The sequence below is a fragment of the Oncorhynchus kisutch genome, linkage group LG20, assembly GCF_002021735.2.
Source record: "Oncorhynchus kisutch isolate 150728-3 linkage group LG20, Okis_V2, whole genome shotgun sequence".
NCBI lineage: Eukaryota > Metazoa > Chordata > Actinopteri > Salmoniformes > Salmonidae > Oncorhynchus > Oncorhynchus kisutch.
Window position 1 is genome coordinate 30,027,374 of NC_034193.2, and position 72,089 is coordinate 30,099,462.

General features: G+C 41.8%; 1 protein-coding gene and 2 long non-coding RNA genes across 4 annotated transcripts; 2 read left to right on the plus strand and 1 right to left on the minus strand.

Annotated features, from left to right (window-relative positions):
• Positions 1-6,159: 6,159 nt before the first annotated feature.
• On the plus strand, positions 6,160-48,113 carry erbb2 (erb-b2 receptor tyrosine kinase 2). Of its 2 annotated transcripts, XM_020453883.2 has the most exons (28): positions 6,160-6,724; positions 20,485-20,636; positions 20,719-20,905; positions 21,231-21,371; positions 23,158-23,226; positions 23,348-23,463; positions 23,708-23,849; positions 24,151-24,285; positions 24,411-24,537; positions 25,051-25,124; positions 25,444-25,534; positions 26,322-26,524; positions 26,774-26,903; positions 29,178-29,274; positions 32,789-32,943; positions 33,256-33,303; positions 33,679-33,817; positions 34,303-34,425; positions 34,604-34,702; positions 34,817-35,002; positions 35,113-35,268; positions 40,919-40,994; positions 42,114-42,260; positions 42,488-42,585; positions 42,869-43,057; positions 43,391-43,790; positions 44,515-44,905; positions 45,347-48,113. In XM_020453883.2, the coding sequence occupies exons 1-27, from the start codon at positions 6,652-6,654 to the stop codon at positions 44,883-44,885; spliced, it is 3,924 nt and encodes a 1,307-aa protein (XP_020309472.1). In that variant the 5' UTR covers positions 6,160-6,651; the 3' UTR covers positions 44,886-44,905; positions 45,347-48,113. The 2 variants fall into 2 exon arrangements, with proteins under 2 accessions (XP_020309472.1, XP_020309471.1); XM_020453882.2 differs by having other exon boundaries at positions 44,515-48,113.
• A 15,811-nt stretch (positions 48,114-63,924) lies between these two features.
• Positions 63,925-64,975, minus strand: LOC116355384 (uncharacterized). The gene is made up of 3 exons (XR_004204402.1): positions 64,840-64,975; positions 64,552-64,632; positions 63,925-64,192 (listed from the first exon to the last, which is right to left on the minus strand). It is a non-coding gene; the product is annotated as an uncharacterized LOC116355384 (long non-coding RNA).
• A 127-nt stretch (positions 64,976-65,102) lies between these two features.
• On the plus strand, positions 65,103-66,563 carry LOC116355385 (uncharacterized). Its single transcript, XR_004204403.1, has 3 exons — positions 65,103-65,318; positions 65,457-65,734; positions 65,914-66,563. It is a non-coding gene; the product is annotated as an uncharacterized LOC116355385 (long non-coding RNA).
• The last annotated feature ends 5,526 nt before the right edge of the window (positions 66,564-72,089 follow it).

The window sequence follows — 72,089 nt, forward strand, 5'->3', positions numbered from 1 at the left end:
GAATGATTTATTTCAGCTTTAATTTCTTTCATCACATTCCCAGTGGGTCAGAAGTTTACATACACTCAATTAGTATTTGGTAGCATTTTGGCCCATTCCTCCTGACAGAGCTGGTGTAACTGAGTCAGGTTTGTAGGCCTCCTTGCTCGCACATGCTTTTTCAGTTCTGTCCACACATTTTCTGTAGGATTGAGGTCAAGGCTTGTGATGGCCACTCCAATACCTTCACTTTGTTGTCCTTAAGCCATTTTGCCACAACTTTGGAAGTATGCTTGGGGTCATTGTCCATTTGGAAGACACATTTCCGACCAAGCTTTAACTTTAACTAAGACTGATGTCGTGAGATGTTTCTTCAATCTATACACATAATTTTCCTAGCGCATGATTCCATCTATTTTGTGAAGTGCACCAGTCCCTCCTGCAGCAATGCACCCTCACAACATGATGGTGCCACCCCCGTGCTTCACAGTTGGGATGGTGTTCTTCGGCTTGCAAGCCTCTCCCCTTTTCCTCCAAACATAATGATGGTCATTATGACCAAACGGTTCTATTTTTGTTTCATCAGACCAGAGGACATTTCTCCAAATAGTCCGATCTTTGTTCCCATGTGCGGTTGCAAACCATAGTCTGGATTTTTTATGGAGGTGTTGGAGCAGTGTCTTCTTCCTTGCTGAGCGGCCTTTCAGGTTATGTCGATATAAGACTCGTTTTACTGTGGATATAGATACTTTTGTACCTGTTTCCTCCAGCATCTTCACAAGGCCCATTGCTGTTGTTTTGGGATTGATTTGCACTTTGGGCACCAAAGTACATCTCTAAGAGACAGAACGCGTCTCCTTCCTGAGCGGTATGACGGCTGCGTTGTTTATGGTGTTTATACATGCATACTATTGTTTATACAGATGAACGTGGTACCTTCAGGCTTTTGGAAATTGCTCCCAAGGATGAACCAGACTTGTGGAGGTCTACAATTTTTTTATGAGGTTTTAGCTGATTTCTTTTGATTTTCCCATGATGTCAAGCAAAGATGCACTGAGTTTGAAGGTAGGTCTTAAAATACATCCACAGGTACATCTCCAATTGACTCAAATTATGTCAATTAGCCTATCAGAAACTTCTAAAGCCATGTTTAAAGACACAGCCAACTTAGTGTATGTAAACTTCTGACCCACTAGAATTGTGAGACAGTGAATGATAAGTGAAATAATCTGTCTGTAAACAATTGTTGGAAAAATTACTTGTGTCATGCACAAAGTAGATGTCCTAACCGACTTGCCAAAACTATAGTTAACAAGAAATGTGTGGAGTGGTTGAAAAACTAGTTTTAATGACTCCAACCTAAGTCTATGTAAATGTCCGACTTTAACTGTAGATACAGTAGTAATAGTAAAATAATAATAAATAAAAAATCTGTACTGTGGGCGAAAAATAAAGTTTAAATATATAATTCAATATGTGCATATCCATAACCACAGTAACTGTTATAATAATAGAAAAAAAATAAGAAAATGTATAAGTTTATAATAATATAATAAACAAAACTATGCCTGAATATGCCTCCATGAAGAATCCCCTCCCCAATAGGTCCCTTCGCCCTCAATAGGACACCCCCAGCACCTCCACTGTCCCCATCAACTTCCCCCCACCTCTCAACCACAAAACACAATAATGATGACAGAAATTAAATTTAAAAAAATGATATACCCAGATATATATACACATACACAGACATGTACAGTACATATGCATAAACATATTCACAGGACACTCGACTATCTCTTATCTCTTTTCCTACATCAGATATGCAGGTGACATTTCCACCTGGATGACAGCACATAATCAGCAAGACGGAGATGCTCTTCATCCGAGGGAATGCCTGCCCATTCTCAGATGTTAGATAATCCGAGATGATCACATGTCGTTTACATTCCTGCCCTAACCTGAACGTTCTGCTTCTTCCTCCACACCATCCAGCGATGCCCCCTAGATTCGAAGTCAGAGCCTTGTCAGCTTCAGATTTGACCACTTCATCTCACACCCTGCTGGAATCCCTGCATTCTCATATTCCCCTCTGTTATTAATCTCTATATTGTAATCAATAAAGTGTTTCAAAATGCTGTACTTTTATTAACATATATGCTCAGATCATTCCTGAGAGAGAAGGGATGTAATATCTCCAGATGGGCGTGTGGTACCCTTCCTCACCCATGCCAACAAGATGTTACTTCTTGTGGGGTCTTTGCCTTGAAAGTAAGTATGAGAGTATAAGCAATGTACAATTAACCTACTGGAAGTATACTGACTAAAAGGCAAAACAGAACTGTCAAATTATATTATAGCTGTGTCGTTGTATACTTGCGAATTACAATCTTAAGTGTAGTTAACTGAAATTCTCATCAAATTATTTTCCCAGTTTGCTAAATATGTTCTGAAGGAGGAATCTATTGTCTTTTCAAATACGGACAAAGATGTTAACATCATGAGAGAAGAAATAGTAGTCACTCTCCTCCAAAACACAGGTATGTTCAATTTCTAATTTAATATAATTGTAGATTAAAAAAACAACAACATTTATATGGATCTTTTAAGGCTATCTTTGATCCAACTTCTGACTTGAAGGCCACTAAAACATGTATTTAAATAATTATGTTACAAGAAACCTAACCTTGTTCCCTGTTTGCTCAGAAAAATATATGTAAAGATGTATAGACTACTTGATATTATGTTTTGCTCGATGACCTGAGCCAACTGTGCCACTTCTGTGGGGAGGTGGACAATAATGAGGAAGACACTGACTGGGTAATTGCTTGTTCCCTTCTAGGCACATTTTTAGGAGCACGAATTTGTATAAGTAGTAATATTTATAGACGTAGTATCATCCGCTTTGTCTGATAATGAAATAATTGTCATTCAAGAAAATGTATTTAATTTTTTAAATATGTTAACATTTTCATCATAAATTTCAGATTGGTTGTGACCGCTGCCCACAATGGTTCCACCAGTCCTGTATGAAAACCATACCATCATTGGAAGATTATGTCTGCGCTGCCTGTGAGGACTAGGTTAGCCTTTAGTTCCAGGCAATGGTATCGCCTGGAAAACTTTCCATAAAAAGTGAACTGAATGTTCAGTCAAGCTGTTGAAGCTTTCCACTATTTGTTTATGTTATTTATTGTCATTTTATATTTGATTTATTGTAATTGTATATGTTATTATGCAAAGATTGAAATTTGTATTTCTTATTTGTTTTTTTAACAAACTCAACTTCCTGTGATGTTTTTGTGTTATTGTGTGAAAATATTTGTGTATTATCTTCATTTTCTTAAACATTACAAAATGGTTTTAAAATAAATGTTTATGTTTCTTTATACTCTAATTTTGCTGTCTGTGGCACACACTACTGATCAACATAAACTACCAAAATGATTCTGAAGTGATTCTGGCAGGGGAGAGCTTTTAGGCACAACACCGGAGCTAACAAACGGGACTATTTAGTTCCAACCACACACTAAAAGGCTGTTTGAATATACAACAGTTGTCAAAACAGTTAATTAGCCCCTTTACTTCAAAATACTCCGCCAGACGTTTGTTCTTCTTCCTGGGAAAATACTTAACGGTATTTGAATCGCTTGAATCGAGCAGCTATTTCTGTCAATACATTTTGAGACGCACCACAGTGCAGAACGTTGTTGATGCACATGACGTCAGACATCGTCGGGCTGGACAATTAAAATATATTGAGTACAGTTACAGTATTCAGATAAAATAGTTGAGTTCAGGAAAAGTAAATGCTACATGCACGTTAGGGTAACCCAATACTTTAGAGTCAGGACAACGACTTTCCACGTAATGAGTTGACATCACTCAGTTTTTGTTACTGCATGACACTGTTAGGGTTTACAGTGTACCCCCTCAGCCCCTACCCAGATGGTCATGCGTCGTCCCAATCTTCGCTCTCTCTCTCTCCCACTACTCTCTCCTCTTCTATCCTATCATCTCTCCCTTCTGCTAAATCCTTCTCCCTCCTGTCTCCTGATTCTACCTCTTCAACCCTACTCTCCCCCCTTCTGGAACCTATGACTCGCAATGTCCACTTTACTCCTGGCTGGCTAGGCCCTCCCCTCCTGCTCCATGGCTGCTCTGTATTTGCTGCTAAAGCCACTTTCTATCACTCCAAATGTCAAGCTTCTGCCTCTAACCCTAGGAAACTCTTTTCCACCTTCTCCTCCTCCTTAATTCTCCACCCTCTCCTGCGATTAATAAGGTTCGGAGATCTTCTCCCGTTCCTCACATCCCTGACCACTGGCTGCATCCCCTTTGATTTCAAAACTGCCAGAGTCGCTCCCCTCCTCAATAAATCAACACTCGACTTCTCTGATGTCAAACTCCGGACTGGTATCCCATCCTTTCTCATCTTTCCAAGACACTTGAGCTTGCTGTCTCTGACCAACTCTCTTGCTATCTCTCTTGGAACTATCTTCTTGACCTAACCAGTCAGACGGATCACTCAGTCGAGACTGCTCTCCTCTGTGTCTCGGAGGCTCTCCGCACTGCCAAAGCTGACTCTCTCTCCTCTGTTCGCATCCTCTTAGATCTATCTGCTGCCTTCGACACCGTGAACTATCTGATCCTCCTCTCCAGCCTCTCAGGCCTGGGCGTCTCAGGCTCTACACACTCTTGGATTGCACCCTACCTGGCAGGCCGCTCCTACCAGGATCTGTGTCTGCACCACATACTCGGTTCTAGGCCCTCTCCTCTTCTCTCTATATACCAAGTCACTCGGCTCTGTCATATCCTCACATGATCATTCCTATCATTGCTATGTGGATGACAATCAACTACTTTTCTCCTTCCCCCCTTCTGATACCCAGGTTGTGACACGCATCTCTGCATGCCTCGCAGATAGCTCAGCTTGGATGTCGGGCCACCACCTCAAGCTCAACCACGACAAGATGGAGCTGCTCTTCCTCCCAAGGAAGGCCTGCCCGCTCCAAGACCTCTCCATCACGGTTGACAACTTAGAACAGCATAGAAATAATGTACGTAGAATATATCTACTGCTTCTTAGACTTGCTTTTAAGGAAAATGACAGACCTATAACTCACATTTCAATGTGAATTTGGTCAGGTCACCCAGAAAGTTACATATTGCAGCTTTAAAAAAAGATGCTGCTTTGCAGTGACTAGGGAAGCTGTCCGTACAGAGCCTCTCACCCCTCAACAGTATCTCTCACCACATTGCTAACTTCCCAGGTCTTGCCTTGTAAGGCTCCTTTGAATAGGGCTCCTGTTATTGAAGATCGTGACATTTTTGACTTTTCAACTGAAAATGAAACGGGAAAGGGATCTATTTCTCAACCTTCTTACACTGTTTATGGACCTAACTTGCCCATAATGGGACTACTTTAAGGGAGGTTACTCTACTTTAAGGGTTTACAAATAGGCTAATTAGACAGTTAACTAATAGGAAGTTTGTGAATTATCAGTAAACAGTTATTATTCATTGATTCAAATTGTATGAAATTGTATGTTGTTTGCCAAGTAGTGATCTTATAGGGTATTGGCTGTACGGTAACAATAGGCTTATACAGGTGATAATCCATTACAGTGCAGCCTTAAAACCCATCATTTAGCAAACACAAAACTGACTCACACATTTATACATAATGAGTTGGAAAAAACCCACAAACTAAGAATTCAATCACTGTTAATAAATTACTTTTAAACCATTTAAAACCTAACTTAGACTACTCTATAACATATAGGTAGGCCATGACTGTGCACTTCTACCCCTAATAGTCTAGGCCTACTACTAACCCCCCCCCCCCCCCCCCCCCCCATGATCCCTTTCTGGGGAATGCAATGTTTCCACAATATAACCTGCCCTAACCTCTTTTGGTTCATGAAGGAAAGGAGATAAGGAAAGGGAATGCTTAAAGATTTTTGGAACCTGGACAATGTCATGCAGTGAAGCAAGGCACCCCTCCACACTGTTGCTATCAATAGCTAACCATATCAATCTTTCACTTTCTGAGAACCTAGCATTCAGGCTTGACCGAGAACAAACCTTGTGCAAGACATGGAGCATGTGCACAGATGGACTTATGAATAGTTTTGCGCAGTTTCCTGATTAGTTATATGCAGTCTGTTGGACTCTGACCCTGATATTGGTGGAGAGTGGATAGTTGGTATGAATAGAGCTTATTCTTCTTCCTCCTAATTTCGCGCTCTCGGAGAAGGGACTGAGAACAGTGGAGAATTTGAATAAGACTAAATCTACGGCATAGACTTGTATAAGCAATGAATAATGATTTGAAGAACTCGAATATGTAGAATCCCAGATAATTCTTCGTCAGACCATTTTGAGTGACTTTCTGACTGAGGCGGGCCGCGGGCGACTCTATTGGGGCTGTCGGAGTCAATCGGTCCTATCTGCCACTCCCCATTCAGCCCTTCACGGGAGCGCGCCGACTGGCTGTGTCACGCAAGCCTACTACGGAGAGGCGAGCCACAAGCACGGAATTCCGAGGAGGAAGTTACTGGGATTGTAAAAACAACCTCAAAACTAACTGCACGAATAAAGGTGTAGGGGCGCTCCTCTGTAGGAATAAAAAAAGTGTGGGTTACTATGGACTAGTGGTGGTCGCAATCGATGGAGGCGGCGAGAAGTTTCCTGTTTCTCCGGTTACTGCTGGTCGGACTTTCGGGCGCATTGGGCAGAGAAGGTGGGTCTCACGTTGGATCCTCTTCTCTTTAACACAGTGTCGGAATAATTCAATTAATCAAATGTGATAGGCCTATGTAAAAACTTTGGAATACTTGAAAACCATGTGAATTCTCGAAATTGTGGGGAGTTCAACTCGACCCAGAGAGCATGACTTTGTGCTCCGACAATAGACCGCATTCCTATGCGAGTCCAACCGCCCCCCCCCTCCCCTCCCCTCGCACTGATTTCAATGTTGTGGCTCGAGATTTATTAGCCACTATTGATAACGACACAAACGGTTAAAATGGAAGCGCAGTAAAGAGCTGGAGTTCGCGCTTAATTTGGCAATGCTGTTACAATTTAACAGTTGTTGTGTTAAAGTGTATAGTGACACAGAGTAGCATTGGAGTGAAACAAGTAGGCCTTAAGTAGCCTACGCCGCCAAGAAATATGAGAACCTGCTTAGCAAGTTTGTGAAAATGGCACTTGTACGAATAGTTGAGAAGAGTTCACTTTTGTGGTAAACAAAATCAAAACAACAGTGATTGCATTGTATGCTCCAAGGGCTCATGACGAGGTCAATTATTCACTGCGTGCGCTAAAGAGGACATTGTCTCATAGAACAGACCACTTGTCACTCTAGAAACTGCAGCACTTCAAATATTAACCAGTGAAAACTGAAAATGGAAGCGCAAAACATTCTGAAAACACATAGGTCTACATGTAGGCGACCTCTTTCCAAAGGGCACCGTGCATTCATTCACAACAACCAAGCTATTACTGTACAATTGTATTGATGCAATTGTTGTATCTCCAACTGTCTAATATCAAATTCAGTCTTTGTAAGAAGACTAAAAAGATTCACAGATACAAACTTTCTCAATGTAGGCCTATAGCTAGCCTACATTATCTGTTGTAGCCTTTTCTTTGACATGGAGGCATAACTGACTTATTGCATTTTGCGATCTAAAGTTAAGTTGATTTAACAGCTCCCACAATTTACACGTAGTCACCAGCTGCAGACAGTGCATAATGAGATTCAAAACTGCCAGGGGACATGATACACAATAACATTGGTACACGACTGAATGCAATCACAAGTCTGGTCAGAATTGGTTGACTATTTGCACAAACCAATTACAAAAAAATGGTTTGTGGAGAAGTCAAAGTAGTGCCAAGCTCTATACAAAACTGAGATTGGAATTGAATCAGAAATCAATTCTCTTTGAAAAAGTGGTGTGTGTTTCATTAGTTGTTTTGGTTCAAAAACATACATACACACACACACACACACACACGTAGCTTCTAGTCACAGGTGACGTGTTTAACAAATACAATTACATTGTTGTCTGTAACAGGTCTGTACAGTTTTTGTACCAATCAGTCTCTACCTTCTTTGGAAGCAAATCATTACCACATTGGTGTTCATAGTAATGTTTTCATTGCACTCAAAGCACCACATTCGAGTCATGTAAATATATTCATATTTTCACTAAAACACCAATAGAAACCGAATCTTACTGAGCTAAAGCGGGAAGAATTATGGATACAGAAAGGACACACACACACACCCTTGTTTTTGAAAGGTCGATATTCCAAAGGTCAGCTGTTGGGGTTTGATATGCAACTGTGCTCGGGTTCCTATTATACAGGTGGGATCACACTGAAACCTTTGGCTCTATGTCAATGTGCACACTCAGATTAGAGCATGTAGCTTTCTGTGTTGTGTGTTGGACAGTCTTCACAACCCTTTAACTCTCACACTCCAGTGCACCCATTGATTGAAACTCACTTGGAGGTGATTCAGCCTCTCAACTTAGTGTCACTCACTCTAGTTAAAACTCAATGACGCATGATGACTCGCTAGTCTGGACACCATGCAACTTAACTGACTAATGACTAGTGTATCCTCATATCTGTAGCGTCATCCCCAAATATTCCAGCCTCAGAATACATTTTTAAAATACATTGGTAACACTGCAGCCTGCAGGTATATTGCTAGGAGTAGTGAGCTCCAGAAGTATTAGGACAATGACACATTTTGTTGTTGTACTATGTACTCCTGCACTTTGGATTTGAAATGATACAATGACAATGAGGCAGACTGTCAGCTTTAATTTGAGGGTATTTTCATCCATATCAGGTGAACAGTTTAGAAATTACAATACTTTTTGGTACATAGAATTTGGAGTATCTACACAGACATACAGAGTCTCATTTATCAGCAACCATCACGCCTGTTTCCATTGGCATATTGTTAGCTAATCTAAGTTTATAATTTTAAAAGGCTAATTGATCATTAGAAAACCCTGTTGCAATTATGTTAGCACAGCTGAAAACTGTTGTCCTGATTAAAGAAGCAATGAAACTGGCCTTCTTTAGACTGGTTGAGTATCTGGAGAATCAGCATTTGTGGGTTCGATTGCCGGCTCAAAATGTCCAGAAACAAATCTCTTTCTTCTGAAATTTGTCAGTCTATTCTTGTTCTGAGAAATTAAGGCTATTCCATGCGAGAAATTGCCAAGAAACTGAAGATCTCGTACAACGCTGTGTACTACTCCCTTCACAGAACAGCGCAAACTGGCTCTAACCATAATAGAAAGAGGTGTGGGAGGCCCGGTGCACAACTGAGCAAGAGGACAAGTACATTAGTGTGTCTGGTTTGAGAAACAGACACCTCACAAGTCCTCAACTGGCAGCATAATTAAATAGTTCCCGCAAACACCAGTTTCAACAGTGAAGTGTGTTCTTTTGCCCATCTTAATCTTTTCTTTTTATTGGCCAGTCTGAAATATGGATTTTTCTTTGCAACTCTGCCTAGAAGGACATTTCTAAGTGACCCAAAACTTTTGAATGGTAGTGTATATACAAAGTATGTGGACATCCCTTCAAATGAGTGGATTTGGCTTTTTCAGCCATACCCATTGCTGACAGGTGTCTAAAATTGAACATTGGCAGTAGAATTGCGTTACTGAAGAGCTCCGTGACTTTCAACATGGCATCGTCATAGGATGCCCCCTTTCCAACAAGTCAGTTCGTCAAATTTCTCCCCTGCTAGACCTGCCCCGGTCAACTGTAAGTGTAGTTATTGTGAAGTAGAAACATCTAGGAGCAACAACTACTCAGCCGAGAAGTGGTAGGCCACAAAAGTTCACAGAACGAGACCGCCGAGTGCTGAAGCTCGTAAAAATCATCTGTCCTCGGTTGTAAAACTCAATGCCTAGTTACAAACTGCCTCTGGAGGCAACGTCAGCACAAGAACTGTTCGTCGGGAGCTTCATTAAATGAAGGGTGGTGTAAAGCTCGCCGCCATTGGACTCTGCAGCAGTGGAAATGCGTTCTCTGGAGTGATGAATAACGCTTCACCGTCTGGCAGTCCGACAGACAAATCTGTGTTTGGCGGATGCCAGGAGAACACTACCTGCCCGAATGCATAGTGCCAACTGTAAAGTTTGGTGGAGGAGGAATAATGGCCTGGGGCTGTTTTTCATGGTTCAAGCTAGGCCCCTTAGTTTCAGTGAAAGGCAATCTTAACGCTACAGCATACAATGACATTCTAGTCAATTCTGTGCATTCAACTTTGTGGCAACAGTTTGGAGAAGGCCCTTTCCTGTTTCAGCATGACAATCGCCCGTGCACAAAGCAAGGTCCATATAGAAATGGTTTGTTGAAATTGGTGTGGAAGAACTTGACTGGCCTGCACAGAGCCCTAACCTCAACCCCATCAAACACCTTCGGTATGAATTGGAACGCCGACTGCGAGCCAGACCTAATCGCCCAACATCAGTTCCCGACCTCCACTAAATGCTCTTATGGCTGAATGGAAGCAAGTCCCCGCAGCAATGTTCCAACATCTCTGGGAAAGCCTTCCCAGAAGAATTGAGGCTGTTATAGCAGCAAAGGGAGGACCAACTCCATATTAATGCCCATGATCTTGGAATGAGATGTTTGACGAGTGTCCATATACTTTTGGTCATGTAGTGTATGTCTCCATTGACTGTCTGGTTTGTGCGTGTGCGCTTGGTGGGGGGATGGCCTGAGCCAGGGGAAGTGTAGCTCTGCAAATCCTAATCACACACAACCTATTATTTGGGAGGGAATACTATTTCTAGATCAGTTATTCTACACCTCACTTTCCTGAAGCTGATCCTCTCCAACGGACTCGGAAGTTGTAGCTAAAAATAGATGAATTAGGGGCAGTTAAAGGGGTGAGTCAAACCAACACCTTAACTGTTACTCTAAGAGGTCCGAACCTCTTGACTTGACACTCACTGGATCAGGATTCAAGTCCCATTCCCAGTCAAAAAAAAAATCCCTTCTATACATTGGTGTCAGAAGTGCAAGGAGGCCATCTGAGAGGTGTGTACATGTGATGGACTTGGTATGGAGGAGCGAAGGATGGGGGTAGTGTAGCGACCTTAGCCCAACACCTAGCAAGCTCATCAAGAGGTTTGAGCCTCTTGGCGTGATGGTTAAGGTGTTGGCTTGACAGTCGCTGGAGCCAGGTTCGAGTCCCGGTCGGGGCTACCTCAGATTCACTACAATACACTTCTATGGTTGGTTTCAATAACTCTACCCTAACTGCCCCTAGTTGACCCATTTTCAGCTACAACTTCCGAGTTCGTTGGAGAGGAAAGTCAGTTTGAGCCAAAGTGAGATGTAGAATCACATACCTATAAATAGTATTCCCTACCAAATAATAGGTTTTATGTGCAGAGCTACGCCTACCCTTGCTCAGGCCATCACTCCCGCCAAACACGCATGCACAACCAGACAATGATTGATTGGAGACAGTTTGTGCCATTTTAAATAACATTTCCTAGGGTTTTATACCTACAGCAACTCTAGTGGATAATGCTGGAAATACCGGTAAAAACAAAGTGCCCCAAAAAGGGCCCAAAAAGGGCCCAAAAAGGGCCCAAAAAGCATGGCCTTTATTATAAGCTTAATATATATTATTTCATAACACAGCAAAAAAAAGGACACTTTTGTTATTTCTGTACTTGAGTATTTATTTCTATGCGTATGAGCATTGAAATGACTGAACATATTAGTAACACATTACTTAAAGCCTGCAGGTATAGTGCTTTACAAGTTGTTATAAGCATATATGAGCCTTTTTTATAATTAAAAAAAAATGTATCCTTTATTTAACTAGGCAAGTCAATTAAGAACTGATTCTTATTTACAATGACGGCCTCCGCCGGCCAAACCCGGACTATGCTGGGCCAATTGTGCGCCGCCCTATGGGACTCCCAATCACGGCCGGTTGTGATACAGCCTGGAATCGACCCAGGGTCTGTAGTGACGCCTCTAGCACTGAGATGCAGTGCCTTAGACCACTGTGCCACTCGGGAGCCCCAATGTCTTTATAATGTCTTATTTTTTAAGTTTCACAAGACATTATAAGACAGTCAGTCAAACATGCTTGTATGACAAGTTTTACAATGCATTATAACTGCCGGCTTAATGTTTGATTGGCCTACAGTAAAATACATCCACGTTTTACCTGTGGACAAAGCTTGATCCCTGTTGATTGAGACGGAGTGAAAAAAGACAAGGATACGACTGGACTGTTGGATGGATTCTACTACAGCATTCAATTTCAGTTTTGTTTTTGAAGCAGATGCGTTTGCTGCAACGTTTCTGTCCTAGGACCTTCCACAGGCTGCGGGCCAAAATAAAATGAACAATCAAATGCAATAGAGCTACATTTTGTGCATTGAGGTTCTCAACGCAAAGGATGTCTACAGTGAAACGTTGTACCTGCAAGAAACTATTTTTCTGATACCGGTCCTCAGATTGGTTTGGAGGAGCAATCATGCGTGTATTGTGTGTGTTGCACTCTGCCTGCCATTGTATTGACTTGTGTGTGTGTGAGACAAAGAGTGAATGTTCATGCGCATAGAGTACGCTCTGCACTGCAGCAACAGGTACATATCCTGTTCTTCCTGTCAGTTGAGCAATACCTGTTTGTACTTTGCAAGGGAAAGAAGGAGGAATGCTTTTGGGGGGAGTTAGAATAGAAATGTATGTTTATCCAAGGCAAGTTGCTAGGATTAGGGTTGTTGGGGAGGCAAAGCCCACCTGAAGGTGCAATCTGTAATTTAGTTTCTGTTATTGAGTGGACTATGTACAGGACTGAGTGGGAGGGTCTTTGCGGGCGGGTGTACTGATTGGCTGAAATAGAACTATGTTTGTTTTTGTGCTTTTCTTTTACTAGCTTTGATTGTTCATTTGCCCTGTGGCCATCAGAGTACAAAGGAATTCCAGATTTCACCTTTAAATGATGTCTGTTTATCTGTCGGACAATACTAGGTTTTGAAAGGAAGATGTTGAGTATCTTGGGGTAGGAGGTGATTAGGTTTCCAGTGAAGGAAGAAGTTGAAGGGGCGGTACAGCAAAGGGAATTGTTTTGATGTGTCTCGGTGGTGGCAGCTTTTCCGGGTTGAATTAACCTACACCTGCAGTAACATTGCTGGCAGCCGTGAACGTTGTTCTTGTTAGTCAGTGCACACAACGTACACCACACACACACACCCTTTGCTGACTGGCAGGCTACCCGTGCAGGTTTGGTTGTGTTAGCTTTCGAAGGCTCCTGCAGTACAGGTATAGGTCACATTCAATTTACATTTAGTAGGTACTCTCCTCAAGCTGACCCAATTAGCCTGTCAGTCATGGTTAATGCTTGAAAGACATTTGGTACACTCCAACAATGACAAACCAGAAAGCAGTTGACTTGAGAGCTTATAGCGAGCAAAGGATTTCCAAGTTTTATGTGGGAAGAAAAATATTTTGATTTGAAAATGTAATCTTGGATGACTAGCAATCACATTTCATTAGAAGTTGACGGTTCCCAAAGGTATAGCTGCCAATGTTTTGAAAAGACCCTGAGACTTGAATCTTGAAGTATGCTTTACAAGAAGTAGAAGGACACATTTAACTTGAAACATTTTATTTTTCAATTCAAAACCACAATGGCGTTCCATCCTCACTTTCATAGGCAAATGTAATCCATGAATGTATACCCAAACACTAATAATTATTCTCTCAAAACTAACGTGCAGTTTCATTTTCAAGCAAATGTGTTTGACAATTGCATTCAACTGTCATGATAGACATGGAATAGTCCGAGGTACGTGGGCTCTGTAGTTTTCATGAGGTTCTCAATGCTGACCGAACTGTTTGGTGTGTTATTTTTTCATCTTTTTCCCAGAAAACTCCACCACCTGGGTGGTTACTGCAGAAAGCATTTGGCAAATGGCCGTTTCCAAGTGAAGTTGCTAGGATACGGTGTAGAGAAGCGCTATGTAGCCAGCATTAGCGATCAGGGAGCACCTCGGTGAATGTGTGTTTGTTTAGGTGTCAGTGGCATTCCTTTGTTGGGCACTGACACATGCATAACGCCAGCACTTGTGCCCGTCTGAGAAAGAAGGGAAGAGAGGGAGGGATGGATGAAGGGAAGGAGATGGCGAGGGAGATCTGAAATGAGGAGAGAGGGAGTAGATAAGGAGAGAGAGCTGGAGAGAGAGAGTGAGAGTATTTACAGTAATTGGTTGGATAGGGAAAGGAAGGGGTGGGTTTCTACTCAAGGCCAAAGTCGGACAATGAACAAAACACGTACACACACACACACACACACGTGTGAGTGCGTGTGTCCATGCAAGTGGGAGTGAGTTTCGGTTTGATTTAGTGGGTCAGTAAAGAAATGAAAGCAGTTTCGGAAAAAAATCTAACAAACTCCTCTTTAGCTCCCTACAAAATATTTTACATGACCAAGTCAGTATAACATAGGAAGTTTAAGTATAAGTTTAAGTCATTTGATCTACACTGTAGAAAATAATTTCTTTCAATGTATTATTTACAGTCGTAAAGTTGCATGGCCCTTTCAAGCTCTATCAACTTTACATGTCAAGCTATCCTTACTTACACAAAATATTCTTTGACTAATAAAAGATAGTTAAGTCAACTTCAACAGTTGTCAGTTTAAACTACTATTCCTAGTTGAATCTACTTCAACTTCAGTTATATCAACTTTATCCTAACTAACACCTAATTTAATAAAACAAAGTCAAGTCAACTTTACAGTTTGTCAGTATAATGTACTATTTATAGTTGAATCAATTGAGGTTTTAGTAGAGATAACTAGCCTCCATTTTGAAAAATTACGTAATGTTTTCAAATCATCTAACTTACAGTCCAGTTAAGTAGCCACCAGCCAACAGACCACTTTAACTACAATAACACGATCAGTTTCCGTTTGACTCGTAACTTTTTTTTTACATGTGATTGTGTATCTACCTGCATTGAATGCACTAACTGACGTCGCTCTGGATTAAAGCATCTGCTAAATGAGCCAGGGTCAAAAGTAGTGCACTATATATCGCTGAATGATGCGTCTTGTCGTAGAGATCCGGCATTTACAGTAAGGGCGCGATAGTAATCAACTGAAGTTGCAAACTTTGAACAAGAAGATGTCCTGTTTGAGATACAGTCATGGCATTTTGTACATGAATGCATATCCTCATGTGAATCAAGTTTACCGTAAGGATCTATAAGCTCCGCCCATTCACAAGTCACAACAGGGAATCGATTTGAGCATTTCACAGTCAGTTCATTGACATCGACTATTCTTTTACTATACAGTGCCTTGCGAAAGTATTCGGCCCCCTTGAACTTTGCGACCTTTTGCCACATTTCAGGCTTCAAACATAAAGATATAAAACTGTATTTTTTTGTGAAGAATCAACAACAAGTGGGACACAATCATGAAGTGGAACGACATTTATTGGATATTTCAAACTTTTTTAACAAATCAAAAACTGACAAATTGGGCATGCAAAATTATTCAGCCCCCTTAAGTTAATACTTTGTAGCGCCACCTTTTGCTGCGATTACAGCTGTAAGTCGCTTGGGGTATGTCTCTATCAGTTTTGCACATCGAGAGACAGAATTTTTTTTCCCATTCCTCCTTGCAAAACAGCTCGAGCTCAGTGAGGTTGGATGGAGAGCATTTGTGAACAGCAGTTTTCAGTTCTTTCCACAGATTCTCGATTGGATTCAGGTCTGGACTTTGACTTGGCCATTCTAACACCTGGATATGTTTATTTTTGAACCAAAAGGTCGCAAAGTTCAAGGGGGCCGAATACTTTCGCAAGGCACTGTAAGTATAGTCGAGCGAGACTACTATCAGTATAACTGTCCCTCGTCTGCCCATAAAAAGAAATAATGTTTTCTATCAATGCATCTCCCTTTCAAGCAGTGGAGTCTCTGACATCCCATCCATTGTGAGCTATCGTAGTTTTGATTTCCAGTGAGTGCGAAAAATACTTAATTGTTTTTTTTCTCTCTCTCTCATCAATCCATGCAACATATGTTTGGATAACGACCTGTTTACTGTTGCATCTAGCATCTCCCACAGTCACATACAGTCTTTAGATTAACAAACATTTCCCTTTTTGCAGCTAGGGCTGTGGCGGTCATAACATTTTGTCAGCCGGTGACTGTGAACCATTTTAAAAAGTCTAATAAATCTATTATTAAATAGCCTACACCATCACAATAAATACATTATTTATTTTAGACAGGTCTAAAGAAACATGATATGAAGAAAATGTAGTTTATTTGAGAAGAACAGAATAGCATACTCTGTGTTGTCCTTATGTTAGGCCCTGATCTGACTATGCCATATGGCTGTGGGCTACACTAGTTCATTTAGCAAACGAGATTTGCTTAGAGTTCCGTAGCATCATTTTATAGTATGAAGAATACAATTGAACGTAGCTGAAAGGATATTTTCTCAAGGATTTGAGGGAGTGCACCCATGCGGCTGTTCTGTGTTGAGTGATTAACAAAGAAACAGGTACTCCTAAATGTTTAATTTTAATACATTCTCAGGCTGCATGATGCGATTAATGATGATTTGAAAAAAGTCGCACGAAAGGCATGAGCCCTGCTTAGTTTTTTTTTGCGCAGCCTGTACGCACTTCATTAGTCTCTCATTCCCAATTTGACAAGCCACTTGATAATACGTTGAATTTCCCGGCTGCATCCCCTTTGTGTGGCCATAATCCCCCTAAAAAAAACATGCCTTTTGCGGCCAGTAGCCGTTATGCCCTTGGGCTGAATATAATAATTATAATTCCCTTCTCCCTGCTGCGTGCTGAAGGACCTCTCACTCACATGGATCTCAGTCACTTTCTCACATGCTACAAGTGAAGACAGACACATCTGGGACGCAAACTGCGCTTCCTTATCCAATTCCGAGGCGCATATTGACAATATTGGAAGAACTGTCCACATTTCCTTTTCGTCAGCCAGCAAGATGAGTAGGCCAAACAAACAGCAAAAAGCACTAGCCTATGTCAATCTACTCTTCCCCCATAGTACAAAAGTTGATCTATTCTGGGCGAGAAATAAATATTCCAAAGAAAGTCCGGGACAGTTGTGGGGATGCAATAGATCCCAAATTAATGCAATGAGCCTGACGCAACAGATGAAAACGTTTACCTTAAAATGTTGATCAACTATTAGGCTATTTCTTCACATTATAAATACAGCAATGCGCACACGGAAGTAGGCTATAAGCACAAATGTTCCATTAGCAGGAAAACACCATTCTCAAAAGTGACCACTAATGCGATTATGCATGTAAATGCATTTTTATGGCGAAAATGATCTTCCCCAGTCTTGTAACTCATGTGCTGTGTACGTATGCCAGGTTAGGCTCTACAACCATTGTAAAGCAGATTAATGTGCTTCATTTTAAGAAGTTATTTGGCCACTTTAGTTGTGATCCCTATAGGCTAGGCTACATGAGGTGTGTGACTATGATTTTGAAGAAGTTGCACAAAATAAGCATGAACTGCAGCGGGGATAAGATACATGTCAACTATGCACATAAATAGCGACTGGAGGACGCTTTTCTCGTGGTTCATTTTCATGTCAGTCAGGTAGGGTATACTCCTGTTGTAAAGATCAGCAATGTGCTTAATATTAGGAAGGTTGAAAAATAAATATAGTAGGCCTAGCCTATAGAAAGCTGATGGGATCCTCCTTTTTTTAAATAGAGGCCATCACTCTGTTTTCTCACGCAATTGCGTAGCCTATAAGTGTTGCGGAACATGAGCTCATGGGCTCTCGTGAAGTGTTTGATTATATTTTTGATTAGATTTGCATTGATGTCAGAGTGATTAGAGGGACAATATAGTGCGGAGTACCAGGTATAGCAAGTTTGGTAGGCTACTAATGACCATCAGCAGCATCAGAGCTTGGTCACATGGAATTTGACTGCCATCATGACTCATGACTGCCGGTGTGGCGCTAATACGGTCACCGTAATAGCCCTAGGTGCAGCTGATATTTTGTAGGTCACTGTGAGAACGCTGCGTTTAGAACACACTACACGTCACATAGCATGTGATAAGAGTTCGTACACGATACAGTACTACAGGCGCGATAACGACTCGTATCTCTTTGGCTGCGTCCCACTACATTGCCTATATAGTGCACTACTTTCTACCAGAGACCTATGGGCATCTTCTCGGACATCTTCAACCTGTCCCAGGCTGTAGTCCCACATGCTTTAAGGAGACCACTATCGTGCCAGTGCCCAAGAAAAACAAGGTGACATGCCAAAAGACTATCGCCCCATCGCGCTCACCTCCGTCATCATGAAGTGCTTTGAGAGCCTGGTCGTGGCCCACATCAAGGTCAGCATGCCAGGCACACTGGACCCACTCCAATTTCCTTCCCGCTCCAACAGATCCACGGAATATACCATTTCCATCACTGTACACACCGCCTCAACCCATTTGTAAAAGAGGAACCCCTATGTGAGAATGCTGTTCATTGATTTCAGTTTGGTCTGGACACCACTCTCTGCTACTGGATCCTGGACTTCCTGATGGGCAAACCACAGGCTGTGAGGACTGGCAACAACACCTCCTCCATTCTGACTCTTAACACAGGGGCCCCCCTGGGGTGTTTTCTCAGTCCTCTGCTGTACTCTCTGTTCACACACAACTGCGTGGCTTTGCACAACACCAACTCTATCATCAAGTTAGCTGACAACACCATGGTTGTAGGACTGATAACCAACAATGATGAGTCAGCCTATATGGGAGGAGGTAAGTGAATGGCCATTGTGGTGTCACGACAACAACTCCCTCCATGTCAGGAAAAACAAAGGACTTGATTGTTGACTTCAGAAATCAGAGGAGGGAACATGCCCCAATCCACATAAACGGGACTGCAGTAGAGAGTTTGAAGTTCTTCGTCGTTCACATCCAGGACTTGTCATGGACCACCAACACCACCACTCTTGTCAAGAGGGCGCAACAGCTTCTCTACTTTCTAAGGCGGCTGAAGAAATTTGGCATGCCGCCCCGTATCTCCTCAAAATACTACCGCTGCACCATCGAGAGCGTCCTGACTCGTTGCATCATAACATGGTACGGGAATTGCTCTTTCCACAACCGCAAAGGCCCTCCAGCGGGAGTTGAAGACGGCCCACTAGGACCATGCGCTCACCCGTCCAGGATATCTACTCAAAACGGTACCTGGGGAAGGCACGCAGCATCATCGAGGACCCCACACAGCCCAGCCACGAGCTGTTCTCTCCGTTACAGTCGGGCATGAGGTCTGATACCAACAGGCTCAGAGACTGTTTCTATCCACAAGCCATCAGGCTGCTGAACACTTGAACAGGTCTGACCAACTGCTCTGATTCTCTGCACCTTAGTACACAGAACACACACACACACACACACATATATATACATTAAAGCTACACACACATCACAACTTCTGCTACCACACTCTTACTATACTGCTCAATTTATACACTTGACCCCATCCCCCCTTCGACAATACACAAGTAAATATTAAATTGTGCCTTCCTGTATTACACTTAAGCTAAAATATTTATTATATTCTACTGACATTTACTTGTTCATATTCATGTCTTTGATTATTTCTTATTGTTGAGAACGAATCAGCAAGTAAGCATTTAGTTGGACAGTGTATACCATGAATATCCCGCACCTACAACTAATAAAAACTGGATGGGCCCTGGTCAAAAGCAGTGCACTATGTAAGGAAAAGGGTGCCATTTGAGACAAAGCCATGCACTTTGGAGACCCTTGGCAGAGGCTCAGCCATTGGCCAAATCATCTTCCTCTCTCTGCATTTCCTGTGTCCCTGTATCCTGTGTCACCTAGTGTCCGGCTTGCTGTCTCCAAAACGAGGGAAAGTGATAGCCCTGGAAGAGTGAGAGAGGAGGTGGAATTGAACTTTTGGAAGGAGGGTTGACATAAGTGTTATGGGAGTCTTCCAGGGATCTGGGGAGGAAGTAATTGAATGTGTGTGTGTGGAAGACTAGACTCTTCTTTCTTTCCTGTCTTTAGGAAGAAAGTATGTCAATGTGCACACTATACAGACAATATGCATATGACTGTATTCCTCATGCTATGGTAGAGGGAGGAAAAAACCTATAGTGAATCTTAAAGTGAAAAAAGACATGTACTACATGGTGTACTGTATAGTGTCAGTTGTTGATACACCTGCAGTGTATGTGACAATAAAATGCCTCCATTTGTTTTCGGCACATGCAACAGAAATGGCACACCTGATTACCAATTTACCCAAATGCTTCATCAAAGGCGTCAAGATGCACGGAAACACTGGTTGACACAAAGCCCTGCTTCAACTCAGGATCCTGTTCTTTAAATTAAAGGTAACATGTATTAACGTATCTATTTTGTGTGTGCGTGTTGTCAGTGTGCCTGGGCACAGACATGAAGCTGGCCCTGCCCTCCAGTCTGGAGAACCACTATGAGACCCTGCGGCTGCTCTACACTGACTGCCAGGTGGTGCACGGCAACCTAGAGATCACACATCTTCGGGGCAAGCCGGACCTCTCCTTCCTACAGGTATGTTTTCTTTGCCTGATTTTTCTTCTTCTTCTCCCTCACCTGTTATCAATGCTAACATCCCTCCCTTTCCCCCCTCCAGGGTATCGTGGAGGTGCAGGGCTACGTCTTGATTGCCCGTGTGTCTGTGAGTGTGGTGCCGCTGGACAACCTGCGCATCATCCGGGGAAGCCAGCTGTACAACTCCAGCTATGCTCTGGCTGTCCTGGATAACACCCTCCCTCAAGAAGGGGTGGGCCTGAGGGTGCTCCGCCTCCGCAGTCTCACAGGTGAGGGAGGGGCCAGAGAGTGAGAGGGAAGTCTTTTTGGGATACAGGAGGGATCTAATCGTAATTTAATGAAGGGATGGATTGGATACTTATATCGGCCCCTATTTTAATTCTTTAAAAGTGCATCTTTCCTTCTTTGTCATAACAACTAATTAGACATGATTGAACAGGTGAATGCAAGGGCTTTACCACATGGCTTTTTCCTGTCCAGTCATTTCTCATCAGTGATTACTTCAAGGAATGTAATCTCTTGTTAGGTTTTTCTGTCAGTTCCTCTGTGAACATTTTGAACTGACCCTTCTCTCCCTGTCCTGTTAACCCATAGAGATCCTGCTGGGTGGAGTGCATATTTGGGGAAACCACCAGCTCTGTTTCCCAGACCCCCAGCACATGGAGTGGAGGGACACACTGGATGAAAAGAACACGCATGCCAAGCAGCTCCGCCTGCAGGCCCGGGCCCCCAACTGTGAGTGTTCCTGTTATGGGAGTTTACACACACACACGTACTCTCAGACGTGTACACACACGTACTCTCAGACGTGTACACACACACACACAGACATGTGTACACACACACACACACACACACAGTGCCTTCGGAAGGTATTCAGACCCCATTACTTTTTCCACATTTTGTTAGGTTACAGCCTTATTCTAAAATATATTATTTGTTTTTTTCCCCCTTATTGATCTACACAATGCTCCATAATGACGAAGCAAAAAAAGTTTTTTTGGAAATTGTTGCTAATTTATACAAAAATAAAATACATTTACATAGGTATTCAGACCCTTTACCCTTGGCAGCAATTACGGCCTCCAGTCTTCTTGGGTATGAGGCTTGGGCTTGGCACACCTGTATTTGGGGAGTTTTTCCAATTCTTCTTTGCACATCCTCTCAAGCTCTGTCAGGTTGGATGGGGAGCGTTGCTGCACAGTTATTTTCAGGTCTCTCCAGAGATGTTCGATCGGGTTCAAGTCCGGGCTCTGGCCGGGCCACTCAAGGACATTCGGAGACTTGTCCCGAAGCCACTCCTGCGTTGTCTTGGCTGTGTGCTTTGGGTTGTTGTCCTGTTGGAACGTGAACCTCCTGCCCCCAGTCTGAGGTCCTGAGCGCTCTGGAGAAAGTTTTCATCAAGGAACTATCTGTACTTTGCGCCGTTCATCTTTGCCTTGATCCGGACTAGTCTTCCAGTCCCTGCCTCTGAAAAACACCTCCACAGCATGAAGCTGCCACCACCATGCTTCACTGTAGGGATGGTGCTGGGTTTCCTCCAGACGTGAAGCTTGGCATTGAGGCCAAGGATTTGAATCTTGGTTTCATCAGACCAGAGAATCTTGTTTCTCATGGTCTGAGAGTCTTTAGGTGCCTTTTGGCAAACTCATAGCGGCCTGTCATGTGCCTTTTACTGAGGAGGGGCGTCCGTCTGGCCGCTCTACCATAAAGGCCTGATTGGTGGAGTGCTGCAGAGATTGTTGTCCTTCTGGAAGGTTCTCGCATCTCCTCAGATGAACTCTAAAGCTCTGTCAGAGTAACCATCAGGTTCTTGGTCACCTCCCTGACCAAGGCCCTTCTCTCCCAATTGCTCGGTTTGGCCAGGCAGCCAGCTCTAGGAAGAGTCTTGGTGGTTCCAAACTTATTCCATTTAAGTATGATGGAGGCCACTGTGTTCTTGGAGACCTTCAATGCTTCGACACGATCCTATCTCGGAGCTCTACGGACAATTTCTTCAACCTTATGGCTTGGTTTTTGCTCTGACATGCACTGTCAACTAGTGTGACCTTATATAGACAGGTGTGTGCCTTTCCAAATCATGTCCAATCAATTGAATTTACCACAGGTGGACTCCAATCAAGTTGTCGAAACAGCTCAAGGATGATCAATGGAAACAGCATGCACTTGCACTCAATTTCGAGTCTCATAGCAAAGTTTCTGAATACTTATGGAAATAAGGTGTTTCTGTTTTTTTTCTTAACCTGTTTTCACTTTGTCATTATGGGGTATTGTGTGTAGATTGCTGAGGACCTTTTTAATATATGCCATTTTAGAATAATTCTGTTACGTAACAAAATGTTGAAAAAGTCAAGGGGTCTGAATATGTTCCGAAAGCACTGTACATCCCATTTGCCAGTCAACTATCGCTATGATTGTAGTGTGGTCATTCTCTGCAACAGTCTGTCTCCAGAGGTCAATGTTTGGTCAACATCGGTGACCGTCTGTCAAGGTGTTGTTGACCGTCTGTCTTTTGTCCCAGGTCCAAAGTGCTCCCCTGCCTGTGTAAAGCGAAGCTGCTGGGGAGAGACAGAGAAAGACTGCCAGACCCGTGAGTCTGTCTCTTTCCATCATTTCTTCTCTCAATCTGTTTGTCTTTATGTCTCCATTCTGTCTGCCTCTCTCTCTGTCTCTCTCTCACACACTTTCTCTCTTTCTCTCTCCCCTTATAGTGACCCATGTGCACTGTGCATCGGGGTGTCTGCGCTGTAAGGGACCTGATCCCAATGACTGCTGCCACATGCAGTGTGCTGCCGGCTGCACTGGGCCCAAAGACTCAGACTGCCTGGTGAGAATACTGCCATGACAGACAGACACGGAGTTCCTGTGTCTGTCTATTTTAAATAATGTGTATTGACTCTTGCCTCCGATGTGTCAGTTTTCCACTGTATTGGTTCCTACAGTTGCGCCAGGAGAAAACACGGTGGTGTGTTACATACGCATTGCGGCAATTGTTCTGCCAATACTGCAGCACAACCTAACTTTTTCATTTCCTTCGGACAAACTTCTAAAGAACTGCCTCTGTTTTACAGTCGTGCCGTCACTTCAACGACAGCGGGACGTGTAAAGACAACTGTCCGCCCCCAACAATCTACGACCCGGTCACCTTCGTGTCCAAACCCAACCCCAACAGGAAGTTCAGCTTCGGGGCCACCTGCGTCAAGACATGTCCCTGTAAGCTTGGCTTACTTTCCTGTATATATAAATGTCCCTTTTTCTATGTCTATGTCTGTCTCTGTTTCTCTCTCTTCTCTCTCTGTCTCTTTAAGGAATTATATTGTCTCTCTATCTCTATCCCTCCCTCTTACCTATTTCTTCTTAACACACACTCTCTCTCTCAATTCATTTGAGGTCAATTCAAAAGGCTTTATTATCATGGAGAGTGTAGCGACACACACTGTACATTGTCAAAGAAAACATATAGAAACAGAAATATCTCAATTATATTTTAAAATCAACATCTCTCTTTCTATAGATAACTACCTAGCCATGGAGGTGGCCTGTACCATGGTGTGTCCTAAAGCGAACCAGGAAGTGATTATCACCCAGCCTGACGGCAAGGAGACACAGACACAGAAGTGTGAGAAGTGTGAAGGGGAATGTCCAAAAGGTTTGTGTGTGTATGTTTTTGAGTTCGAATGTGCTCATATGTTATGACGGTGATGGTGGTGGTGTGTGTGTTTTAACATTTGCGTGTGTGCTTATTCACCCTGACTGTATCTATGTGTGTTCCAGTGTGCTATGGGCTGGGCATGGGTGATCTCCAGAGCTCCTCCTGGGTGAGCTCCTCCAACGTGGCCCAGTTCACTGGCTGCAATAAGATCTATGGCAGTCTGGCTTTCCTTCCACAGAGCTTCACAGGGTAACTGCTCTACTGTCTCTTTTCTACCTTTTATCTGGCCCACTAAGAGAGGGGGATTTGTCTGTTACCAACAGCCAATAAAAACCTGGGTTCAACCTGGGCGAGGTTTTCAGTTTACTGGCAAGCTCAATCCAGCAATCGGGTCCGAGCCTCTTTGCCCATTATTGTGCCATCTCCATGCAAGCCATTGTTTGCTAACACCAGAAAGACTCAGCAAGGGACTTCTTCCTGTAAATAACTAGTATGGAAGAACTTGTCACATTCACGCTTCCTCACGGGAAGCAATCGCTTCAAACCTGTCTGGCACTAGCACGCACTGCCTCGCACGGATATGACACAATAATGGGCAAGTGGCTATTGTGTAGTAGTATTACCCTCCAGGGTGATGTCACAGCAGCTATTTTATGCCTGAAAGCTCATCTCACATTTGCTGTCACATGTTGAGTTGTTAAGGTGTTGTTCATGTCCATATTGACCACACTCATGTGTGATCTCTGTGTTCCTTTTGTCCAGCGACCCATTGGCTAACATGACAGGTCTGACCCTTAGTGAGCTGGATGCATTTAAGAATTTGGTGGAGATCACAGGTACTGAACACACGCGTAAACATGCATGTACACATTAACACACATATACACACATGCACGCACACACTCACGCATATATGCGTACATGCATGCACATAAACGGAATGCACATGCACACACACACTTACCCTCACACATGCACTCACACGCACAAACACGCACAGCCATTTACACACACACACACACACACACACACACACACACACACACACACACACACACACACACACACACACACACACACACACACACTCTTTACTTTCTTTTGGGATAGCATTGATTCTGTATGCGTGTTTGTGTGTGTTTCTGTTCCCTACAGGATATCTGTACATTGATGCGTGGCCAGCCAACTGGACTAACCTGAGTGTGTTTGAGAACCTGAAAGTGATCCGAGGAAGGATGCTCTATAAGTAAGTCTGTGGGACTGTCCGTCGGTCTGTTCGTCTCCGCCATGTCATTACAGTATCATGTCTGTTGTCAGTCCGCCGGCCAAGTCCGTCTGTCCACTAGTTTTGGTCTACTAATGTTTCATGAAGTCTGTCTTATATAATAATACTTTTTTTCTGTTTGTCTTGCCAGTCAATATTAATTATATCCATCTACCTGTCTGTCTTGCTGTCTCTTTGTCCTGCTGCCTGCCTGTCTACATTTGTCCTCATTATATGTGTCCATGTTCTATGCATGTCTGTCTGGTCAAGGATCCCTTGAACTTTGGGTTATAAAAGCTAATGATTACCCAGCACAGCTGCCTGAGGCTGCAGGGTGATATTGTAAATATTGCAGGTTAGTGGATGGAAGTCTGTGCAATTCCTACTTGTATGGGGTTTTCTGCTTTCCCGTTTTCTGTGTTTCTGTCAAGCTATCTACTCTTTCACTCCTCCCCTCTTTACCCTTCTTCTACCATCCTTCTAACTCCTCTTAACCCCATTTTCTCCTCCAACATTTTTCACTCCCAAAAATAGATTTAAATGTTCTAAATAACGGGAGCTCTCATACTAAACAGATTGATAAAAATAAAAATTTATATAAAAAAACGTAAAAACTTGTAACTAAACCTGCTGTTAAACTAAACTTACAGCATAGGTCACGCTGCAGAATATAACTTGACTCACGGTGCGTTAGCTCACAGCGCAAGTGTCTTCGCCCATACTATTAACTGAATAAATGGGCTCCCACCTCTCCTCTCTTTCCTTTTAGAGGAGTGTTCTCTCTGGGGGTCCAGTCAATACAGATCCGCTCTCTGGGTCTGCGTTCACTCAGGAGCATCAGCGGGGGTCTGGTCCTGCTCCACAACAACTCCCAGCTCTGCTACACCCAGGACCTGCCCTGGGGGACCCTGCTGCACCCCACCCAGGGGCCCCACCGAATCGTCAATGCCAACCAGGACCCCCGGGAGTGTGGTATGCATAACGCGCACACATTCACGAATGAAAACAAGCAGCACACGTGCATGCTAATAGGCACATTTTGTGGATGTCTATGTTTATGCGTATGTGTGTATGGTGGTTGTGTGTTGAGAGGGAAGAAACATGCGTGTGCATTCATGTGTGTGAATGTTAGTATTTTCCATGTGGCACCAAAAGCTGTGTCCTTGGTGATCAGTAAAGTTTATTCAATCTAATTGAATTCTCCCTGTCTTCTCCTCCTAGTGGTGGAGGGCCGTATGTGTCACCTGCTGTGTGCTAATGGCTGCTGGGGGCCAGGGCCCAGCCAGTGTGTGGCCTGTGTGAAATTCCAGCGTGGGAAGGAATGCGTGGAGGAGTGCGACATCTATCAGGGGTGAGAGACGGTCAAACAATCTGTCATACGCACGTACACACACGTTCTCCCGGCTCCTATGGCTGGAAAATAAGTCAAAGAGTGTGTGGAGGAGTGCAATATCTATCAGGGATGATAGACGTATGGGGTGCCGTTAGTAAAAACTCTATGTTATGAAAAAGGTGCATTTTGTGCCATGAAATGCAAACATTGCCGTCTTTTGCTTCCACAAAATGGAGATGGTCAAAAATGAATAGGGAGTGTACAGTATGTCAGAGAAAATCGATACAAATGTGGAAATGACAACTGGATCAAGTGATTAAAGCATTTAGTCAATCAATTGAAAAGCTTTTATTGTTGAATCTGCCCTCTGGTTCCTTTGGTTGATCCAGACCAAAGCAGTTTGTACAGTATTACATGCTGACTACACTGGCCACGCGCGCACGTGTTGATTTTGTCCATCATGACACACAGGTTAAAATATCTAAACCAACTGTGAACCAAGTATATTCATTTGGGTGCATGTCGAAACACACATGACATATTCATGGACTTTTAGCTAGCTTGTTATGTCTAGCCAATTTGTCCTGGGAGATGAACATTGGGTTGTTATTTTACCTGAAATGCATATGGTCCTTTTTTTTTTCTTTGTAGAATTTTGACCTGGAGTCATACAAAATTGTGTGTTTCTGAACTCTGACTATTTATTAACGCTAGAAAATCTGGACGTTGAGCAATCCCGTTCATGAAGCTGCTTTAGAGAATGCCAAGAGTGTGTAAAGCTGTCATCAAGGCAAAGGGTGGCTTCTTTAAAGAATCTCAAATATAAAATACATTTTTGATTAGTTTACTATAGATACTCGCTGCTTTGCTATAAAGGATAAGAGATTGAGAGGTTAAAAAAAATCTGTTTTATAAAGCCTAATATGAAGCAGAGGGGTGAATATAATAGCAGCAAAATGCAACAATCAACTGGTAGAAAAGCAGCATAGAATTCTGGTACCGCGCGCAAAAATAACTCCCGTTGTAAGGGCCGTTTATAAATAAATACAATTACTTATATGCTTGTATGCTCCTGAAAACCAAGGAGTAGATAAGAGAGGCGGGACTTGCAGCGCATCAAGCATCTCAGATAGAACCAAGTTCTGTTTTAGCTCCTGGCTGCGCTGACACCCGTTGACGCGTACGACCAGTGTGGATGAAATGACTGAATAACATGTATGTGGACATTTTATTTTGCAACGCTTGCACACATGCAATATTTGGGGTGTCGGCTATATTTGCTGCACGAGCCTTGGCCACAATCTCCCAATAGAACGGAATGATGTTTAAAAACATACAAGCGAGACCAAGTAGTCATGCAACTCAGAGTAAATCAAAGTCACATACCCCGAATACAACAGGTGTAAACTTTCCCATTAAACGCTTACTTATGAGCCCTTTCCCAACAATGCAGAGTTAAAAAATTGGGGCGGCAGGGTAGCCTAGTGGTTAGAGCGTTGGACTAGTAACCGAAAGGTTGCAAGTTCGAATCTCCGAGCTGACAATGTGTGTGGGTGTGAGGTAGTTGAGGTGATTGAGGTAATATGTACATGTAGTTGGGGTAAAAGTGACAAGGCAATCCGGATAGATAAACAGAGTAGCAGCAGCATGTGTGAAGTGTTGAAAGTGTGTGTTTTGTTCATTAGGACACACAATGGAATATGTTAAACATTTTGCAACAGAAAAGATACATCCAGCCCTGGTAGTTCCTTCCTGTTTCAGTCTGTTTCATTCTGTTTGGTTTCTAATGAACACAACCCAGCATTATGTAGCTCTTGTCAAAAGTAGGGCACTGGTGGTACATCTAGCAACAAAACGGATGCGAGTACAACTTTGGGGCAAAACAAACAGGGTTGGCTTCGTTTCAAAGGATTATTGACAACATGTGAACTATATTTTGTCTCCAAATGTTTATTGAAAACACAAAACAATTTGCACAATATGCACTTGTTGTCTCAAATACATCGCTACAGTTGTTGGTTAGCTAGTTAGCAAATTCTTGCCATATTAGCATAAACATGAAAAAATAAGTGAAAACAAGATACAACTAGCTTAAAAGAGCCACCTACGATTTAATGGTCATCTTGTGTGTGGACTGTTTGGATGTGTAGATAAGTGTAGATAAGTGTATGTGTAGATAAGGCGATGATGTTGATGATTGTGATCTTAATGATAACAGTGATAATGACTATGGCAATGGTGATGAGGACAATGTTGATGATGATGATGCTGATGATGATGTGTTTGGTGCAGTTCCCCGAGGGAGTTTTTCGACAACTCCGAGAGAGTCTGTGGCGCCTGTCACTCAGAGTGTCGCCCCATCAATGGCTCTGTCTCCTGCCTAGGCCCGGTAAGACGTGTGTTTTCGTATATGAGTGGGTGTTTGTGTGTGTGGTGTAGACGATATCCCTCTGTTTGTGTGTATTTTCATTTGAGTTTTGTGTGTGTTTTCATTTACAGTGCTGTGAAAAAGTATTTTTCCCCTTTCTAATTTTCTCTACTTTTGCATAGCTTTGATCCCGAATGTTATCAGATCTTCAACCAAAACCTAATCATAAAATCGATGACCTACGAGGAAGATTAAACTAGCAACTGGACATTAAAAACGAATATCTTATGCTTCACGGAGTCGTGTCTGAACGATGACATTATCAACATACAGCTGGCTGGTTATATACTGTATCGGCAGGATAGAACAGTGGCGTCTGGTAAGACAAGGGGGGTCGGACTATGTATATTTGTAAACAACAGCTGGTGCACCATATTTTAAGGAAGTCTCAAGGTTTTGCTCGGCTGAGGTAGAGTATCTCATGATAAGCTGTAGACCATACTATCTACCTAGAGAGTTTATCTGTATTTTTCATAGCTGTCTACATACCACCACAGACCGATTCTAGCACTAAGACCGCACTCAATAAGCTGTATTCCACCATAAGCAAACAGGAAAACACTCATCCAGAGGTGGTGTTCCTTGTTGCCGGGGACTTTAATGCAGAGAAACTTAAATCCGTTTTATCAAATTTCTATCAGCATGTTAAATGTGCAACCAGAGGGGGGGAAAAACTCTAGACCACCTTTACTCCACGCACAGAGACGCATACAAAGCTCTCCCTCGCCCTCCATTTGGCAAATAACACTGAGCGCACCAGCTGTTCCGGACGACTGTGTGATCACGCTCTCCGCAGCCGATGTGGAAAAGACCTTTAAACAGGTCAATATTCACAAGGCCGCAGGGCCAGACGGATTACCAGGACATCTACTCCGAGCATGCGGTGACCCACCTGGACAAAAGGAACACCTATGTGAGAATACTATTCATTGACTACAGCTCAGTGTTCAACACCATAGTGCCCTCAAAGCTCATCAATAAGCTAAGGACCCTGGGACTAAACATCTCCCTCTGCAACTGGATCCTGGACTTCTTGACGGGCCGCCCCCAGGTGGACAGGTAACAACAGATTCGCTATGCTGATCCTCAACACGGGGGCCCCTCAGGGGTGCGTGCTCAGTCCCCTCCTGTACTCCCTGTTCACTCATAACTGCACGGCCAGGCACGACTACAACACCATCATTACGTTTTTGCCGATGACACAATAGTGGTAGGCCTGATCACCGACAACGCCGAGACAGCCTATAGGGAGGAAATCAGAGACCTGGCTGTGTGGTGCCAGGACAACAACCTCTCCTTCAAAATGATCAAGACAAAGGAGATTATTGTGGACTACAGGAAAATGAGGACCGAGCACGCCCCCATTCTCATCGACAGGGCTGTAGTGGAGCAGGTTGAGAGCTTCAAGTTCCTTGGTGTCCACATCACCAACGAACTAACATAGTCCAAACACACCAAGACTGTCGTGAAGAGGGCACGACAAAACATATTCCCCCTCTGGAGACTGAAAAGATTTGGCATGGCATCCTTAGATCCTCAAAAGGTTATACAGCTGCACCATGTAGCTGGTTGCATCACTACCTGGTATGGCAACTACTTGGCCTCCGACCGCAAGGCACCACAGAGAGTAGTGCGTATGGCCCAGTACATCACTGGGGCTACGCTTCCTGCCATCCAGGACCTCTATACCAGGCGGTGTCAGAGGAAGGCCCTAAAAATTTTCTGACTCCAGCCACCCTAGTCATAGACTGTTCTCTGCGCTATCGCGCGGCAAGCTCTACTGGAGCGCCAAGTCTAGGTCCAAGAGGCTTCTAAACAGCTTCTACCCCCAAGCCATAAGACTCCTGAACATCTAATCAAATGGCTACCTAGACTATCTGCATTTCCCACCCCCTGTTTTATGCTGCTGCTACTCTGTTATTTTCTATGCATTGTCACTTTAATAACTCTACCTACATGTACAGTGGGACAAAAAAGTATTTAGTCAGCCACCAGCCACCAATTAGTCAGCCATCAGTGGTCTTGTATGTCTTCCATTTCCTAATAATTGCTCCCACAGTTGATTTCTTCAAACCAAGCTGCTTACCTAATGCAGATTCAGTCTTCCCAGCCTGGTGCAGGTCTACAATTGTGTTTCTGGTGTCCTTTGACAGCTCTTTTGTCTTGGCCATAGTAGAGTTTGGAGTGTGACTGTTTGAGGTTGTGGACAGGTGTCTTTTATACTGATAACAAGTTCAAACAGGTGCCATTAATACAGGTAACAAATCCTGTGGAGGACAGAGGAGCCTCTTAAAGAAGAAGTTACAGGTCTGTGAGAGCCAGAAATCTTGCTTGTTTGTAGGTGACCAGATACTTATTTTCCACCATAATTTGCAAAGAAATTCATTATAAATCTTACAATGTGATTTTCTGGATTTTTTTTCTAATTTTGTCTGTCATAGTTGAAGTGTACCTATGATGAAAATTACAGGCCTCTCTCATCTTTTTAAGCAGGAGAACTTGCACAATTGGTGGCTGACTAAATACTTTTTTGCCCCACTGTACATATTACCTTGACTAACCCGGTACCCCCTGTATATAGCCTCGCTATTGTTACTCTACTGCTGCTCTAATGACTTGTTCCTTTTATTTCTGATTTTTTAAACGGCATTGTTGGTTAGGGGCTTGTAAATAAGCATTTCACTGTTCTATTCGGTGCATGTGACTAATAAAATTTGATTTGATTTGGTGGTGGTTGTGTGATGGTTTGGGGATGCTTTACTGACTCAGGTCCTGGATGACTTGCCTTAACAGAAGGAACCATTAATTCTGCTCTGTATCAGAAAATTCTACAGGAGAATGTCAGGCCATCCGTCTGTGAGCTGAAGTGCAGCTGGGTCTTGCAGCCATGCAAGACAATGATCCAAAACACACAATTAGCCTACATGAAAATGGTTAAAAAGCGACACATTTGAGGTTTTGGAATGGCCTTGTCCAGGTCCACACTTAATACCAATTCAAATGTCGTGGCAGGATTTGAAACGAGCAGTTCATGCTTGAAAACCCACAATTGTTGCTGAGTTAAAGCAGTTCTGCATGCAAGAGTGGGCCAAAATTCCTCCTCATTGATGTGAGAGACTGATTAACAACTTCAAGAAGCATTTGGTTGCAGTCATTGCCGCTAAAGGTGGCCGCTAAAGGTGGCACAGACAGTTATTGAGTGTAAGGGGGCAATTCCTTTTTTACAAAGGGGAATTAGGTGTTGCATAACTTTAATTAAATAAATAAAATATGTTTTTAAAAATGTGGTTATTTGTCAAATCTGTTTCTCTTTATCTAATATTAGGTTTTGGTTGAAGATCTGCTAACATTCAATATATAAAAATATGCAGAAACAGATCAAATCAGGAAGGGGACAAAAACGTTTGACTATATATGTGTTTTTAAATACTGTGTGTGTGTGAATCTTAAGCTCTCTCTTTCGTCTTACCTCTAGGGGGCCCACCAATGTACAGATTGCCTGCACTACCAGGATGGGGAGGTGTGTGTGGAGAAATGTCCCAGTGGGTTGAAGGAGGAGCAGCACACTGTGTGGAAATACAGCAACGCCACGGGCCACTGCCTCTCCTGCAACACCAACTGCACACTCTCGTGAGTGTACACACACTTCAACAGACACACACTTAAACAGACACACACACACACAGATGTAACATGAGACATATACACACACAAACACACAGGCATGTGAACATGCACACACAGGCATGTGATCGCACACACACACACAAATGGGCATGTGACTGCAAACACACACAAACTTAAACACACACACCGATATGACATGAGATATATATACACATACAAACAGGTGCGTGAACACACACACAAACAGCCGCGTGAACACAAACACACCACCACCACCAAAACTGCACAATGCTAATGCTGCTTTTTCTTTCTTAGGTGCACTCAGAAGGATGAAAGAGGCTGCCCCATCCATACTAAAACAGGGTGAGGTTTTCCATCACAAATATCTGTCATGCTCTGCAATACTCTAACTGATATCCCATTGTCTTTCTTTTTCAATACTTTAATTTTTTCTCCAAGCCACACCCACCACGTTGGTGCTGTTTCTCCCCTCTATCCAACTCTCTCCCATTCTCTCTTATCCAACTGTTGTGATCTTTCATCTCTCCTGCTCTATAACCGAAGTTCTCCAGTGTCATCTTTGAGCCTGTTGTCCTGTTGCTCCGAGGATTACTTCACCTGCTTCAATGCATTCACAAAATATTCACAAGGAAGCCAAGAGGGTTTATGAATGTGTAGTAGCATTAGTAAAAGTAGTAGGTACTTGATGAATGTGAATGTTGCTCTCTGTCTTTCCAGGCCGGGCACTTCGATCGCGGCTGCGGTGGGCGGGGCGGTGCTCTTCCTCATCCTATTGGGTCTGCTGGTGTTCTACCTACGCCGACAGAAACAGCTCAAGAGGAAGGAGACATTGAGGAGGATTCTCCAGGAGCATGAGGTGGGTGTGGGCACTGCCATGCCACATGGGGCTGGCGCGAAGCTGTCACTTCACATGGGGCTGTCACTACTTGTAAAGATCATACAATATGTTAATAAGCTGTCTGTCTTATAGTTACAGGGGTTAAAGTTCTGTCACTGCGACGGATTTCCTTCATATGGATTCGTCTTTTTTTTTAATACATTAAAAAGTTTCATACGTGTACAAAATTATCCTCTTTCCTGAAGAACATGGTCATGCTTTTAAAAAAAAATGTGTTTATTTTATTTTTTTATACATGAAAGTGGAGGTTAACTTGGCCCCTGACAATTTTTCTTCTATAACCCCTGTAGTTAATGTTATTAGGGTTTCCCAGGGCATTATCAATGTCGTAGGTCTTGTCGTAACACAAGCGTGATAAAAGTTTCAGTTCTAAGTGAAAGAGTCGGTGATTGCAGTTCTAGTTTTAACTGCAAACATGATGGGAGTCTTCTCTCTGTCTGTAGCTGGTGGAGCCTCTGACTCCCAGTGGAGCCCTGCCCAATCAGGCCCAGATGCGCATCCTCAAGGAGACCGAGCTAAAGAAGCTAAGAGTTCTGGGCTCAGGAGCCTTCGGCACTGTTTACAAGGTGTGTGTGTGCAAGCGTCTGTCTGCCTTTGCGTTGTCTATAAGATACCCTCATACCAATCGAATAGTTTGAAATTGAATATAACATTGATTGTCAACATCGTTTATTGAAATTCAAACTTTTTCTAAAGTTACTATGTTATTATAGCATAATTATAATGTGAATATACTCATTCCAGGGGGCGTGGGCTCCTGATGGGGAGAATGTGAAGATCCCGGTGGCCATCAAGGTTTTGCGGGAGAACACTTCGCCCAAGGCCAACAAGGAGATCCTGGATGTGAGTTTTGGTATCAACCCATCCTTCTTTTAATGAATCCTTACACACACTCTCACTGTCTTTCTCGCTCTTTCTCTCTTTCTTTAACACACACACACACACACACACACACAGGAGGCGTACGTAATGGCCGGTGTGGCCAGTCCCTATGTGTGTCGTCTGCTGGGTATCTGCCTGACCTCCACAGTTCAGTTGGTCACCCAGCTCATGCCATACGGCTGCCTGCTGGACTACGTCCGAGAGAACAAGGACCACATCGGCTCCCAGTACCTCCTCAATTGGTGTGTGCAGATAGCGAAGGTGAGGCTACGAGAGATATTGATCTGTCCATCATCCGTTCGTCAGTCTGCATGGGATCATAATGGCTATGGGTGTAATTTCTTATTTTGTGTCTGTGTGTGTATGTTTAGGGGATGAGCTACCTGGAGGATGTGCGTCTTGTGCACAGGGACCTGGCAGCACGTAACGTCCTGGTAAAGAACCCCAACCACGTCAAGATCACTGACTTCGGCCTGGCTCGCCTGTTGGACATAGACGAAACAGAGTACCATGCTGACGGAGGCAAGGTATGGCTGTGTGTGTGTTTTTATATACATACACACACACACACACACACACACACACACACTGAGTGTACAAAACATTAGGAACTTTCCATGACATAGACTGACCAGATGAATCCAGGTGAAATTTATGATCCCTTATTGATGTCACCTGTTAAATCCAGGCTGTTAAATCTGACCTTGTTACCTTACAGAAAGCCCTAGTTGGTTTAAAACTTGTACTTAATGCATGCAAGACTAAATACATGTTGCAGGGCTGCCAATGTGAATTTCATTGCCCAATGACACAGCCCCTAGTTGTGCCAATTTCCTGCAATTCTACATATTCCGACATGGCTTAGGCCAATGACCAGGGTGGATTTTTTTTTAACCACATGCCAGGTGTATTTAGGACTACTGTTACTTTGAGTATGCTAATATTTTTTGGGGTGGTTGGACACTTTTTCAGACAGTAATTAAATGATGGGGAGACAGGAAAATGGGAGAAACATTGGGATGGTTGGGTGCAGGAATTGATCCCCGTTCTCAGGTGGAAAGCTGTATGTGACACGTGCCGAGGAGTGTTACCACTACACTAAAGCTCTGCACAGGAAATACTCATATTAATAGTTGATGGCAGTGTGTAACCAAATCATAAATAGTTTTCTCCTTGTCCATGGACTGCTTTTTAAGGTAAGGACACAATCATTTTGTATTTTGGGTAAACTATCTCTTTTAAAATAGGGCTGAAAGAAAATCCTGCTTGCTCTCCAGGAGGGTTGGCCACCCCTGATGTTTTCCCAAGTGCTGCGTGTTCAAAAATGTTCTTCACCCAACCTTCAAGAAAAGTCTAATTAATATCAATATTCAGGTGGTTTATGCAGACCAGTTGAAGATCCTTGCCATCATCTTATTCTACATATACAAAATATGATGTGTTAATGAGTTGTGAGTCTCCCTAAAATGTCAAAAATATTTTTGGATTCCTGGAGCATTCAATATCCAATGCTTATTTGTATGACATATTCAAAACTGTCCATGAAGGACTGAAAAAATACATAGCCTCATATAATACATTTTCAAAGACACAAGTATGCATATCAGATTTCAAATATGTGATTTTTTTTTCTTCTGAAAAATTTGGAAAAATCTCATCAAGAAGAAGTGGAATAATAAAATAACTGTGGGGAATAACAGTAGTGTTCTTGCTGACAAGCAGAGTAATTACTACATTATTGCCCAATGTAAAAAAAAAAAGAAGTGAATTGTTCCACTGATCAGACTAAATAAAGTAAATATATAATAAAATCTCCCGAAGTTAAGATCAAATTCTGTTTCTATTGATTGTCTCTCCCCCCTCCCCTCTAAAATTAAACAAAAAAGAATTACACTTTTTAGTTCACAACCTGTTCGACAATATGATTTTCATAGTTCCAAATCGGGTCACCCTACCAAACTTCCCTGCAAAACCATGCTCTATAGTTCTGTCTGCTGCCTTTTCTTTGTCACAGCCTAAATGCCAATCACCAAACCAGGGGACTAATGAAAATGTGGATGACATGCTGACAAAAGGCTGCGTTCTGCAATAGGGGTGGGAGTAACCGCAATTACATTTTGTTGACATTGTACATTAAACAGCGCTTCCATGCTGCTATTTTTACAGTTTTATAAACTCAGAGGATAACATTATTTCTCTCCATTCAGCTCCACTCTAACCTTGATGGGTGTTTCTTTAAAACATGCATCCAATCCCCTTGATCCCTAACATAACTAGACTAATCATATGCTTCAATCATATGCTTCAATAATCTGCGGTTCACAGGGCTGTGGCAAAGTAGGACGATGATAGAGGTTCCGGTCGGGATGTTAAATTGCAGGCGCAGATGTTCCGATTTCAAAACGATTTGGAGCACAGTTGAAAGTTAATGCGCTTACTATAATGGACTAATTAGAAAAAGAAAAGCACTTTTCAATGCGTGAGATAATCGAGGTGTGTCGTAAGAGCGTGCAAAGAGGGTCAAATGCATGTGTCTCACGGCCAATGCGTGAGAGTTGGCAGCTCTGATGTTCTTTTTAGTTCTCGCAAGAATGTTTCAGATGGATACATACAGTGCCTAGCGAAAGTATTCGGACCCCTTGAACTTTGCGACCTTTTGCCACATTTCAGGCTTCAAACATAAAGATATAAAACTGTATTTTTTTGTGAAGAATCAACAACAAGTGGGACACAATCATGAAGTGGAACGACATTTATTGGATATTTCAAACTTTTTTAACAAATCAAAAACTGAAAAATTGGGCGTGCAGAATTATTCAGCCCCTTTACTTTCAGTGCAGCAAACTCTCTCCAGAAGTTCAGTGACGATCTCTGAATGATCCAATGTTGACCTAAATGACTAATGATGATAAATACAATCCACCTGTGTGTAATCAAGTCTCCGTATAAATGCACCTGCACTGTGATAGTCTCAGAGGTCCGTTAAAAGCGCAGAGAGCATCATGAAGAACAAGGAACACACCAGGCAGGTCTGAGATACTGTTCTGAAGAAGTTTAAAGCCGGATTTGGATACAAAAAGATTTCCCAAGCTTTAAACATCCCAAGGAGCACTGTGCAAGCGATAATATTGAAATGGAAGGAGTATCAGACCACTGCAAATCTACCAAGACCTGGCCGTCCCTCTAAACTTTCAGCTCATACAAGGAGAAGACTGATCAGAGATGCAGCCCATGATCACTCTGGATGAACTGCAGAGATCTACAGCTGAGGTGGGAGACTCTGTCCATAGGACAACAATCAGTCGTATATTGCACAAATCTGGCCTTTATGGAAGAGTGGCAAGAAGAAAGCCATTTCTTAAAGATATCCATAAAAAGTGTCGTTTAAAGTTTGCCACAAGCCACCTGGGAGACACACCAAACATGTGGAAGAAGGTGCTCTGGTCAGATGAAACCAAAATTGAACTTTTTGGCAACAATGCAAAACGTTATGTTTGGCGTAAAAGCAACACAGCGCATCACCCTGAAAACACCATCCCCACTGTCAAACATGGTGGTGGCAGCATCATGGTTTGGGCCTGCTTTTCTTCAGCAGGGACAGGGAAGATGGTTAAAATTGATGGGAAGATGGATGGAGCCAAATACAGGACCATTCTGGAAGAAAACCTGATGGAGTCTGCAAAAGACCTGAGACATACCCCAAGCGACTTACAGCTGTAATCGCAGCAAAAGGTGGCGCTACAAAGTATTAACTTAAGGGGGCTGAATAATTTTGCACGCCCAATTTTTCAGTTTTTGATTTGTTAAAAAAGTTTGAAATATCCAATAAATGTCGTTCCACTTCATGATTGTGTCCCACTTGTTGTTGATTCTTCACAAAAAAATACAGTTTTATATCTTTATGTTTGAAGCCTGAAATGTGGCAAAAGGTCGCAAAGTTCAAGGGGGCCGAATACTTTCGCAAGGCACTGTATGTATTCTAGGGCTGGAACCAGTTTGTGTATTTACTTTACCTTCTATAATGGTATTTCAATGTTTGTTTTGTTAAATGTGACATGCAACTCTGGCGCGTGTAACATCCGTTTTTTAATGGTTTACTCCATTTGCTACTTTTCTCCCTCTCCCCCTGCTGCTTCCCACATCAAGCTCTGCCCCATGTCACTCAAGGAGAGAGCAGTTGCTCAACCAAGATGTCACTAGCACTTTCTTACCATTAATTCTGCAAGATGTTGGTGACAAGGAGGCTGCTTTCTACAAGCGTTAACTACATTATTATCTATCATTATATATAACTACATTATTAGTTTGTGTATCTTACTGTCTGCAAACTACTGTCTGCTAGTTTTTCTTTTCTTAGCAAGTTCCAGCTCAAATAAATTGTTAGCCGCTAATCGCTAGTTTGATTATGTAATGAGTCAGCGCAAACGCAAACTAGCTCACACAGCCAGGTTGTTTGTGCAATGGTATCTAATCAAATCAACAAATCAGAGAAGAATAGACGAAGCATGAATATATTAGCTAGCTACACGAGGTAAGAAAACATGTAATGTTTAGAGTCTCCTGGAAACACTGACCAACACTTTGGTTTCTACCCTGTCAGTAATTCCTCCATGGCTTATTCATTCATTGTCATGTCAAACAACAATTTATTCAAGGTGCTGCCCACTATATTCCAACTTTGGAATTAGATAAATCATTCTATTTCCATGATTCCAACAGTTCACCAATTAACTAGGCCTAGATGTCTTTGCCCATATTATGCAGCTCTGTGGGGCACTGTGTGGAAATAATAACAAAGTGCAGGAAATCCAGAAATGTATGAAAATGCAGAAAGTTATTTTGGTTTGAAGTTGGATTGAACAGTATAAAACATTCAGAATAGAGAAAGCTCCATTGAAATCACTTATAATGTATGTTTCCACCCTAGGGTCATGAACTTCTCATAAATGTATTTAAAACCTTTATTATTCATAAAACCTAAAATAACGCCAAATACTGTAAAATATTTGAAAAATATAGTGATACGAAATTTTGGCCATATCACCCAACCCTAGATGATTCTCCCATTTATCAGGTTCCCGCCTACAAATCTGCGCATTTGGATTAACAAATACTTCATGTTTTAAAAAACAAATATGGATGAGTTAGTTAAAAAGCTAAGATTTTAAAGTGGGCTTTTTTAGAAATAGATCTTCCCTCTCCCTAAATTGAAAATTGTACAGTCAACTTTCCTGCCAGTTCATGATTATAGTGACACCATTTACCAGATTGCAGAAACTACCACTCTTAAACTTTGTATGCCGTTTACCACTGCGTCCTGTATCAAAAGGTGGGCTGGTCCTCATTAAAGTCCTGTCAATCAATGTATCACTCCCTTTTTGTTTATAAAGCCCTACTACACAAGCTTCCAACTTACCTAACTTTTTTGTTAAAGTTTAAAAAAAATATATGAGATAACCAACCCTGTGAGCGGGTTTGGTAACTCTTGAGGTTTCTCAGGTCTCTACCGAAATAGGTACATCTGCTTTTAGTTTTAATGCACATCATTGCTGGAACCAATTGCAAAATACACAGCAATTGGATGCTCTGATGCCGCTTGGGCAACTTAAAATACTAATTGGGGAACTATTTGCGGAGGAATAATGCTGTTTTTCTTGATTGTTTGTTGTGCTATTATTTAGTTTGTTTTTGTACTGATCTGATTTTTATTAGATTTTGTCTATGAATTGTATGTGCAGGGCTCCCTTGAGAAAGAGACCCATATAGATGATGGGGAGGAGACGGGTTAAACAAGGAATTTTAAGCCCTGAGACAATTGAATCATGGATTGTGTATTTGTATTGTAGTTTTGTATTTTATTTAACCAGGCAATGGGAAAGACAAAAGATTAAGTGCCTTTGAACGGGGTATGGTAGTAGTTGCCATGCGCACCGTTTTGAGTGTGTCAAGAACTGCAACGCTGCTGTGTTTTTTTAACGCTCAACAGTTTCCTGTGTTTATCAAGAATGGTCCACTACCCAAAGGACATCCAGCCAACTTGACATAACAAACTGGGGGATCCCGTTGGCCCCGGCGAATTGAGACTGTTCTTTCTGAGGGCAAAATGGTGTCAACTCAATATCAGGAAGGTGTTCCTAATGTTTTACTCACTCAATGTGATGTATCTGTGCTCTTCAGGTGCCTATTAAGTGGATGGCGTTGGAGTCTATCCTCCACAGGAAGTTCACCCACCAGAGTGATGTGTGGAGCTACGGTTAGTCTAGACACTTCTAACCCATCTTGATACACATACTTAATATATAAATAATGGCACTAAACATTTAAATATTCACTAAGACAGCAACGTCGACTGTTATTTCAGACTCAACAGTACCTCTGTACATTTGTGGGCAATAAAAAGTTAAGTCGTATAGGCAGAACAATTGCCATAATGCGTATGCAACAAGGCACTCTATCGAATCAAATAGCAATAGTTTTTTTACAAAAACCTGTACCACAGGTTTTAGTGCCCACAACTGTTTATCTATAGCTCTGAATAAAGTCCGCAAACTGAGTGTGAGATATAACATTTAAATGGCCGCCATGTTGGCACCAAACATTCAAAGACTACCTTCTAATTTGAATAGACTGTTATTGCTGTAATATCACACACGACAAAACAACAGTTTATTATAGAATACTACAGTACTTACTGTAGAATACTATACTACACACTGTAGTATCCCTCGATCATGTGTAGTACTTACTATAGAATGTTGTAGAATATTACAGTAACTACTACAGTATTATCTGCAAATATACACTGTAGTAAAAATTACAGTAATGTCTGCAAAAACACTACACTTTTTTAACTATAGTAAATGCTAAATTGTTGAATTTGAATATATATACTGCCAATTCCCCTCCCCCATAATCACAAGTTGTGACACCCATAAGTGATAAACCTACATGCCAAATATAGACCGCATTGTGTTCCCTACAGGTAATAGAAATAGTGAGCAGAAGCTCTGAACGATCCATTCACACCCTAGTACCTACCTAAAGGTTAAGGAAAATGTGCTCTTTTAATATTTCTCCTGAAGGAGAAAGCCACCTCTATGTAAAAGATAATACAGCAAAAACACTGTAGTAAATACTACATTTATGTCTGCAAAAACACTACAGTAAATACTACAGTATAATACAGTCTGCAAAAACACTACAGTATAGAACAGTCAGCAAAAATATTAAAGTGAATACTACTGTAAAGTCTGCACAAACACTACAGAATTTATACCATAGTACACCATACTGTTTTTTAATGTTGGATGGAGCATTTGGAACCATCTCTATCTGCAACTGTATCTGCAACTGTATCTCTCGATCTCATTAGGGGTGACTGTTTGGGAGCTGATGACCTTTGGGGCCAAGCCCTATGACCTGATCCCGGCACGAGACATCCCAGAGCTGCTGGAGGGGGGCGAGAGGCTCCCCCAGCCCCTTATCTGCACCATTGACGTCTACATGATCATGGTCAAGTGTAAGTGGCACTGGAACTGTAGCGTTTCTTCCATACAAACAAAATGGGGGGGTTCACCCCAAAATAAAAGTTTGTTGACACAGCTCATAGGCCAATACTCCAAATAAATGGAAAAGACTCATCCATTCAAGTCTTTTTTAAAAGCGCAACACAAATGAAATGTATTTCATTGATAGTATAGTTCAGACTATAGTTCAGACTATACTGTGTCTGCGTTTGATACACAGGCTGGATGATTGAACCAGACAGCAGGCCTAAATTCAAGGAGCTGGTGACCGAGTTCAGCGCCATGGCACGAGACCCACCTCGCTACGTAGTCATCCAGGTGTGTGTGTCTGTTGTTGTCTCTGTGTATGTTGCCGTCTGTCCGTCTGTGACTGGGTGGCTGTGTGTGTGTGTGCTTGTAGACATGCTTGATGTGTGGATATTGTTTGCCAGTCTGTGACATGAGTATGAGTGGAATCTGTGTGCATGTGAGTTTGTTTGTTCAAATACATGTAGCCAAACCCTCACCATCTGTTTGCTTACCAGCTTACTTAATTTCCTAAATCATTCCTTTCTTCCTCTCCCTCCACCTCTTTCTCCCTCCCTCCCTTCTCTCTCGCCAGAATGATGACAAGATGAGTTTGTCCAGTCCGGTTGACAGTCAGTTCTTCAGGATGCTACTGGAGGAGGAGGGAGCAGAAATCAGAGACCTGCTGGATGCTGAGGAGTACCTGGTGCCCCAGCCCAACTTCTTCAGACCCCAAGCGGAGACCTCGGGCCCCAACGGCCCCTCACGACACCACTCACACAGGGTCAGTACTCAACTCACTTTGTCCTCTCTGAAGATTTCCTCTGCCTTTTCCTCCCATTGACCCTTTTCTTCTGTCCTGTCTGTCTTTGGAACGATCACTTAGCCTCTACTTGCGACCTCTCCTGTTCTTCCCTCATTTCCTTCCCTTCTCCATCTTTCCCCCTCCTCCTGCCCCTTCCTTCTCCCCTTTTGCCTCTTCTTCCCCTAATAGTACGTTTCCTTGATCTACTTTCACACACACACACACACACACACACACACACACACACACACACACACTCTCTCGCTCTCGCTCTCTCTGTCTCACACACAAACTCTTCTTCCACCCCCTCAGAGTACGGACCATGGATTGGATAGTGAGCCCTCCATGGCGGGCGGCCCGAGAAGCATGTACTCCTCGGTGAGCACCCTGGGGCGCAGCCAGTACCCCACTCTGCCAATGGGGGCCAGTGCCATCTCCAATGGGCCCTGGAACCCCCATTACCCCTCCCTCCTGGCCCGCACCACCTCACACCTCTCTACGGGGGGACACTCGGACTCTGTGTTCCTAGACGGGGGTCCCGATGACGCCCCAGCGAGCCCCGGGCGCTATTGCAAAGACCCCACCTTCCCCAATGGAGGAGAGAGCGACCTAGAGACGGATGGACCGTCACCGATGCATCATTATAATCATCTTAATCATCACTCGCTGCCCCGTAGGGGTAATGCGTATAATCATAATCACGAGTTACCAGGTGAGTTAGGTCATAGACAGTACACAATAGACCTGTGCTGTTTTGCCTGGTCCAAAGGAACCAATGGATTAGCAGTGGTGTGAAGTACTTAAGTAGAAATACTTTAAAGTACTACTTAAGTAGAGTTTTGGGGTATCTGTGTTTTGGGGTAACTTCTACTCCACTACATTCCTTCCCATGTACTTCCCATGGGGGCCAGCGCCAAATAAGTATATATAAATAAGCATATATAAAATCGAAGACTTTTACTCAAGTAGTATTTTACTGGGTGACTTTAAGTAGTATTTTATATATTTTATTTTCTATATTTTATTTTCTATTTTCTATTAAGGTATCTTTACTTTTACTCAATTTTGGCAATTGGGTACTTTTTTCACCACTGCGGATAAGTGCAGTGGATAAGTGTAAACTTACCCCTTGCATCTGGCACTCTAAGCAAGTTCAAGCAAATGCTCAAGTATTTGAAGGAAAACAAATTGTATTTGAACTCAGGTCTGAATACACACATTCATCTACTTATACGTGGTGCTGAAAAACATCTGTGCAAGTCATAATCAGTCTGAGTGTCCCTATTAATTTGTTATTCACGTAATATGGCTGTGCCTTCACCTGTACTTCTTTATGTTCAAAGACTACCATTTAAAAAATATATAATTAAATCTGTATATCTCTATGTGAAACTACATATCTGAACTATTCTCCTCTCCTCATTCTCCTCCCCCAGAGTACATCAACCAGGAGGTGCAGGACCTCCGGCCGGGGGCCATCGAGCGCCCCAGCACTCTGCCCCGCAAGGGGGCAGCCGAGAGGCATCGGCACCTCCCCAATGGCCTGAGCTCGGGACACAGCGTGGAGAACCCGGAGTACCTGGTCCCCATGATGACCTCCGGCTCCACCTCGCCTGCCTTCGACAATCCCTACTACCTGGACCTAGTGGCTAAGGCTGTGGCCGGGGGTGGTGGTGGTGGTGGGGAGAGGGATGGGGGGCCTAACCCTCCTCCCAGGCAGGTGAATGACTTTGTGACGCCCACGGCAGAGAACCCAGAGTACCTGGGCCTAGCAGACACCTGGAGCGGCCAGAGAGAGCACACCTGATGAGACTGACAGGAAGTGATGTGAGGAGGCATGAACCTGGGTTATAGACAGGGGATAGGGTAGCTACTGCTGTAGAAAAGGAGGAGCGTGAGAGGGATGGAAGATGGGAACGAGTGTGTGTGGGATGCAGGGGTATGTGAGGACTGTGTGTGTGCCTGTGTGCATGCATTTGAAAGAAAATGCATTAAGAGTGAATGCACGTTGAGTGTCTGAGATTAAGTTCGCATGAGTGGGAACTAGTGTGTGATTGCGTGAATGGAGGTGTACTGTTTGGAGTAGCAGTCACAGGGCTGCCAGCCAGAGGATGTCCAGCTTGTATCTCCTGAAAACCTGGGGTGTTACACAACACCACCCAATACAATGTAGCATTATCGGAGGGACGTTGTTATTATTAGCGTGTGTGTGCTGAACTTGTTTCAACGCTCACCAAGGTTTCTTTTTTCCTTGTCTCCCTACGGTAGCACCTCAATGTCAACATTTTTAACACAGCCTCGGAAACAACACAGAGTACTTTGAAGGCCGAGGAAATTCACTCACCGGAAATAAACAGTTCTCAAATCCTGACTATATGGTACTACTAGCAGGCAAAAGACGGACAGCACCACAATATCTAAATATTTTAAGTAATCTCATGATAAATGGGAGAATAATCCAAGTAACACTGGACTAGGGATATAAAATTTGAAATATTTTAGTTTTTAGATTTATTTTATTGAATGTTATCATTCATGTTTGTGTGGTATATTGTCATATTTGTGTGTGAATCATTATGTGAGTGTCTGATTCCCTTATCCTTTCCTTCTTGTAATCATACATATAAGACATTGCTCGTCTTCCCGGTTTTATGGGGGGAAATGTACAACACACTAATGTGTGGGGTTTCAGACAAAAACAACCCTATTGGCAAAACTGGTTTTACTGTATTTAACCTATTTTAGCAAGGAGTCCCATTGAGACCAAGGTCTCTTTTGCAAGGAAGCCCTGTATATGATGTCTTTTCAACCATTTTCCCCCACCGGTAAGCCATTTATATGCTTATGAGGAAGAAGTTTAATATTCTGGTGAGCAGCTCGAAGACCTGATGGGGCTCGGTACAATCAAAGCCATTTTGTTTGGCCAAGAGAAGGGCTTTGCTGACCATCTGACCGACGTCTGTACCCCACGAAAGAAATACATTATGGATTTAGAAGACCGCCATTGTGGCCAGGGAAGACGTGTTCATTAATGTGGCTTTAAAATGGTAGATTGGCATATAGGAGACCAAGGGGGTTTGTGTAAGCTTGGACTTTGTGCAATGTTCTTGATAAGTTCTTACAACATACCAGTGACATTTCTGGGAAAGATACTACTGTACGAAGAATTCCAGGTTTTCAGCTGAATAGTGGAAAACCACATTGGCAAAAGTTTCAAATTTTCATTTGAAAAGGTTATTTGCGTTTTCATTCCTGTTGCTTACAATGCAGTATGTGCAATACACGCACTGCATAACTCCCAAAGTTTCCAAGATGGGGTCCAGTGTTATTCTTCCACTGTGTCCCAAACTTTGTCATCGTGGACGCCCAAGAAAAGTGAAGATTGAGTTCTAATACTATGGTTGAATATTTAGAGAATTTGTTTGTCCCTTGAAGTTGGAAGAAACCAATGTATTTTTATTCATATGAGACATGTTTATATTCTTGCGTGTGATTCGGAAGAGGGAAATGTGTCCCTCGTTGTCGTTGTTGTTTTTGATAATCAATGCATAGTTCAGATTCCTCTGGGCAACAAGCCCACACTGCTAGTTAATAATCGACCGCATTTTTTTAAACGGCGATTTACATGTTAAAGGCCCAGTGCAGTCAAAAATGTGATTTCTCTCTGTTTTATACATATTTCTACACTGAGTTTGGAATAATACTGTGAAATTGTGAAAATTATGATAATGCCCTTTTTAGTATATGATCTGTTTGAAAAGACAGCCTGAAATTTCAGCCTGTTGTGGTGGGATCGAGTTTTTGCATGCCTACTACCAGGCAGTAAATTAGTTGATAGACCAACAAGAACGAGTTCCAAAATTTTACCAATGACAGCTAGTTTTCAGTTTTCCCCTCCCCACTCACCACTCCCAGACAGCCCTAGCAAAATTATTGTTTGAGAAATTGCTCTTTGCTAAGAATCTGTTTGTTTTCAATTAAAATGGTCAAAAATAAACACAATCACAGTAAGGTTCTAAATTGCTACCCAGAAATGATTTAATATTGTGATAAAAATGGCTGCATTGGACCTTTAACTTCTCTGGCTGTGAGGGGGATACTGACAAGTCAATGGAGCCATTGTTTCTTTATGGATGTGTGGGAAGATCAATAACTCTCCTACCAACTGTCCCCTCCACCACCAGTGAACATGTTTCTGCTTTGAAAAGAGGGAGAAATCCTGGGTTTTCTCGTGTGAACGCCTTGGAGTTGGCATGGAGGAGGGGCTGGGAACTATCCCACATTTTTGAATGGGGGCGAAGGGGTTGTATGGATTCAGAGACTTTTAAACACGTGACCTGAAAGGAATGAATAACTGCAACGCTTTTGACAGGAAATCACAATTTTGCCCCTATTCAGCCAAATGTTTGTTCCCAAGATCTATATTGGTTCATCCTGGATTGAGGTGCTTGCACATTTGTTTTTATGAGAAAACACTCTTGGAATCCAATGTACTTTACAAGTGCCAATTAATCTTTGATGGTTAGTTTCCTGATAGTGACCAAAACAATGAGTTATGTGTGTCAGTGTCGGGTGGGGATGGTTAAAGTATTCATCGATAAAAATAAAGTTTTTTTAATGACTTTCCCCGAGGTATTGGCACCAGCACGAGCCACATTTGCTTAGGAATCTTGTTGTCCTCGTATGGGTAAGCTTACAATTTTAGCCCCTTATAAATGTGTTGCTTTTGTTTCTGAAGCATTTGGGATGTCTTAACAAATTTGATAGATATTGATTATACAACTCCGAAGTTACGGCCAATAGCTTTTCATACAACCAGCAGTTTTGTACTCGTAGAATTTAGACAAGCTTTGTCAGCCGTTTCTGATGAGCCATTGACAGATCTCATATCGTTTATTTTTATTTTTACATACAGTATATTGACAGTCATTCCCTTCCACGTGCTGTAAAAGTTTCATGACTCTAGGACCAATCAAAGTCATTCAAAATACCTTGAGGTTCCAAAACTATAATAAACTTTTTTTTTTGATCAATTCCTGAAAAGTTCACTTTTTGGAGATACAAGGTTTTCCGGTGACGATATGAGAAATCTGGGGTCTCTTAAAGAGTTTAGTGCTATTTTACAATGCCAGAGATTTCAGACAAGGGCAAAAAAACACTAAACCTGGAGGAGCAACCACACAACTCCAGTTCTCAAGAGATTCTTACTCCCATCCACATCGATTAATTTAGGCTTGAGAAGCCTTAATCAGTGGGCTCATCAGTTAATCACAGAGGCGTAAGCAATCCAAGCTGACCCTTCAGGACTGGGGTTTCCCTCCCCCTACATGAAGTTCTGCCCTCTGACACTGTATCTGTGTGTGCGTGTTTGAGATCGACTACATTGCTGTCGGAGACTGCAGACTGACTGATCTACAAATCCACTTGCATCCTAAATGACTACTCACTATGATTTGTGGATAAGTCCGCCTGCAGTTGCTAACTAAAACTGCTGTTGATCTAAAAAAAACACACAAGTTCAACAGCCTCTACCCTCCCCAAGTCTCCCCTTATAACAAATTAATGTGAGGATGGAACCGCAGGTGGCATTTTGTACTTTTTCTTGTGAAGATTTTTATATAGAGTACCAGTCAAAGGTTTGGACATACCTACTCAATTTTCTTTATTTGTACAATTTTCTACATTGTAAAATAAAAGTGAAGAGAGAGAAACTGAAATAACACACATGGAATTATGTCGTAACCAAAAAAGTGTTAAACAAATCCAAATATATTTTAGATTCTTCAAAGTAGCCACCCTTTGCCTTATGACAGCTTTGCACACGCTCAACCAGCTTCACCTGGAATGCTTTTTCAACAGTCTTGAAGGAGTTCCAACAAATGCTGAGCACTTGTTGGCTGCTTTACCTTCACTCTGCAGTCCAACTAATCCCAACGCATCTGAATTGGGTTGAGGTCGGGTGATTGTGGCGGCCAGGTCATCTGATTTAGCACTCCATCACTCTCCTTGGTCAAATAGCCATTACAGAGCCTGGAGGTGTGTTGGGTCATTGTCCTGTTGAAAAGCAAATGATAGTCCCACTAAGCGCAAAACAGATGGGATGGCCATATCATTGCAGAATGCTGTGGTAGCCATGCTGGTTAAGTGTGCATTGAATTCTAAATAAATCACTTAGTGTCACCAGGATAGCACCACCACACCTTCTCCATGCTTCACGGTGGGAACCACACATGCAGAGATCATCCGTTCACCTACTCTGCATCTCACAAAGACATGACAGTTGGAACCAAAAATCTCAGATTTGGACTCATCAGACCAAAGGTCAGAGTTCCACCGGTCTAATGTCCATTGCTCATGTTTCTTGGCCCAAGCAAGTCTTGTCTTCTTATTGGTGTCCTTTAGTAGTGGTTTCTTTGCAGCAATTTGACCACGAAGGCCCGATTCACGCCGTCTCCTCTGAACAGTTGATGTCGAGATGTGTCTGTTACTTGAACTCCGTGAAGCATCTATTTGGGCTGCAATCTGGGGTGCAGTTAACTCCAATGAGCTTATCCTCTGCAGCAGAGGTAACTCTGGGTCTTCCTGTCCTGCGGCAGTCCTCATGAGAGCCAGTTTCATCATAGCGCCTCAAAGTTCTTGACATTTTCTGAATTGACTGACCTTCATGTCTTAAAGTAATGATGTACTGTCTTTTATTTTTGCTTACTTGCGCTGTTCTTGCCATAATATGGACTTGGTCTTTTACCAAACAGGGCTATCTTCTGTATACCACCCGACCTTGTCACAACACAACTGATTGGCTCAAACACATTAAGAAGGAAAGAAATTCCACAAATTAACTTTTAACAAGGCACCCCAATTAATTGAAATTCATTCTAGGTGACTACCTCATGAATCTTGTTGAGAGAATGCCAAGCATGTTAAAAGGGTGACTACTTTGAAGAATCTCAAATATAAAATATATTTTGATTAACACTTTTTTTGGTTACTACATGATTCCATATGTGTTATTTCATAGATTTGATATCTTCATTATTATTATTATACAATGTAAAAATAATGAAAAACCCTTGAATGAGTTGGTGTGTCCAAACTTTTGACTGGTACTGTACATTGAGGGTTTGTCCGATTGGGATGTTTCCTACCTATCAGTGAGCCAAAGAAACAGGACGTAAACATACACAATACTTGCAAGAAAGCAAACAAGCTTTTTGTAGGAAATATGGTTGTATGTGTACTAACCATGCAGCTATGCTGGCGACAGTGCAGAGAGGAGTCCATATGTAAGAAAATATTTTATGAAGAAAATGTGTATTTTTTTAATGTAATGATTGGTTATATACACTACGTGTGCCTTAATACATGGAAAAAAATCCTTCAATATTTTGTGTCTGTGTGAAATGCATTCTTAAACAGAATAAATAAATATTGTGGGATAACATGGAATAACAGAATCTAAGAATTACACTTTACTAACCAAGCTTTTAGATTTAAGTCAGAAGTTCGTATCAATTGATCTATAACAATGCCTAAAATAATTACTTAAAGGATAGGTTCGGTATTTTAGACATTGCAGTTATATTGTTTCTTACTCCCAAGGGAAACCGTAATCCTCGGTTCGGATTTCTTAAAACAGACAGTACTAACTTCAGCTAACTTTCGTCACTGCTAACCAAAACCATTGGGAGTAATGGAGAAACCATGCAATGATATACAGTACCAGTCAAAAGTTTGGACACACCTACTCATTCAAGGTTTTTTCAAAAATTTTACTATTTTCTACATTGTAGAATAATAGTGAAGACATCAAAACTATGAAATAACATACATGGAATCATGTAGTAACCAAAAAAGTGTTAAATAATCAAAATATATTTTAGGTAGCCACTCTTTCCCTTGATGACAGCTTTTCACACTCTTGGCATTCTCTCAACCAGCTTCACCTGGAATGCTTTTCCAACAATCTTGAGGGAGTTCCCACATATATGCTGAGCACTTGTTGGCTGCTTTTCCTTCACTCTGCCATCTCAATTGGGTTGATGTCGGGTGATTGTGGAGGCCAGGTCCTTCCTGGTCAAATAGAGCTTACACAGCCTGGAGGTGTGTTGGGTCATTGTCCTGTTGAAAAACAAATGATAGTCCCACTAAGCGCAAAACAGATGGGATGGCGTATCGCTGCAGAATGCTGTGGTAGCCATGTTGGTTAAGTGTGCCTTGAATTCTAAATGAATCACCGACAGTGTCACCAGCAAAGCACCCCCTCCTTTATTGGTTACTACATGATTCCATATGTGTTATTTAATCATTGTGATGTCTTCACTATTATTCTACAATGTAGAAAATAGTAAAAAATGAAGCGAAAAGGATCTTAAAAAATGTGATTTTCCGTTTTACATATTTCCACACTATGAGGTTGGAATAATAGTGTGAAATTGTGAAAGTTATGATAATGCCCTTTTAGTGTAAGAGCTGTTTAAAAAGTCTGCCTGAAATTGAATTCTGTTTCAGTGCGATGGTGTTTTGGTCTGCCTGGTGACAGCACCTGGCAATGAGTTAATAGACCAATAAGAAAGTTTCTCTGCCCATAACAGCTAGTTTTCCCCTCCCCACTCAGACCACTCCCAGACAGTCCCAGCAAAAGTCTTGCTTGAGAAATTGCTCTTTGTTAAGAAGCAATTTTGGTTTATTTTTTTAACCATTTTAATTTAAAACAATCACAGTAAGGTACTTGTTACCCAGAAATGATTTAAAATGGCTGCATTGGACCTTTAACTACTCTGGCTGTGAGGCGGGATACAGCCAAGTCAATGGAGCCATTGTTTCTCTGTTAACGTGTGGGAAGGTCAACAACTCCCCTACCAACTGTCCCCACCACCAGTGAACATGTCTCTGCTTTGAAAAGAGGAAGCAATTCTGGGTTTTCTGGTGTGAAAGTTTTGGAGGGAGGGACTGTGAACTGTCCAACGTGTTAATGGGGGCTTGAGTGGTTGTATGGATTCACAGAGACTTCCTGATTTTAAAAAAACATGAGACGTGAAAGGAATGAATAGCTGCATCGCTTTCGACTGGAAATCACAATTTTGCCCCTATTCAGCCAAATGTTTGTTCCCAATATCTATGTTGGTTCATCATGGATTGAGGTGCTTGCACATTTTTTTCATGAGGAAACACTCTTGGAATCCAATGGACGTTGCAAGTGCCAATTTTTCTTTGCTGGTTAGTTTGCTTATGGTGACCAAAACAATGAAAACAATTACAATAAGGCAATTAAAAGTGGCAATATGTAAATTTTTGGGCAACCCAACCAAATTTAAATAAAGATGAGAGTTAGACTTGCTTTCAATGAAAATGACAGATTTCTAAGAAGCAGTAAAGCTGGTATATGTGTGCTCTTTATATGCTTCTCGTTCTTAAGTCTCGTTTTACTTTTACTTCTGGTTTTGCACACCAGCTTCAAACAGCTTTTTTGGTTATGGAAAGTTTAGATGGTACAAGAATTCTCAACACTATACTTGCTTGTTTTGTCACAAACTCAAATTAGTCAAACTATTCACATTTTAGCAGCCAGGAAATTACGTAGCGATTTCTGCATATTGCATCTTTAGTTGTTACTCAGAGATGATTTAATATTGATATAAAACAAGGCTGCATTGGACATTTCCAATATATATTGTTAAGGGATATTGTTACGGCTTTCTTCCGTCGAAGGAGAGTCGGACCAAAATGCAGCGTGGTTAGTTCGATACATGTTTAATGAAAACTAATACGAACAATACAAAAACAACAAACGGAAAATGTGAAAACCTATACAGCCTGTCTGGTGACAACTAACACAGAGACAGGAACAATCACCCACAAAACACACAGTGAAACCCAGGCTACCTAAATATGGTTCCCAATCAGACACAACGAGAATCACCTGACTCTGATTGAGAACTGCCTCAGGCAGCCATAGACTATGCTAGACACCCCTACTCAGCCACAATCCCAATACCTACTAAAACCCCCAATACCACAACACAACACAAAACAAAATAACCCCATGTCACACCCTGGCCTGACCAAATAAATATATAAACACAAAATACTAAGACCAGGGCGTGACAGATATGGTATTACATTTCATTTGAAAAATAATCCTTGTTGAATATTCTAATGTGTGCTCATTCATTCATTGCGTGTGCAAATGGGTTGTATTTATTAGACACTGCACAGAAGAAAACTGACTGAAACAGGGAGGGGCTACCTTAAACTTGTCCAATAACAAACTCATGTTTTCGGTTTTAAAAGTTTTGCTACAGTGTGCACTAATGAATACAACTCTGAAAATGTGATATGTAGACCACCATTCACATTATATTCCTGGCCCCTAGTTGCTCATTTTGCCCGAACATGCTCAATGGGTGACATGTCTGGTGAGTATGCAGGCCTTGGAAGAACTGGGTCATTTTCAGCTTCCAGGAATTGTGTACAGATCCTTGCGACATGGTGGGCAGTGCATTATAATCCTGAAATGAGGTGATGGTGGCGGATGAATGGTACAACAATGGGCCTCGGGATCTCGTCACGATATCTCTGTGCATTTAAATCGCTATCAATAAATTGCAATTGTGTTCATTGTGCATAGCATATGCCTGCCCATACCATAACCCTGCCGCCACCTTGGGGCACTCTGTTCACAACGTTGACATCACCAAACCGTTCGCCAACATGATACCATACACTGTCGTGGAAATTTCAGTACTGAGAGAGACTGTCATTTCTTCAAGCAATCATCTTTATTTAATATGAATTAATTATTGCAATAATTAAAATGGTCCGAGAGCCTACCCTTTACAGACCATGCCGTTCCTTATATAGCTGATACCAAGAATGCTCAGTCATGGCTGGTTCAACCCCTCCCATATAAATTGGGGGGCACCATAAGCCACTTTGGGTTCATCCTGTGGTCATCTGCCTCTGGTGTTGTCTCCCAGATGGCAGGATAATTAGGAATACTGAGGCCTTTGTTCTGTTCCTCCAGGCTATCTCGGTGACACCCACCACATCTTATCTATGGAATGCCAGCTGTAGGATTTTAGGCTCCTCTCAGTTCACACAGACATTTAATAGAACATAAATGTCTCACTGTTAAGTATATTATCGTCATATATCCAACAAATCAGGTAAATGTAATATTTCTATCACAACACGCAGTTAGCCATTTGCCCAATACAGTTGAAACTGGGATTCATCTGTGAAGAGCACACTTCTCCAGCATGCCAGTGGCATTCGAAGGTGAGCATTTGCCCACTGAAATCAAACTGCAGTCAGGTCAAGACCCTGGTGAGGTCGGCGAGCACGCAGATGAGCTTCCCTGAGACGATTTCTGACAGTTTAAGGATAAATTAATTGGTTGTGCAAACCCACATTTTCATCAGCTCTCCGGGTGGCAGGTTTTATACAAGCTCACAGGTGCAGAAGAAGGATGAGGAGGTCCTGAGCTGGTGTGGTTACATGTGGTCTGTGGTTGTGAGGCTGGTTGGACGTACTGCCAAAATGTGAGAGAAAAATGACCTATTCACCTGATTTGGTTAATATTAAATCTAATCAAATTCCATTGGTCACATACACATGGTTAGCAGATGTTATTGCGAGTGTAGCGAAATGCTTGTGCTTCTAGTTCCGACAGTGCAGCAATATCTAACAAGTAATCGAACAACTCCACAACAACTACCAAATAAACACAAATCTAAGTAAAGGAATGGAATAAGAATATATAAATATATGGATGAGCAATGACAGAACAGCATAGTCTAAGATGCAATAATGTTATACAGTATATACATATGAGATGAGTTATGCAAGATATGTAAACATTCAAATGAATATTGTAATTGCCAACTATTTATATATTAATGGTTGGCAATTATATGCTTAACAATAGTAAGACATATCTATCCTACCAATGCTGTGCTTCTGAGGAAGGTTGGTTCCTCTCTTCCACATTCACTCCCCATAATTGGTCTAGGTGTGTAGCCAAGTACATGAGATAGAGATAAATTGAGGAACAGAATATACCTGTATTGTTCCCAATCATCTTTGCTTCTGAGCAACTTTGTCAGACGGCATAAGACATAGAGTGACCTCTGAGTGACCACAGGTCTTCAGTCCGTCCTGTTCTTTTACTATCTACCAAGTGTAACGTCTGCTTCCAACTCACACCCTCAAACACGTAGATCCCCTGAATGCAGCTCACTTTCCTGGTCACACTCTCAAACACTGAGATCCCCTGAACGCAGCTCACTCTCCAGATCCCAATCACCTGAATTCTAATCACCTGTATGTCATTATCACACACTATTTAATTCAGTTATTTGCATCCCATCACTGTGCGGTATTTGTTTTGTGACACATGTCTTTCTGAGCTCTGTTTTTCTCCTCCCGTGTAGGATAGTTTTTGCCTGCCTCACTAACTACGCCTTTTGCCTATTCCCTGCCTGTACTTTAGCCTATCGGATTTCCTGTTATCTACTTATTGCCTGATCTCCTGGACAACGTTACTAGCCTTTTCCCTGCCTGTACTGTGTCCTTTTGGACCCCCTGTGTATGACCTTCTGCCTGACCTAGGAACCTGCCTCCTGTGGTCCTTTGCAGTAAACATCTGCTGCTCCCTGCGCTTGAAACCAGCTCTCTGTCTCCCCTCTCCTCATTACACCAAGGGCAGAGCTTTATGGAGATTTATTTTATTTTATTATTTCACCTTTATTTAACCAGGTAGGCCAGTTGAGGACAAGTTCTCATTTACAACTGCGACCTGTTCAAGGTAAAGCAAAGCAGTGCGACAAAAAAACAACAACAACACAGTTACACATGGGATAAACAAAAGTACAGTCAACACAATTTAAAAAAAATATATACAGTGTGTGCAAATGGAGTAAGGAGGTAAGGCAATAAATAGGCCATTGTAGCGAAGTAATTACAATTTAACAAATCAACACGAGTGATAGATGTGCAGATGATGATGTGCAAGTAGAAATACTGGTGTGCAAAAAAGTAAATAAATAAATAAAAACAATATGGGGATGAGGTAGGTAGTTGGATGGGCTATTTACAGATGGGCTATGTACAGATGCAACGATCGGTAAGCTGCTCAGATAGCGTTGTACGAGATCTTCAGTTTCTTGGCAACTTCTCACATGGAATAGCCATCATTTCTCAGAACAAGAATATACTAAGTTTCAGAAGAAAGTTCTTTGTTTCTGGCCATTTGAGCCTGTAATTGAACCCACAAATGCTGATGCTCCAGATACTCAACTAGTCTAAAGAAGTTCAGTTTTATTGCTTCTTTAATCAGCACAAGTGTTTTCAGCTGTGCTAACATAATTGCGAAAGGGCTTTCTAATGATCAATTAGTATTTTAAAATTATAAACTTGGATTAGCTAACACAACGTGCCATTGGAACACAGGAGTGATGGTTGCTGATAAATGGGCCTCTGTACGACTATGTAGATATTCCATGAAAAATCTGCCGTTTCCAGCTACAATAGACATTTACAACATTAACAATGTCTACACTGTTATTTTAATGGTATTTTAATGGTCAAAAGAAATGTGCTTTTCTTTGAAAAACAAGGAGATTTCTAAGTGACCCCAAACTTTTTAACGGTAGTATATATACACACTGAGTGTACAAAACATTAAAACCACCTGCTTTTTCCATGGCATAAGCTGACCAGGTGAAAGCTATGATCCCTATTGATGTCACTTGTTAAATCCACTTCAATCAATGTAGATGAAGGGGAGGAGACAGGTTAAAGAATACGTTTTAAGCCTTGAGACATGGATTGTGTATGTGTGACATTCAGAGGGATCATTCAGAAGTGCTTTTGAATGAGGTATGGCAGTAGGTGTCAGGTGCACCGGTTTGTGTCAAGAACTGCAACGCTGCTGGGTTTTTCACGCTCAACAGTTTCCTGTGTGTATCAAGAATGGTCCACCACCCAAAGGACATCCAGCCAACTTGACACAACTATGGGAAGCATTGGAGTCAACATGGGCCAGCATCCCTCTGGAATGCTTTTGAAACATTGTAGAGCCAATAAATTGAGGCTGTTCTGAGGGCAAAAGGGACTCAAACTTAGGAAGGTGTTCTTAAGTTTGTACACTCAGTGTATATATCACTGTAAATATATTACATTCCTCATGTATGGTTATATATATTTTGATATACTAAGTGTTGATATTGTGAACCTATATTGTATATTTTTACCTCCTGTTTCAGGAAATTGTCACTGAGCACTGCCCCTACAGTAGGACATGGACATGGTTAATTGACTTTTTACATTTAGTACCTGACTTCATTGACTTTTGACTTTTAGTACCTGACTTCCTTTTTCCTTCTGCCTTTAGCTGTTGTCTAAAAAATAATTAACCACATAACAATACATTTTTCAATTACGTTAATTCAGGTACATATTAAATAATATATAATTGTATGTATTTTCCTTACCTTTTAAATGGTCGACAGATTCACTCATTGCATCGCCATGCCCCTTCATGTAATTATCGCCTTCTGTAATGAAGACTACTTCACTACCCTGTCATTTGTTTTATGGACCATAACAATGACCTCCACTCCCTGCTTTTCCATCTTTCACACCTATATTAATAACACAAAACCATTGGGTTGTATTAATCTAAGAATTAACACTGCAAGATGTTAATGTGCACAAATCCCTGCTAAGATGCCTATAAGAACAAGATGACTGTAAGCGTGTGTATTCCCTGACTATTCACTTTCATCATGCTTACTTCTATGGTTGGTGACTGAATATGCATTATTATGTCCATTGCATTGATGTTACAGTGATAACCTGCTGCTTCAGCTGCCTGAAGCAGCAGTGGTGCTATGGTGCTAAGCCTACATCTGCTTCATTTCACTGTTACCTTCACCTGCTTCCCTGACTTTCCTAGCCTCCTTCTCAAATTTGACTCTCTAATTGAATGGCAATGAGGACCATCTCTCAGCTACATCTATCAAGCCACCTGATTAAAGATAAACAAGCTGTAAAACTGATCTCTAAAACAGTCAGTTCTATAATACAGACTCACTTAGTACAAAACCAGTGTTGCACCTTTACGTCAGCAATGCATCTTATACTTGGACATAGAAATGACTTGCTAGAGGATTTCCTCGACTCCCCACGTCCTCTCCTCCCATCCTCTCTCCTTTTGAAAACATCAGAGGAAAGCGAGGAGAGGAGGTGAGGAAACCAGGAAACAAATTGTTAATAAGAAATTAGCCCTTCTGACTCCTGATTTGATACAAGAACACCTAAAAGACATTGAGTTGAAATTGAGCTAAAACATAATTCCTGATTTATGGTGTGTAAGAGCACTACAATGACTTGTAAACCAGGTGGACAAAACAACACTTCTGTTCTAACAAGGAAATCCCGGCCGGCAAAAACCACCCCTAACCAGGACGACGCTGGGCAAATAGAGCGCCGCCTCATGGGTCTCCCGGTCATGGCCAGCTGTGACACAGCCTGGGATTGAACACGGGTTTGTAGTGATGCCTCGTGCACTGCGATGCAATGCCTTCGACCTCTGCGCCACTCGGGAGGCCATTCTCAGATAAATAACCTAAATTAGGTATTAGACTATTGATAAGATATTTTGTTCATCCAATGGTCCACAGGCCTTGAGACCAGGCCAGATTCTGGTCAATGGCCCTGTTATAAAACATATTCCAGTCCCGCTTTAAATTACATTCAGCTTATAAAGCCTTCATAATGCTTTCATAAGCACTACGTAAATGTGTTAAAGTATCTATAACCATATTTCATGCTTTATAAAGGGTTCATAAATGTGGCATAATTGTGTGACATAATCACCAATGTCAAATGTGACATAACCCACTGTCGAATATGATATAAACATGTACTTTATAAAGGATGACATGTTGGGTTGAAGGATTGGAATGCGCTCTAAAGTGAAGTCATGTTAGCCACATTACACCTAATCTCGTTCCTAGACAACGTATCAAACTTGGCCTTCATTAGTTAGGGTTAGATTTAAAATCCAATTTTAAGAAGATACATTGTGGAAATTGAAAGGTGTGACTTTTTCACTCTGTTAACTAGTGACGATGACACATACAGTGCCTTGCGAAAGTATTCGGCCCCCTTGAACTTTGCGACCTTTTGCCACATTTCAGGCTTCAAACATAAAGATATAAAACTGTATTTTTTTGTGAAGAATCAACAACAAGTGGGACACAATCATGAAGTGGAACGACATTTATTGGATATTTCTAACTTTTTTAACAAATCAAAAACTGAAAAATTGGGCGTGCAAAATTATTCAGCCCCTTTACTTTCAGTGCAGCAAACTCTCTCCAGAAGTTCAGTGAGGATCTCTGAATGATCCAATGTTGACCTAAATGACTAATGATGATAAATACAATCCACCTGTGTGTAATCAAGTCTCCGTATAAATGCACCTGCACTGTGATAGTCTCAGAGGTCCGTTAAAAGCGCAGAGAGCATCATGAAGAACAAGGAACACACCAGGCAGGTCCGAGATACTGTTGTGAAGAAGTTTAAAGCCGGATTTGGATACAAAAGATTTCCCAAGCTTTAAACATCCCAAGGAGCACTGTGCAAGTGATAATATTGAAATGGAAGGAGTATCAGACCACTGCAAATCTACCAAGACCTGGCCGTCCCTCTAAACTTTCAGCTCATACAAGGAGAAGACTGATCAGAGATGCAGCCAAGAGGCCCATGATCACTCTGGATGAACTGCAGAGATCTACAGCTGAGGTGGGAGACTCTGTCCATAGGACAACAATCAGTCGTATATTGCACAAATCTAGCCTTTATGGAAGAGTGGCAAGAAGAAAGCCATTTCTTAAAGATATCTATAAAAAGTGTTGTTTAAAGTTTGCCACAAGCCACCTGGGAGACACACCAAACATGTGGAAGAAGGTGCTCTGGTCAGATGAAACCAAAATTGAACTTTTTGGCAACAATGCAAAATGTTATGTTTGGCGTAAAAGCAACACAGCGCATCACCCTTAACACACCATCCCCACTGTCAAACATGGTGGTGGCAGCATCATGGTTTGGGCCTGCTTTTCTTCAGCAGGGACAGGGAAGATGGTTAAAATTGATGGGAAGATGGATGGAGCCAAATACAGGACCATTCTGGAAGAAAACCTGATGGAGTCTGCAAAAGACCTGAGACATACCCCAAGCGACTTACATCTGTAATCGCAGCAAAAGGTGGCGCTACAAAGTATTAACTTAAGGGGGCTGAATAATTTTGCACGCCCAATTTTTCAGTTTTTGATTTGTTAAAAAAGTTAGAAATATCCAATAAATGTCGTTCCACTTCATGATTGTGTCCCACTTGTTGTTGATTCTTCACAAAAAAATACAGTTTTATATCTTTATGTTTGAAGCCTGAAATGTGGCAAAAGGTCGCAAAGTTCAAGGGGGCCGAATACTTTCGCAAGGCACTGTACTTTACTCGGTAAGGTCACTCCTATAGAGTTGTATGTTCACTCCCACTAAGGCCAACTTTGAATGGTTGATATCCCAGGCTTATATGTGCTGTGTGTGCAATAGCATGGGGACGACATTACAACAAGAAACACGTACCTTGCTGAAAGGCCAACCTAAAGAAATTGAAAGTGACTTTCTTCTGGAACCAAGTTACATGTTCCTCAGTACACAAACACGCACACAACAAAAATGAGCCATACCGCGCGGTGTTGGGCCCATCAGGTCTTTGACACATTCACCCACTCCCCCACTGAAAGATCAACCACCAATGTAACAGGTTGTAATCAAGCCCCGGTCTCAAGCATGGGAACAGAAGAGGAATACCTGGTGCAGTAGTCTCAGGTTGGACTACTCTAAATCATCTTGTTTCTGAAACACACACACACACGCAAGCTTTGTAGGTCCATCAAGCATTTAAATACCTCTCACACCCTACAGTAACCTGTGGATCATAAGAGAATATAAATCCGCAGAACGTTGATAACCTATTTATTTATTATTTATTTATATATATATTTTTAAAATGTTGTGGTTTTTTTGCCCCTTTTTTTCTCCCCAATTTCGTGGTATCCAATTGTTAGTAGCTACTATCTTGTCTCATCGCTACAACTCCCGTAAGGGCTTGGGAGAGACGAAGGTTGAATGTCATGCATCCTCCGATACACAACCCAACCAAGCCGCACTGCTTCTTAACATAGCGCGCATCCAACCCGGTAGCCAGCCGCACCAATGTGTCAGAGGAAACACCGTGCACCTGGCAACCTTGGTTAGCGCGCACTGCGCCCGGCCCGCCACAGGAGTCGCTGGTGCGTGATGAGACAAGGATACCGGCCTAACCCGGACAACGCTAGGCCAATTGTGCGTCGCCCCATGGACCTCCCGGTTGCGGCTGGTTACGACAGAGCCTGGGTGCGAACCCAGAGTCTCTGGTGGCACAGCAGGCGCTGCAGTGCAGCGCCCTTAACCACTACGCCACCCGGGAGGCGATAACCTATTTATTGACATGTAGTGTCCTGTAATACTTAGTTTGAAGTGAGACACCTTCGGTCATTCATAACACATCCATAAAGACTCTATAAAGCATGACTCTGTACTTAATTTATAGTCAGACCCCTTTGGTCATTTATAACACATACATAAATACCTTTTATCATATGTGACCCACCACCTCGATTTGGTCTTGTGTAGCGAAATCAGTTTTTTTACATTGGATAAAAGTAGAGACTCAGCTACAAAATTGTATAACATACACTGCAGTTCAGGAACAATGGGAAAGTAATTCTGCTTTGAAAGTTGATGAACTTGTAACTCCACTTTTGAGAAAATGGCCCTTGAATCTTTTGGTACACCTAGTGGAGGGCTCTTTGTCTACACCTATTCAAAATCGTTCACACCCTCTTAAGCCTCAGCCCCACCCATCTCTTTAAGAATTCACATGTTAGGCCATGTCCTGAACAGAGTGAGTAAGCTAGTGTAGTAAACAACCAACGATTCCAAGACAAAAAGTGGTGAAAGTAGTAGCCTACAATAAGGAAAAACTCCAGGTAAAAATACACTTTATCTAGTCCTTGGCTTAAATCCTAATCCGACTTTGAAAGTGTCCAGATAGTAATATTTTATTCATATTTTATAATTATTAGATGATGCTTACCCAGACACTTGTCTAAATTGATGGGTCATGTGAAAGAAATGCTATAGCCACCCCCCAGCCACATCTAGCTAAGTGGGTGGGTCACTATTGTCTAGACATGTACACATGTTCATGAAATTCAATAGATGGTCGTAATCACCCCCAGCCACACCTGGCTAACTTGATGGGTCATGTAATCATTCTCTTGTGAAATGGAGTCTTTTGTTTTGACATGTAGCTAGCTAATCAATTAACCCTAACCCCAACCCATATCTAGAGTACAAATGGATTGTCATAGCTAGCCACTGTGCATGAAATGCTGGAGTATGAATCTGAAGATAGCTAAAGCCAACCAACTAGGTTCAATGTTCGCTAAGTAGCTAACCGAGTGGCATCGCAGTGCTAGAGGCGTCACTACAGACCCGGGTTTGATCCCGGGCTGTATCACAACTGGCCGTGATCGGGAGCCCCATAGGGTGGTGCAGGTTTTGGCCCAGCATCGTCCGGGTTAGGGGAGGGTTTTGGCCGGGGTAGGCCATCATTGTAAATAAGAATTTGTTCTTAACGGACTTGCCTAGTTCAATAAAAGGTACAAATAAAAAAACATTTGGCTTTTCCTAGCAATGCAAATGGATTTCTGAGGTATGAATAATACTACTACACAGATCATACACGTAACATTAGCTAGCGAGCCAGCAAGCTAAAGTTGGCTAGCTAGTGAACAGTACGCTTTAACTTGCAATGAAAATTACATTGACTAAATTAGATATGTATAATATCTGAAAATGTAGCTAGACTCTTACCCGTATACATGGATGAAAGCTTTACGGCAGTGTCTTTTCTATTTGGTCTGTAGCTAGCTACAGATTGTTTGGCCAGGTTCACATTGACCGTGTGCAGAAAGAAGTCATTTTTCCCCCACTGATCTTTCTTGATAGCGCCTGCTAAATTCTGAGCAGCAATGTTGATGAGAGCAGTAGCAACACTTTTGCATATCTCCTTGGCTAACGTTATATCTTTCAAAAAAGCCGTGGTAGCAAAGATTATCTACACATGCTGAGCAGCTCATATTATAGACAGAAGCCTGCTAAATGGTAGACCAATCGGAACTCATCTCTCGGCACGTCCAGCCCACCCATTATCTTAGCCAATCATGTCTAGCAGGAAGGTTCGGTATTTATCAGGATCCCCATTAGCCGCTGTAAAAGCATCAGCTACTCTTCCTGGTGTTCATATGAAACATGACATAATACATAGTACAGAACATTATTAGTCAAGGACCGAAATACATACATTTAAAACATCACTGTCTTTTTCTGTGGCTAAACCATCTAGGCTAGTGAATCTAACAATTTTATTCGTATTTACAGATGGCATACAAGTTTGTTATTAAGGCACATGAAAGTTCACATGCTCCAGAAGGCACTTCTTGCCTAAAAAAATGCATTTTGATAATAATTGTAAAAAAAATCAAATGCCTCTCCTGTGAAGTAATGACGTGCAAAATACCCCTAGCTTCTTGAAACGGGTCACATATGACGCTGTACATACTATAAAGTCAGACACCTTTGGTCATTCATAACACATTGAATGCTTAATGATGTTAACAAATGTATTAATACTTAAGGAATTATCACAAACAGCTACAACAAATTTTATTTTACCTTTATTTTACAAGGCAAGTCAGTTAAGAACAAATTCTTATTTTCAATGACAGCCTAGGAACAGTGGGTTAAATAATCATTAAAGGCATGTTTCAACCATACTTTTCCTTTTATTTGTACATTTTTTAAACAATACAAATACATTAAGTTTAAAAAAGACCAGCACTGCAATTACATTGAGCATTACACAGTATTATGAATAGTGTAGCTTGTCCCTGAACTGGTGGAAGAATGGTTCTTGCCTCTCTGCCTGCTGGAGGTACCAACCTTAAAAGAAACAACAAAGTTAGCAGGTCTATTTGGAAATGCCGGTGTCACACCATCTGGATAAGGGCATTTCTGTGCTGCGCCAGAATCTCTAAATGGGGAGATAGGAAACTCCAGTGGATTTGTCTTATTATATTCCTCTTTCGTTTACAAATCTCATGACGTGACTATGAGTCGTGGATGAATCCACGCTAGCCTAGTAGCTAGCTACGTTTCGGCTAGCTAGCAATTGCTGTGAAGTCACCAAAATTATTTGAAATTATGACTGGGTACACAGTATGTAATCTAACTCAACACTTAAACTCAACACTTAACTACTACAAACTCATTTAAATTAGAATAAATAAAGGTTAACTTACTTGTTTTCTGCTGTCTGGTGGCACCACAATTGGGCATTTGATTTCCAAATTCTTCACATGATCAGAGTCTCGTCAGCAACACTAAAAAAGTACTTCCGTGTCATGGAATTTCAGAAATCTTCTAAATTAAATTCCCCCACGTAATAGTATAAGTGTCAATAACCTACATTTATTACAGTTTTTCTTGATTGCTTAAACACAAAAACGGGTTCCTGTAGCACAAAAACCCATACCCTTACGCCATTCCCAAAAACACACATTTCCCATAACCATATAAACAATATTCACCTGTTTCCACACGTTTCAATATTCAAAACTCTTTCTGCAAAACCTTACACAAAAGTGGCCAAATAAATCATTAATTGCACTATATATTCATTCAGCAAACACATGCTCTCAATATAATCAACTCAAGTCATCACAACCTAAACTCAGAGCACACCTTTCTCCAGGTGCAAACACTAGGCCTCAAAATTGTTAACTCACCAATCAGAATTGCAGGATCAATAAATAGGGCCAAGAGGCATCTACATGTGCGTTGGAAGAATGGATCCTAACAATGCCGAAGTTGCAAGACAACAGAGAGGAAGAGGACAAGGACGAGGATGACAACAAAGACAAGTAATCTCAGATTAAATCCGTGCCACCCTAGTTCATCATGTGCTCATACATGGGAGGACTATTAGAGAAGCTGGACAGCTAGCGCAAGCCAACCTAAGCCGTTACACGGTTGCATACATTGTCTGTACTTTCAGAAGGGAAAACAGGTAATTTGCCTTGTTGTTACTGTGATACATGTAATGTTGTAATGCATATGGACTGAATCTCCACTTTGTTCTCAGTGTAGTTTATACCACCGTAATGGATGACCATAGGTCAGTAATGATCCAATTTCATTTTTGCAGAACTGAGAGGCGGCCATCCATTGGAGGTAGGCGGAGACTTCTCACAGCCGAGCAGGAGACTGCCCTGGTGAATATGGCGATTGCCAATAATGCAATCCGTTTGAGGGAAATTCAAACCCAAATAGTTGCAGACCAGGTAGTCTTCAAGGAATTGACAGCATCAGCATTTCCACAATTGACCGGATCGTTCAGAAGAACCACATAAGGACAAGGCAGCTGTACCGTGTGCCTTTTGAAAGGAATTCAGAGATAAGGAGCAACGATTCCAATATGTGCAGGTAATTGCTATACTGTACATAATTTTTTGAGTATGGCCCATCGCTCCAGCATATCAATACAGTACTGTATAGTAATGTGTTGCAGTACACAATCTTTCATACCAGTACAGTAGTACACTACAGTACTGTATTTGTAGTACAGTAAAATGTGTTTTAATTAAATTTTTATACTTCTGTAGAGTGTCTTTGAGCTGGATGCCATGGCTGACCCACTGTAGTACATTTTCATCGACTAGGCAGGGTTCAACCTAACAAAAGGGGGCACAACATCATTGGTCACCGTGCCGTCATACAAGTTCCTGGTCAGAGGGGAGGCAACGTCACCCTATGTGCAGTAATCGTGGCGTCCTCCACCGCCATGTCAAAGTGGGTCCATACAACACGGCACAACTCCTTCAATTTCTAGATCAGCTGCACAATAACATTCTTCAGCAGGAAGGCAACCAGAGCAAGCCCAATATGTTTTCATTTGGGATAATGTGAGTTTCCATCGGGCTGCTCTGGTTCGTGCCTGGTTCAATGACCAACCCAGGTTCTCCGTTCTTTTTTTTTGCCAGCATATTCCCCATTTCTGAATCCAATTGAGGAATTTTTCTCAACATGGCAGTGGAGAGTGGATGACTGCAACCTCTACGCACAGCAAAACCTCCTGGAGGCAATGGTAGACGCCTGTGGTGTCTAGCCAGGGTTTTCTAAGGCATACAAGGGCATTTTTCCCACACTGCCTGGTAAGAGCAAACATAATGTGTGACACTGATGCTGAATAACCTGTACATTTGCTGCATTTGGAAATAAAGCCCCTATAGAATAAGGTTTTGCTGCCGGAGTCCGCACCTTTTGGGGGGGGGGGGGGTACTGTCACGTTCTGACTTTTATTTCCTTTGTTTTGTCATTATTTAGTATGGTCAAGGCGTGAGTTGGGGTGGGCAGTCTATGTTTGTTTTTCTATGATTTGGGTATTTCTATGTTTCGGCCTAGTATGGTTCTCAATCAGAGGCAGGTGTCATTAGTTGTCTCTGATTGAGAATCATACTTAGGTAGCCTGGGTTTCACTGTTTGTGGGTGTTTGTTCCTGTCTCTGTGTTTGCACCAGATAGGACTGTTTTGGGTTTTCACGTTTCTTGTTTTTGTATTCAGTTGTTCATGTGTACATTTACATATTAAAAGAACCATGGACACTTACCACGCCGCATATTGGTCCTCTGATCCTTTTCGCCTCTCCTCTTCGGAAGAGGAGGAGGAAATCCCTTACAATATCAGGGTGGTAGTAAATTTTTACTTTAATGGTTGAATATTTACCCATGTCCACTTTATCTGTTATGTCCTGTAATCATGACCAATTTGAAAGCCTTTGTTTAGGCCTCTAGAAGTGCAAAGAATATAAAACCAGTGATGTAAATAACTTAAGTTTGTTTAGGTATATTTACTTTTTACATTTTTGACAACTTTATACTTTTACTTAATAAATTATTTTGAATATTTAGCAGGACAGGATAATGGTCTAATTCACACACGTATCAAGAGAACATCCCTAGTCATCCCTATTTTAGCAATTACATTTAATTTTAATACTTGAGTAAAAGTGTGTCTTAAATATACTTAAGTAGGATTTCACTGGGTAACTTCTACTTGAGTAATGAAGTATGGGTGCTTTCTCCAACACTGTATTAAAAAAAAACTAGTATTCATTCATATGCAAATAAATACAGACAACCTGCTTGCTCTAATTCCTTGTAAAATACTGTAGAAATTATTCTTACAGTTCAGTTTAATAGTCACTTTTACTGTATTGTACTATGTTTGCTTGCTCTAGCATTGTTTTGTCTCACTGTGTTTCTTAACGGTTAGACAGGCAGCTGAACAATAGCCCAATAAAATCATGGGCTTGAAGGCATTTCTGCTCAAACACATTTGGCTATAAAAACATTTTTTACGTTCAAACCGCTCTCCTGTGAAGTCATGAATTGCGACATACGTCTAGTTTCCTGAATCGGGTCACATTCAGCCAAACTCAACAATGAGTTCAAATCCTACTTCCCTGACATTGAAAACAAGTCTGCCGAACTTGACTGGGTGCATAAACCAAATTGTTGTCAAATTTACACCTAATCTAGGAATCACGCCGGTCAGACATGCATTAGGGGGTACTTCAGGCAGGTCAAAGTTTTTTAGGGGTACAGTACCCCAAAAAGTTTGGGAACCACTCTCCCAAACACCCACCTGAGCGACCCATACACTAAGGAGAAGTCCGTATCTGTTTTATAGGCCTAGTGCAAGTAGCCTATATGCAGCCAAGACAAAGATAAATGCGGTCAGAGACCCACTAAAGCAGCACCGCCCCCTCAAGACTTTGAGCCTGCCTGGCAGGGTTGGTCCTACAAAGCCAAAGCCCCCGGATGGGTGAGCATAATATACAAGGAATTTCTCAAAGCTGCTAATGAGAACCTTGACAACCTAGTACCTAGCCTGTGGGAATTCCGGTGGAGTCCCCCACCCAGGTAGTGGCAGTGCTGACAACACTAGCTGCAGTAACCCATGGGGAGGGGCAAATTATTGTGGCCCAGGTGACACAAAATAATCAAAGGTCTGACTGCACAGAGATGCTTGGGAAAATGGTGCGTGTGTTTCAGGGGTAGAGGGTGTATCTGAGCTCCAGTGTCTGTGTTCTTTTGCCCATCTTAATATTTTATTTTTATTGGCCAGTCTGAAATATTACTCAATCTTGGCAACTCTGCCTAGAAGGCCAGCATCCTGGAGTCACCTCTTCACTGTTGACGTTGAGACAGGTGTTTTGTGGGTACTATTTATTGAAGCTGCCAGTTGAGGACTTGTGAGGCGTCTGTTTCTCAAACTAGATACTCTAATGTACTGTTCTTTGTTTCTGGACATTTTGAGCCTGTAATCGAACCCACAAATGTTGATACTCCAGATACTCAACTAGGCGAAAGAAGGCCAGTTTTATTGCTTCTTTAACCAGCATGACAGTTTTCAGCTGTGCTAACATAAATACAAAAGGGTTTTCTAATGATCAATTAGCCTTTTAAAATGATAAACTTGGATTAGCTAACACAACGTGCCATTGGAACACAGGAGTGATGGTTGCTGATAATGGGCCTCAGTACACTCATGTAGATATTCCATGAAAAATCTGCCGTTTCCAGCTACAATAGTCCTTTACAACATTAACAATGTCTACACGGTATTTCTGATCAATTTGATGTTATTTTAATGGACAAAAATGTAGCTTTTCTTTCAAAAACAAGGAGATTTCTAAGTGACCCCAAACTTTTGAACGGTAGTGTAAGTATTCAGACCGTTTATTCAGTACGTTGAAGCACTTTTAGCGGCGATTACAGCCTTGAGTCTGTTTAGGGATGACGCTACAAGATTGGCACACCTACATTTGGGAAGTTTCTACAATTCTTCTATGCAGATCCTCTCAAGCTCTGTCAGGATGGATGGGGCGCATCGCTGCACAGCTATTTTCAGTTCTCTCCAGAGATGATAAATCGGGTTCAAGTCCGGGCTATGGCTGGATGACTCAAGGACATTCAGTCTTGTCCCAAAGCCACTCCTGCGTTGTCTTGGCTGTGTGCTTAGGGTCGATTTCCTGTTGGAAGGTGAACCTTCGCCCCCGGTCGGAAGTCCTGAGCGCTCTGGTCATCTGATGCAGCACTCCATCACTCTCCTTCTTGGTCAAATGGCCCTTACACACCTTGGAGGTGTGTTGGGTCATTGTCCTGTTGAAAAATAAATAGTCCCACTAAGCGCAATCCAGAAGTGACGGTGTATCGCTGCAGAATTCTGTGGTAGCCATGCTGGTTAAGTGTGCCTTCAATTATAAATATATCACCAACAGTGTCACTAGCAAAGCACCCCCACACCATCACACCTCCCCCTCCATGCTTCACTGTGGGAACCACACATGTAGAGATCATCCGTTCACCTACTCGTCTCACAAAGACACATCAGTAGGAACCAAAAATCTCAAATTTGGACTCATCAGACCAAAGGACAGATTTCAACCGGTCTAATGTCTATTGAGCGTGTTTCTTGGCCCAGGCAAGTCTTTTCTTCTTATTGGTGTCCTTTAGTAGTGGTTTCTTTGCAGCAATTAGACCATGAAGGCCTGATTCACGCAGTCTCCTCTGAACAGTTGATGTTGAGATGTGTCTGTTACTTAAACTCTGTGAAGCATTTACTTGGGCTGCAATTTCAGAGTCTGGTAACTCTAATGAACTTATCCTCTACAGCAGAGGTAACTCGGGGTCTTCCTTTCCTGTGGCGGTCCTTATGAGAGCCAGTTTAGTCATAGTGCTTGATGGTTTTTGTGACTGCTCTTGAAGAAACTTTCAGTTGAAATGTTCCTGATTGTTTACCACCCCTACCCTGTCAAAATTCAACTGATTTGCTCAAATGCATTAAGAAGGAAAGACATTCCACAAATGAACTTTTAACAAGGCACACCTGTTAATTGAAATGCATTCCAGGTGACTAACTCATGAAGCTGGTTGAGAGAATGCCAAGAATGTGCAAAGCTGTCATCAAGGCAAAGGGTGGCTACTTTAAAGAATCTCAAATATAACATATATTTTGATTTGTTTAACACCTTTTTTGGTTACTACATGATTTCATATGTGTTATTTGATGTTTTCACCATTATTCTACAATGTAGAAAATAGTAAAAATAAAGAAAAACCCTGGAATGAGTAGGTGTGTCCAAACTTTTGACTGCTACTGTGTATATGCAGGCCTCAACCACTATTCTGAGAAAACTTCATTCAGTATATCATGCGTCCCTCAGGTTCATTACCAATCAAAACTGCAATTGTGATCTCTACAGCTCCGTTGGTGTCACGTTCTGACCTTTATTTCCTTTGTTTTGTCATTATTTAGTATGGTCAGGGCGTGAGTTGGGTGGGTAGTCTATGTTTGTTTTTCTATGATTTGGGTATTTCTATGTTTCGGCCTAGTATGGTTCTCAATCAGAGGCAGGTGTCATTAGTTGTCTCTGATTGAGAATCATACTTAGGTAGCCTGGGTTTCACTGTGTGTTTGTGGGTGATTGTTCCTGTCTCTGTGTTTTGCACCAGATAGGACTGTTTAGGTTTTCACACGTTTCTTGTTTTTGTAGTCAGTTGTTCATGTGCACATTTATGTATTAAAAGAACCATGGACACTTACCACGCTGCATATTGGTCCTCTGATCCTTCTCGCCTCTCCTCTTCGGAAGAAGAGGAGGAAATCCCTGACAGTTGGCTGGTTGTCATTGATCTTGCGTAAGCTTAAACACTGGTATACACTGATTTTTAAGGCCATATTGGATAAAATGCCCACTTTATCGCTGTTCTTTTTTGATCAGGTCAGTAAATAAATATCCTTTACGGTCCCATTCTCATTTACTTTTAATAGTACCAAGAATTAGAACAGGTCATGGTTGAAATACTTTTAGTTACTCAGCTCCGTGGTCCTGGAATATTCTCTTGAACATTAATATGATGATCTAGTCACGTTGGTGGAGTTTGATGTAAATGATGTAAATATCATATCATTGTCTTTAGTACAGCTGTTTTTAGTTATGACACTTGTGTTTCTTTATGTATTATGTCATTGTTTTACTGTATGTGTGTCTATAGTTTTGTTCAATGTTGTGTATGTAAGTTGCTTTGTCTGAAACTTGGTTCCCCTTGCGGCTGTTGAACCAGGTCTCTCTTGAAAAATAGTTTATCTCAATGAGAAAAATCTGTATAAATAAAGGTTAAATATTTGTATTTTATTTTACAATGAAAGCGTTTGAAATTGAAGTACAGTTTTAATTAAGTGTTTAAGTTAAATTATAGTGAACATATACTATACTTAAAGACTGAAAAACAATTCATTTAAAGTACACTTTTAAGAAGTGTATTGAAGTGTGATAGCAAATATTTATAGTATACTATATGACTGAAAACAATTTAATATAAAGTACACTTTTAATAAGTGTGAAGTGTAATGATATTATATTTATAGTATACTTAAGATACACTATAAAAATACATCTCATAATTGAAGTATATTATAATTTTTTTTTTGTATTTAAGTATACTTTAGTATACTTGTAATTTGCTTGGGTAACCCCCGCATCATGGGCATGCTCAGTTTCTCTGGACACCATCAAGGTCGGAGTTTGTCCCGTCCCCCACTAAAATCTAGATGACAAAAATGTTATATGTCAGCGCCCAGCCACTCGCAAAGTATAGGCTGCTGTGATCATTCTCAATGGCAATAGTTTTTTTTTTTTCAAAGTGGCTAGAGAGGACACAGTAATGAGAGAAATCATATACTAGGCCTACTGGAAAAATAATATGCTACAAAA

Bases quoted from the DNA above. Each gene is read 5' to 3' on its own strand.
- erbb2 (XM_020453882.2), top strand. From the start codon at position 6,652: ATGGAGGCGGCGAGAAGTTTCCTGTTTCTCCGGTTACTGCTGGTCGGA. The intron at 26,525-26,773 runs GTATGCATAACG...TTCTCCTCCTAG, and splicing joins CCAGGACCCCCGGGAGTGTG to TGGTGGAGGGCCGTATGTGT. The intron at 29,275-32,788 runs GTAAGACGTGTG...TCTTACCTCTAG, and splicing joins CTGTCTCCTGCCTAGGCCCG to GGGGCCCACCAATGTACAGA.